Raw genomic sequence first — 72089 nt, 5'->3', positions numbered from 1 at the left:
TTGATTCGGATCTGGTGTCATGTTATCTACAACCGGACATTAACAAATTCCCATCTGCCACATAACCGCAGGCACGGCTCTTGAAAGTTTATACCCTGTAGGGGTGTCCCAACTTAGCCCATGATAAGCTCTCGCGGTCAACGAAGGATATTCCTTCTCCCAGGAAGACCCGATCAGTCTCGGAATCCCGGTTTATAAGACATTTCGACAATGGTAAAACAAGTCCAGCAAGACCGCCCGATGCGCCGACAATCCTGATAGGAGTTGCACATATCTCGTTCTCAGGGTAACACCGGATGAACACTATGTACAACTAAAACCAGCCCTCAAGTTTCCCCGAGGTGGCGCTGCAAGTGGCTCTAGTTCGGACCAGCACTTAGAGAAGCACTGGCCCGAGGGGCTAAAATAAAGATGACCCTCGGGTTGGCCGACCCAAGGGAAGGGTATAGGTGGTGGTGAGGCAAATGGTAAAACCAAGGTTGGGCCTTGCTAGAGGTGTTTTATTCAAAGCGAATTGTTAAGGGGGTCCCATAAATCACCCAACCGCGTAAGGAACGCAAAATCTGGGAACATAACACCGGTATGACGGAAACTAGGGCGGCAAGAGTGGAACAAAACACCAGGCATAAGGCCGAGCCTTTCACCCTTTACCAAGTATATAGATGCATTAATTAAATAAGAGATATTGTGATATCCCAACATAATCCTGTCCACCATGGAGCAATCTTCAACTTCACCTGCAACTAGCAACGCTATAAGAGGGGCTGAGCAAAAGCGGTAACATAGCCAAGCAATGGTTTGCTAGGAAGGGTGAAAAGGTTAGAGGCTGACATGGCAATTTGGGAGGCTTGATAATCAAGAGATAGGTAGCGCAACAAAGCGATAGAGCGAAGCAACTAGCATAGCAATGATAGTAGTGAGATTCAGGGTAGCGGTCATCTTGCCTGAAATCCCGCTAGGAAGAAGAACGAGTTCATGAAGAAGATGAACGGATGAAGCTGAACCAAGCGTAGACGAACGAATCCTCACGATTGCAACGAAACGGGAACTATCGAGAGGAAGCACACAACAAGGTAAACACACCACACATAGACAAGACATGATGCACAACCAGCATGATGCATGACAAAGCTACATGAAGCTACTCATGGCAAGAGATGATGCATACACGAGCAACACATCAAAGCAAGTTTAAATGAGGCAGGAAGCAACATATAACAATTCCGATAAGTCCTCATATGCAAGTTTTGAAATTGGTCCAGATCTAAATAAACCTTATGTTCAAGTTGTTAAACAGCAAGTTAAGATGCACCAAGATGATCTACACGAGATTCTAGTAAAGTTACATATAAAGTTCATTTACTTCGGAGCTACGACCTAGAAGATATGAGCAAAACAAGTTAAACATGGCATTGATCCAAAATGCATACAAACATCAAGCAAACACCTCAAAACAACGATGCAACATGATAATATTAAACTACATGCAAAATCAAGCAAGTTTCATATAAAGCACACTCAAAACGGAGCAACGGTGCAACACATACACTCAGTCATAACAACAATCTGTCCATAACACCAACTAGGCATCTTTCAAGTACCAAAACAACATGCTACAGTACCACAATATGAAAAGAAAAGTCATGGATATGATGTACAGGTAAAGAATAACAAAACATGAACACTGATCTATCTCCAAAAGTCAATAGAACATGCTCAAGAACACATGGCAAGATTGCATATAATAACAGTTTACAGGCTTAGCAGAAATAACATCAGGTTGCAATGTTTAGAGCTATCAAACAACATGCTACAGGAACTTATCATGGCAAACAAAGGCATGGCATTATACTATTAAATGCATTGAACAAAAGCCCCTTACTTACCAAGAGCCAAAAAGGAACAGAAGATATGATGGCACCCATGTAAACATAGCAAGTTATATGACGGATTCATACATGGCAGAAACAGCAATAAGTAGGCATGTTGGTGAGCTTGTACCACTCACCACAGAGCAATACATGGCATCACAAGGTGACTAACAGTAAGAAGACATGTTTGTGAAGCCAAGCATGGCAATAGCAAGTTCATAGGATGCATGGATCACTAGCAAAGCACATGGCAAAACTGAACTTAATGTTAACAGGCTGACAGCAACATTATTTAGCAAATTGAGAGCAAGATTACAACAAGCTACAGCAGGCTATAAATGCAACCAGGGATATGGATGGATAGAGAATGACATTTATAACAAAACATACTTAGTGAACATCTCCAGATTTGCAGAGAATGACTTGTAGCAGCAGGTTTACTTAGCATCACGAAATAACAGATTCAGCCTAGCAAAACAGCAACAGCAAGTACCCTACTTAACAAGCTCGATGCACTCACTACAAGACTCACAAAAATACATGGATTGCACCTCTGTAAAGATGGCATGATGTAGTTCAAAACACATGTATAGCTCATGCTCATAGAATGCACACATCAAATGCAACAAAAAAGACAAATCACCAAGTTATAACAGTTTCAGCAGATTAACATCATATAGCACTCTTGCAACGACGATTCAGGCATCAAGATGATCTCAAACAAGCATGGCATAAGGGAATAAAATGAAAGGCATCTCATGAAGAACATTTTGATATATAGCACGCACAAAACGGAGTAGTATGCAAAGAGTAATAGTGCGATGAACAGGGGACCAAAATATGACAGAAAAACGGACTTGGACGAAAAAACGGGGTCAACCTTGAGATTTCTAGATCGGGCACGGGAACTGAGGCACGCCGGGGAACTCGCCGGAGTTGCTGCTGGAGATGACGGGGAAGACGAATCCGGGGCCGGGGAGACCTCCTCCGGCCGGATCTCGCCGGATCCGCCGCGGGGCAGCGAGGAGGCGCGGGGAGGCGGGGAGGTACGGCGGGCGGGGAGCTCGGGCTCCGGCCTCGGGAGCTCCACGGTGGCAGCGGGAGGCCGGGCGGCGCGGCGGCGAGGCGCGCCGGCAAGGCGGCGGGGAGGCGCGCTGGCGGGGCCGGAGATCTCCGCGGGCGGCGGCGGCGGACGACCGCGGGCTTGGGAACCCGGCGGGGATGCGGCGGTGGAGGCGGGTCGGCGCGGGGGATTTCCTGCTCCGACGAGGCGCGCTGGGCGGAGCAGCGGGCGGCAGGCGGCGGCGCGGATCCGGGCCCGGGCGGGCCGGCCTCGGGCCCCATGGGCCGCGGGCGGCGGGGAGAGAGAGGAGGCGCGGGCTGAGGAGCTGGGGGCGATGTGGCACGACGCTAGTGGCCGGGAGCGGTGGCGGGGTGACGTAGCAGCGCTGGATTGGCCGGAGCGAGGTGTCCGGCGGACATGTCCGGCGCGGATGGACATGTCCGGCGGCGCGAGGAGGAAGACTGCTAGGGTTCATCCGCGAATTTCGGGGGAGGGAACTTATTTATAGATTCTGGGAGCTAGGAGAGTCCAAATGGAGAGCGGTTTTCGCCCACACGATCGTGATCGAACGACCGAAAGCATGGAGGGGGTTAGGATGGGCTAGTGGGCTGTGGTGAAGGGGTGCTGGGCTGCAAAGAGAAGGGGCTTTTGGGCTACGCGGCTAACCGTTGGAGTATCAAACGGACTCCAAATGGCACGAAACTTGACAGGCGGTCTACCAGTGCTATACCAAGGCCGCTTGGCAAACCTCGGGCCATTCCGATAAAGTTTAACACCCACTCACAAAAATAGACAAAAGGGGGACACCGGAGGACATATGAGTGCCAGATTGCAAAATGGACAACGGGGAAAATGCTCGGATGCATGAGACGAACACGTATGCAATGCAATGCACATGATGACATGATAAAATGCAACACGCAAGAAAATGACATGGCAACGGCGGCGAATAACTAGCAGACACCTGACACATCGAATCCGGGGCATTACAAATGATCTACACGAGATTCTAGTCTAGTTACATATAAAGTTCATTTAATTCAGAGCTACAGTCTAGAAGATATGAGCAAAACAAGTCAAACATGGCATTGATGCAAAATGCATTCAAACATCAAGCAAACATCTCAAAACAAGGATGCAACATGATAATATGAAACTACATGCAATTCTAAGCAAGTTTCGTATAAAGCACACTCAAAACGGAGCAACGGTTCAACACATACACATGAAACAAGTTTAAAGGACAAGTTGTCCAAAACAGCAACTAGGCATCTTGCAAACATCTAAACAACATGCTACAGCAGTTCAACATGATAACAAAAGGCATGGGCATGAAGTACAGGTAAAGCATGACAAAACATGAACACTGAGCTATCTCCACAAACACTAGAACATGCTCAAAAATTCATGGAAAGATTGCAAATAATAACAGTTTCAGACTTAACAGAAATAACATCAGGTTGCAATGTTTAGTGCTATCAAATAACATGCTACAGGAACATGTTATGGCAACCAAGGCATGGAATGAACCTACTAATTGCATAGAACAAAAGTCCCTTACTGACCTAATTCCAAAGATCAACAAAAAACATGGTAGCATCCATGCAAACATGGCAAATGATATGACGGATTCATACATGGCAGGAACAACAATACGTAGGCATGTTGGTGAGCTTGTACCACTCACCACAGATCAATACATGGCATGACAAGGTGACCAACAGCAAGATGACATGTTTATTAAGCTGAGAATGGCAAGAACAAGTTTATAGGGTGCATGTATCACTAGCAAAGCTCATGGCAAAACTGAACTTCATGTTAACAGGCTGACAACAACATTATTTAGCAACTTTGGAGCAAGATTACAACAAGCTACAACAGGCTATAAATGCAAACAGGGGAATGTTTGGATATAGCATGACATGTAGAACAAAACATCCTTCGTGAACATCTCCAGATTATGCATAGAATGACTTGTAGCAGCAGGTTTACATAGCATCACGAAATAACAGTTTCAGCCTAGCAAATCAGTAACAGCAAGTACCTCACTTAACAAGCTTGATGCACTCACTACAAGAAAAATACAGGGATGGCACCCCCATAAATATGGCATGTCATAGTTGAAAACACATGTAGAGCTCATGCTCATAGGATGCACACATCAAATGCAACAAAAATGACAAATCACCAAGTTAACAGTTTCAGCAGAATAACATCATATAGCACTTTTCAACGATGATTCAGGCATACAGATGAACTCAAATAAGCATGGCACAATGGAATGAAATGAAGAGCATCTCTCAATCAACGTTTTGATATATTATGCACGCAAAACGGAGCTACAGACATGGAGATATGACAGGTCAAAGTGGGCACCAGAATGTAAAATTACCGGGACTTGGAAGAAAATAGACCTCGCGGAAAACGGGATGGGGAGATTCCGGGACGGAGGGATCCGCATTGGGACGGGGTGTTTGGATCGCTGCGCTGGTGGATCTGGTCCACCTCCAGATCCAGATCGAGGACAGGTCCGGGTCCGGCGACGGCGGCTCGCCGGAGTTGGAGGGGCGGTGACCGGAGTTGGAGGGGCGGCGACGGGGCGACACGGGGTCAGGAGGAGCTCCCGCGATGTCGGGGAGGTAGCGACGGGCGGCGGCCGGAGGGCGGCGAGCTCGGCGAGGGTCGGAGGAGGGCGGATCCGGCGGGGACCGGCGGGGCGGCGCTGATCCGACGCGATGGCGCCGGACAAGGCGGCGGCGGATGGCGGGCGACGCCGGAGACGGCAGGGGACGGCGAGGCCAGGGCGGCGGTTGGCAGAGCCGAGGCGGCGGAGGGACGACGGGGCGACGCGGGCGCTCCGGTGGGAGGCGAGGCGACTCGGGCGGCGAGGCACACGGCGGCGGAGGTCGCAGGCGCCGGGCGGCAAGGTGGCCGGCACCGGGGACGCGGGCGAGCGGGAGGCCGATGGGCGGCGGCGCGGCCAGATGGGCCGGGAGGGCCCGCCCCGGGCCGAGCGGGCCGGTGGCGGAGGGAGGGCGCGGGTGCCGCGTGGCGGGCGTTGAATGGGCGTGGGTGGCGTCATGGTGGAGCGGACATGTCCGTCGGTGGGGAAGTTGCGTCCAGCGGCCCGAGGGGCGCGGGGCTAGGGTTTCATCTGCGGGATTTTCGAAGGGGAACACATATTTATAGGTAGAGGGAGCTAGGGGACTCCAAATGGAGTGCGGTTTCCTCCCACACGATCATGATCGAACGACCGAGATCATGGAGGGGGTTAGGATGGGCTCATGGGCTGTGGTGAAGAGGGGCTGGGCTGCAAGAGAAAAGGGGCTTTCAGGGTTACACGGTTAACCGTTGGAGTATCAGACGAACTCCAAATAGCACGAAACATGACAGGCGGCCTACCGGTGGTATACCAAGGCCGCTTGGCAAATCTCGGTCCATTCCGAGAATGTTTAACACCCACTCACAACAAGAGACAAAAGGGGGATGTCGGAGGACATAGGAGTGTCGGATCACAAAACGGACAACGGGGAAAATGCTCGGATGCATGAGACGAACACATATGCAAAATGAGATGCACATGAGGACATGGCAAAATGCAACACGCAAGCAAATGACATGGCAACGATGGCGAATAACTAGGAGACACCTAGCGCATAGAATCCGGGGCGTTACAACACTCCTCCACTAACAAGAGATCTCGTCCCGAGATCTTAGGACCGAGACGGGGAGGAAAAGGGGATGAGGTGAAATAAGAACAGAAGAGAGAGGGTGAACAAAGTCGAGAACACTCGAGTAGGAAAAGAAACGACGAATATGACGAGAATCAAAGCTTCGAAACAAAAATGAATTCGAAACCACTCCGGTTAGAACAAGATAGAAGTAGAATAAGGATGACAGAATTTAGGTGAACTCCATCTGAACATAGAAAGATTAGAACATGAACTTGAGAAGATGGAAGGATACTTGACTTGAGGAACAACACAAAACCTCCGAAGACTAGAAAAAGATGGAATGAGAAGAACGAAAAAAAATGCAAAACTCCACTTCAAAAGAATATGGAGAATTAGTTGCACTTTGAGATGCAAGAAGGAAGATACTAGAACTCCTTGAACAAGAATCTTGATGAACACTTGAAGAGTGGATTAAATCATGCCGAGCCACCGTGAAGAACTCCGGTAACAAAAGGATGACGAGATAAAATTCAATGATGGAAAGAATAAGATTAAGGCCTTGCGATGATTAAGATGGAGCTTCGTGACGGAACAAGCGAGAAGCTTGAAACTCCGGAAAATAAAAGATGAAAACACTTGAAACTAGAATTTATTCATCAAGAACAAACTCCGAAGGAAGGGATTACTCACTTGGATGAAATAAGAATAAGATTTATTGTATGCTTAACCTTCATCAAATTAAATTGATGACAAGATGGATTTTGCATATTACTTATTCTTCTTGAAAAGGATTGAGAAGTGACATATTGCAAACTTGAGAAGGTCTTCATGAACCACCTGTAGGATTGAAAAGAACGAATGAATTAAAATGATAATCAAGGAAAAAGAATCTTGAACAAACCATAGTAAGAAATCGAAAATGAGTAATGAAAGAGAATGAATCGCCGGGAAGAATTAGAAGAACAAATATGCTAGAGGGGATTTAGATGCAAAAGAACAAAGAGATCATGAGCTGATTAAAGAACACTTGAACGAAGCACCGGGATAATTGGATAACAGTAGCTGAAATGTGAGCACGAAGAATTCTTCTAGAATGATAACCTCCGGTGAAACGAAACACAAATCAACTCCTGAAATACTTCGGATGGTTTAGAAAAGAATATCTGACGAATGGAATAATTTGAGAGGATAACATGAAGCTAGAACCACGAAACTTCGAGAGAACAGACAAGATTTAGAGGAAAAACTCTTCTTCGGTCTTCAACTAACGACGAGAAACACCAGCAAAATTACTGAGATACTCCGGGAGAATGAAAAGCGAAGAGGTGGAGCCAACAATGAAAATGATTTGAAATTGATCTTGGAAAAGATCTGACTAATGGGATCCATTCTTACGTCAAACTCGAAAAGAATTAGGAATGGCTCCGGAATAATTAGAAGAGTCAAGTAAGATCCTGGGAAAAGACCTGTGGGTTAGGGCCCACTAAATGAAAAACACCGTTGAAAAGGATTGTTGAAGGGATAGATGATGCACCGGAACACTTGAAATATTTGAATGAGGTGATAACCTTGAATTAATTGGAACACAGACGAATCTCCTGAGATGTCTTCCGAACTCCGAAATGAATAAACTGGCGAGAGGTAAAAAAAAATAGGGAAAACACTTAATCCAAGGAAAAGAATGTGATCAACTCGAAAAACTTGAATTGAGTGCACCGGAAAAGAGATGAAGAATGTCAAACAAAAGAGAAATCACCGGTTGAAATAACTGAGGGAAGACTAAAAAAGCTCTGCATGAATGAAATTGATGGTCGTTACAGACTCAAGCTCTGGGAAGAAGAGGGTGGGAGGGCGGGAAAACAAAGGCAACTTGGAAGAGAGAAACGACGAATAACTTGAAGAGAAAACACCGGTTGAAAACATTAAGGAAAGAAAGCAAAGACTTCGCACGAGTAGGATGGATACTCGATTACAGACTCCGGCTCCGAGAAGAAAAGGGTGGGTGGATCGGAAAGAAAACAACTGAGGATTGAACTTGGCAAAGATGAAGAGGCTCGAGTCAACTTGACGAGAAATGCACCGGATAAAAAGAGCTGAGGAACAACGATCAGAAAACCAACTACGTGATCCTAAAGAAAGTTTGAAAGGGAAGAGGAGTAATTCAAAACACCTACATCAAGATTCCTCACCAGAGCGACGAAGGGGCTGAGGAGTAAAAAGAATTCCTACTCTCCGATATAACTAGACTCCGAAAACGGTTTTCTTCTAGACTCAACAACGGCCAAGCTACACAATCAAACAAGGGGGGCTCCTAAGGTCGGTCGAGGCTCTGATACCAACTTGTCACGCCCAATATGCGATACTATCCTAAAGAGACTCGAAGGTCCCACCAAGGATAGAACCGCATATTGAAACGCTTTTGCAAGGTGGATATCATTACATCAACATTGCCTAATAGATAGGGATACATACATAAGGCATACAATGCCACATGAATACAACATCATCTTACATAAGAGCACCATCCGACTACAGATGAAACACAAATAGAAACTCAAACGACATCCACCCTGCTAGCCCAGGCTGTCGACCTGGAACCTATCCCCTGATCAAAGAAGAAGCAGAAGCAGAACTCCAAAACAAGTAACATCGCTCTCGCGTCATGATCATCGCATAACCTGTACCTGCAACTGTTGTTGTAGTAATATGTGAGCCACGAGGACTCGGCAATCCCATTACCATGTGTATCAAGACTAGCAAAGCTTAATGGGTAAAGAAAGGGGTAAAGTGGTGAGGTTGCAGCAGCGACTAAGCATATATGGTGGCTAACATACGCAAATAAGAGCGAGAAGAGAGCAAACAGAACGGTCATGAAACTAGCAATGATCAAGAAGTGATCCTGAACTCCTACTTACGTCAATCATAACCCAAAACCATGTTCACTTCCCGGACTCCGCCGAAAAGAGACCATCACAGCTACACACACGGTTGATGCGTTTTAATTCGGATCTGGCGTCAAGTTATCTACAATCGGACATTAACAAATTCCCATCTGCCACATAACCGCGGGCACGGCTTTCGAAAGTTTATACCCTGCAGGGGTGTCCCAACTTAGCCCATGATAAGCTCTCGCGATCAATGAAGGATATTCCTTCTCCCGGGAAGACCCGATCAGCCTCGGAATCCTGGTTACAAGACATTTCGACAATGGTAAAACAAGACCAGCAAAGCCGCCCGATGCGCCGACAATCCCGATAGGAGCTGCACATATCTCGTTCTCAGGGCAACACCGGATGAGACATCCTATGAGTAAAACCAGACCTTGAGTTTCCCCGAGGGGGCCCTGCAGTCTACTCAGTTCGTACCAACACTTATACAAGCATTGGCCCGAGGGGGGGGAGCTAAAATAAAGATGACCCTCGGGTTAATTACTCCCAAGGGAAATGTAGGTGGTGGTGAGGCAAATGGTAAAACCAAGGTTGGGCCTTGCTGGAGAAGTTTTATTCAAAACGAACTGTCGAGGGGGTCCCATAAATCACCCAACCGCGTTAGGGACGCAAAATCTGGGAACATAATACCGATATGATGGAAACTAGGGCGGCAAGAGTGGAACAAATCACCAGGCATAAGGCCGAGCCTTCCACCCTTTACCAAATATATAGATGCATTAATAATTAAATAAGAGATATTATGATATCCTAACATAATCCTGTCCACCATGGAGCAATCTTCAACTTCACCTGCAACTAACAACGCTATAAGAGGGGCTGAGCAAAAGTGGTAACATAGCCAAGCAACGGTTTGATAGGAAGGGTGAAAAAGTTAGAGGCTGACATGGCAAATTGGGAGGCTTGATGAACATGTGAAAGGTAGCGCAGCATAGCAATAGAACGAAGCAACTAGCATAGCAATGATAGTAATGAGATCCAAGGTGACGGTCATCTTGCCTGAAATCCCGCAAAGAAGAAGAACGAGTCCATGAAGAAGATGAACGGATGAAGCCGAACCAAGCATAGACGAACGAATCCTCACGATCGCAACGAAACGGGAACTATCGAGAAGAAGCACACAACATGGTAAACACACCACACATAAACAAGACATGATGCTCAGTCAAGTATGATGCATGACAAGGCTACAGGAAGCTACTCATGGCAAGAGATGATGCATACAAGAGCAACACATCAAAGCAAGTAAAGTCTTTATGACTGGCAGCTTGCAAGATCTCTTTTACTTGCCCCTCACTGAGCAAGCTTATCAAGAATTTCAGCAGCTTTCGGCCCTAATGGGATCTTTCCATTTGGACTATAGATGCCATGACTCTTGGGAATGGAGGCATGGAAAAAAGTCTTCTTATACTGCAAAAAAGTTTTATGACTTTACTTACCAGCCAATGGTAGCAAACCCCATTTTGAGCTGGATTTGGAAGAGCTGCTGTACTATGTCGATCAAGATGTTTGCTTGGCTAGTTATAATGGACAGGGTTAACACCAAGGACATGATTCAGAGAAGGCAATGGAAGATTAAGGAGGGACCACAATGTGTTCTATGCCCAACAGGGATTTTGGAGGACAGAAACCACCTTTTCTTCCTGTGCAACTTCAGTGCTCGCGTCTGGACCTATCTGCAGATTGAATGGAAAGATAGTGAGGACATGGTGGAGATTGCCTTCCATGCTAGAAAGGAGTTCAACAAACCTTTCTTTGCGGAGGTGGTTTTTACTACTTGGTGGAACATTTGGAAGGTAAGAAATGACAGAGCTTTCAGGAACATCAAGCCTTCCTTCAGAGCATGGAGATATCGATTCATTCATGATCTCACTCTGCTTTCCCATAGAATCAAACAGAAGCACAAGGAGGCCTTACTTAGATGGATTGATTTCCTTCCTCCTTGAGGGGAATGGTTTTTGTTCTCTTTTGTATTTTTGTATATATTAGGACAACACTACTTGTATAGCTTTCTTTTGCTTTTTTTCTTCCTCAGCTTGAGGATACCTTATACTACCTTTGTTTTTCTTTGCATTAATAAAATGCTGTGGGGTGCAAGCCCTGCAGTCTCCAAGGTCAAAAAAAAACACATCAAAGCAAGTTTAAATGAGGCCGGAAACAACATATAACAATTCCGGTAAGTCCTCATATGCAAATTTCGAAATTGGTCCAGATCTGAATAAACACTATGTTCAAGTTGTTAAACAGAAAGTTAAGATGCACCAAGATGATCTACACGAGATTCTAGTCAAGTTACATATAAATATCATTTAATTCGGAGCTACAGCCTAGAAGATATAAGCAAAACAAGTCAAACATGGCATTGATGCAAAATGCATTCGAACATCAAGCAAACATCTCAAAACAAGGATGCAACATGATAATATGAAACTACATGCAATTCTAAGCAAGTTTCATATAAAAGCACACTCAAAACGGAGCAACGGTTCAACACATACACATGAAACAAGAAGGACAAGCTGTCCAAAACAGCAATTAGGCATCTTGCAAACATCTAAACAACATGCTACGGCAGCTCAACATGATAACAAAAGGCATGGGCATGAATTACAGGTAAAGCATGACAAAACATGAACACTGAGCTATCTCCAGAAAACACTAGAACATGCTCAAAAAGTCATGGCAAGATCACAAATAATAACAGTTTCAGACTTAACAGAAATAACATCAGGTTACAATGTTTAGTGCTATCAAACAACATGCTTCAAGAACATATTATGGCAACCAAAGGCATGGCATGAACCTACTAATTGCATAGAACAAAAGTCCCTTATTGACCTAATTCCAAAGATCAACAGAAAACATGGTAGCATCCATGCAAACATGGCAAATGATATGACAGATTCATACATGGCAGGAACAACAATAAGTAGGCATGTTGGTGAGCTTGTACCACTCACCACAGATCAATACATGGCATGAAAAGGTGACCAACAGCAAGATGACATGTTTATGAAGCTAAGCACGGCAAGAACAAGTTCATAGGGTGCACGTATCACTAGCAAAGCTCATGGCAAAACTGAACTTCATGTTAACAGGCTGACAGCAACATTATTTAACAACTTTGGAGCAAGATTACAACAAGCTACAACAGGCTATAAATGACAACAGGGGAATGGATGGATAGAGCATGACGTGTATAACAAAACATCCTTAGTGAACATCTCCAGATTATGCATAGAATGACTTGTAGCAGCAGGTTTACATAGCATCACGAAATAACAGATTCAGCCTAGCAAAACAGTAACAGCAAGTACCTCACTTAACAAGCTTGATGCACTCACTACAAGACTCACAAAAATACATGGATGGCACCCCTGTAAATATGACATATCATAGTTGAAAACACATGTAGAGCTCATGCTCATAGGATGCAGACATCAAATGCAACAAAAATGACAAATCACCAAGTTATAACAGTTTCAGCAGAATAACATCATATAGCACTATTGCAATGATGATTCAAGAATCAAGATGAGCTCAAACAAGCATGGCACAATATAATGAAATTAAGAGAATCTCTCAATGAATATTTTGATATATTATGCATGCAAAACGGAGCTATAGACATGGAGATATGACAGGTCAAAGTGGGCACCAGAATGTAAAATTACCGGGACTTAGAAGAAAATAGACCTCGCAGAAAACAGGACAGGGATATTCCGGGACGGAGGGATCCGCATCGGGACGGGGTGTTTGGATCGCTGCACTGGTGGATCTGGTCCACCTCCAGATCCAGATCGAGGACGGGTCCGGGTCCGGTGACGACGGCTCGCCGGAGTTGGAGGGGCGGCAACTGGAGTTGGAGAGGCGGCGACGGGGCGACGCGGGGTCAGGAGGAGCTCCGGCGGCGTCGAGGAGGTAGCGACGGGCGGCGGCCGGAGGGCGGCGAGCTCGGCGAGGGTCGGAGGAGGGCGGATCCGGCGGGGACCAGCGGAGCGGCGCCGATCCGGCGCGGCGGCGCCGGACAAGGCGGCGGCGGATGGCGGGCGATGCCGGAGACGGCAGGGGACGGCGAGGCTAGGGCGGCGGTTGGCGGAGCCGAGGTGGCGGAGGGACGACGGGGCGGCGCGGTCGCTCCGGCGGGAGGCGAGGCGACTCGGGCGGCGAGGCACACGGCGGCGAGGTGGCCGGCGGCGGGGTCGCGGGCGAGCGGGAGGCTAAGGCGCGGCGGCGCGGCTAGATGGGCCGGGAGGGCCCGCCCCGGGCCGAGCGGGCCGGCGGCGGAGGGAGGGCGCGGGTGCCACGTGGCGGGCGCTGAATGGGCGTGGGCGGCGGCGCGGTGGAGCGGACATGTCCGTCGGTGGGGAAGTTGCGTCAGGCGGCGTGGGGCTAGGGTTTCATCTGCGGGATTTTCGGAGGGGAACACATATTTATAGGTAGAGGAAGCTAGGGGACTCCAAATGGAGTGCGGTTTTCGCCCGCACGATCGTGATCGAACGACCGAGAGCATGGAGGGCATTTGGATGGTCTCATGGGCTGTGGTGAAGAGGGGCTGGGCTGCAAGAGAAAAGGGGCTTTCGGGTTTACACGGTTAACCGTTGGAGTATCAGACGAACTCCAAATGGCACGAAACTTGACAGGCGGTCTACCGGTGGTATACCAAGTCCGCTTGGCAAACCTCGGTCCATTCCGAGAATGTTTAACACCCACTCACAACAAGAGACAAGAGGGGGACGCCAGAGGACATAGGAGTGTCGGATCGCAAAACGGACAACAGGGAAAATGCTCGGATGCATGAGACGAACACGTATGCAAAATGAGATGCACATGAGGACATGGAAAAATGCAACATGCAAGCAAATGACATGGCAACGATGGCGAATAACTAGGAGACACCTGTCGCATCGAATCTGGGGCGTTACATCAGATCTTTCCCCGGGGGGGGGGGGATGATGCGAAGCATCCCACGATCATCCCCATGGACGCATCTACATCTCCTACAACACCACTTGGACCTATGACTAGAGCACGTGCAAGAGCTCTCGAAACCGAGGTGACATCACTCCTCTCACAACTCTCTTTCGAATCACACGAGACATTGCTACTACCTCAAACGGAGACACTTTGTATACTCAGGTGCCAAGGAGTTAGCCATGGAGAAGCAAGGAAGCATGAAGAACCCGAAGCGGAAGACATGCGTGAAGACGGAGAGGAAAACCGCCAAGTCCCAGGCTAGCCAAACGATCCGGACGAGGGCCCGGACGATCCGGACAAAGCCCGAACGATCCAGACCCCGGTCCGGATGATCCGGCTAACTCGCCCAAAGACACCCGAAGCTGGACCCCGAAGCCAGACCATCCAGACACCGACCCGGATCATCAGGACATCCGGACCCCCATCCGGACTTCTGGGCCTACACCACCACCGCCTGCATCACCAGCTCATCCGGACCACCACTCGGATCATCCGGACAGAGCCCGGATCATCCGGCTCCTCACGCGGATCATCCGTACCCCACCTGCGTGCGCGTGTTGGGCTGAGGTCCATGTACCCCTTCGCCCCCTAGCCTATATAAATGACTCCTCCTCCTCTCTTCTAGACTTAGCATTGGTTTAGCTCATACTCTGAGATAGAGCTTTGCTCATCCATCCGGATCTACTCCACCGCGAGGGACCGACACCTCTTCGGAGAAGATCCTTGTTGGATTCAAGACCTCCTTTCGGAGAAGACCCTCTTCAAGACCTCCTCATGGAGAAGAACCGACTAACCTATGTATCGTCCCGTGTTGGATTTGGATCTTGTACTCCGTTGTGTTTCGATGATCTAGCACATGTGTGACTTTATTCTCGTTGGTTGAGTGTTCTCTCGTGTTTTTCATGCGTTCCCCTCCTCGTGTTCTTTGTGTTCTTCGTAGGGATCCGCTCCAAACATGAAAGATCGGCCTCTAGGGTTCTACCCTACATCAGGCTAGGAACCCTAGCTGAGTCGTGGGTCGCGATGGGTTGTTTCCATCGACACTTCCGCGATGGTGGCTGTGGCAAGGGTCCTTGCTCCCAGGGCGATTCGTCTGGGGTTTTTTCATGCTAGGGAGGCTTGGGCGTCACCCAATTTTTTGTTCGTGCGAAGGGAAATCGCTACGGCATCGTTGTCGATTTTTTTGTTACCGCAAATTGGATCGGTGGAGGAGGCAGGCGGATGAAGAAAAACCAGACGAAGGTGGGACGAAATTTTTTTGGAACGGAGACTACCAACTGCTCCATTAAGAGTAGAGATTATTTGTTTCCTGAAATTCTATTATTTGTTTCTTAAAACAAATTGCATTATTGGAAGGATCGGTTGATTTGGATAAATTAGGAAAGTTAGATCCATGATCTTTTGTATGTTAGGAAAGTGCTGATTTGCAATAAAAGAGTGGAGAGAAAAATAAACCGGCAGATAAGAAAACCAACATAACAAGGGTGGTTGGTGGTGGGACAAAGAAAATCCAGACGAAAATAAACCGTACCAGGCTACCAACTGCTCCATTAGAAGTAGAGATGGTATTAGACGGCGGGATCCCTCCAGGGTAGGCCCACGATGAGGATAAGGCTCAGCAGGTCCTCATAGTCGGGCTAGACCATACCATGGCATTCATCTAACTGAACCGGTTGTGGGGCATTGAAGATAGATGTTACCAACGACACAATAAACCTTAGTTATACCACGACGCCATCAAGATCCTAGTAATGGCCGAATTTAACTACATCATTCTTTGTCGGATCTCACGGGATTCAATTGGTGATGGTCTTCGATGGATCAATTCGTATCTAATCTTCATTCTTGTGTTTACAGGTTTGATCCTTCCAATCTAGAACTCTCTCTACCAGTGATGATTGTTACTCTGTTGTGCTAGTCCTGGTCTAAGCACAAGTTTTGCTCGGTCCAAGAGGCAGGGACAATGAAGGCGGCAAACCTTCATCTCGCTCTAGCGCAATGAAGGGACAATGAAGGGACAAGTTTTGCTAGATGATTGGTGAACATGCTTGTCGTTTTTGTTACCTCTGATGTTCTCTGTATTGTTGTGATTGCTTATGAACAGATTGGAAGGTCGTATCAGAAGATGACTTTTTTTCTTCTGGGAAAAAATATGGCTTATTTTTAGTGGAGCAATATGACTTATCGTTTTTTAGGCAAATCCGTTTTTATATACTCTCTCCATCCTAAAATAAGTGTCTTAACTTTATACTAACTTTAGTACAAAGTTATACTAATGTTTTTTTGACAGAAAGACTGTAAGGGAACCCCTACATTATAATTGGTGCCTTGAACCTAGGTGGGTGGGAAGGCATCCCTTCCCATCACTAGGCTATGCCTTAGTCTGCAAAAGTTATACTAATGTTGAGACACTTATTTTGGGACGGAGGGAGTAATATAGTACTTTTAGAACAATATATGACTTATCCGGCGGCAGTAACTATTTGACACCACGTCTTGTTGATGTCTTCGGCCCAAAGCCCAACTAGACGAGAAGTTGATCCGTCCTAGACTTCCCTATACTTCCCGTTTCGTTGGCCCAGAAAGCGCAAAGCCTCTCTCTTCCCCTCACCCCCCACACAGATCCCTCCCGGACAGAAACGCAGCAAGGCCGACTACCTTCCACGGTTCCACCGCCGCTTCGACACTAGGGTTCAGCCGTTACATCGTCGGGGCCTGGCCCGCCGCCGCCGGAGATGGGCGTCGCGGAGATTGCGAAGAAGGTCGACGCCCTCAAGGCCGAGCTCGCCGCCAAGTCGTCCCGCATCGCCGACCTGGAGGCTAGGGTCTTGCTCCTCGAAGCCGAGAACGCGCGCTTGAGGAAGGCCATGTCTGAGGGAGTTGCGGTGAACCGTAGAGGCAAAAAGGGTCCAACCTTTGGTCGATTGGAGGAGGGTCTCGGCGGAAAAAAGCAAAAGTCAGGCGACATCGTTGGAGGGCATGCGATGAATGATGTCATAGAGGTCAGCGACGGCGAGGAAGAGGGGATGGCTGTGGGTGTCAACAACGGGGAGAGCGGGGAGGAGGGCGTTCCTCCAGTCCCGACTCCTAGCAAGTGTGCGGTGCGGGTGGTGACCAGCAAGAGGGGTGTTGCAGACGAGATTAAGGACGCCGATGGAGGTGGTGGACGAGACCATGGGAGAGTTCGGTGTGATGGCAATTTGATTCTGGATGACGATGATGTTCTGAGCACGCCGCGAGGCAAGAAGCGTGCAGCGACACGGGTAATCAGTGACAGTGAGAGTGAGGATGAAGATGAGAATGGTCAAGGGCATGGAGAAGGGGAGGTGCGTGTTACAAGCAGCAGGAAACGTGCATTGCGTGGAGTCAGTGACAGTGAGAGTGAGGATGGCAGTGAGGGTGTTCGTGTGGTTAATCAAAAACCTGTTTCACCTCTAATTATGACAGGGATTGAGAGTGAGGATGACGATGGTGAATTATATCAGATGGAGGGGCGTTCTACTCCGGCAACAAGGCGCTTGGCTCGGTTAACTAAAGGTCAATCAAAGAGGATGCGACCTACACGTCGGGAACTTGAGTTTTTTGAACCCAAGAAGCATGAAGAGAGCGAGGATGATTCAGAAGAGGATGATAATATGGAAAATTTTATAGTAGATGATTCAGATTGTTCAGAAAACTCTGCTGATTCTGTTGAAGAATCCTCTGCTGGACCAGAAGAGTCTGACAACGAGGAAACTTATAAAGATCTTATGGGTAGGATACGCGGCAAAAGGAATGCCAAGAATAAGGATTGGAAGATTGAGCCAGAGATGCTATCAGCATTTGATGAATACCCTGAACTTCGCCTGAAAGCTGTTTGTGCCCTCTATCGAAAGCAGACCCAGGAAGAACAGGCAGAAAAAGCTACTATCATGCACAACAAAAAAGGATTTAACCAGATAGATGCCCGAAGGTAATACCTATTACTAAGGGTAATTAATTTGTGTATATGCGTTGTGAGTACCCTCTTTCCTTGCACTTTAATCGACAGTTCTGCACACAGTTGTATCACCATTTACGTACTACAGTGTACATTTGCTATTTTGTCCTGACATCATTTGGACTGTTCATTGTTTGCATAGCATTTTGTTTGTATGACAGCTTGGCCTTGTCCTCAACAATAACTTTAATCTAGACATTCCTGTATAGTAAATATTTTGTCTTTTACTCTTTAAGGGAAGAAGAGATTTTCTATCATTGGATTGACAGATACTGCATTGACTTGACCATGTGTTGTACTGATCTTGATGTTCAGTTCTATTTGTAAAGTACCTCTCTTTTCCATGTATAATGCAGGGCTTCTCAGACTAATAGGTTTAGTTCTATTTGCAAAATACCTCTCTTTCCTGTGTAGAAATCTAGGCCACATGGGTGTAGGTTTAACTGTCAACATTTCAAGCTCAGTTTTTAGGTATCGTTCGTTCTGATGCTCAAGTTTAGCTTTTGTTCTATTTTGTTATGCCGTTATGGCATCATAAACACATAACACAATTTTGTTTGCCACATAATAAGTAACACACACCACTAGCATAGGTAATATTTTCTTTTGCTACCATTCTTCAGCATATTACTTCAGTCATTGAGGAAGAGATCAAGAACTAGCATTGAACTTGGGTTTCTGTTTGTCTTACCCTGCAAGTTGTTTTCTGTGTTTAGGGGTTCTCACATAGCGCAGTTTCTTCTGGATGGTGATGCTGCTGGGCCGCTTAAGAAGACTGCACAAGACTTGGAAAAGTACGATTGGTATGCTCTTGAGTTCTGTCACAAGATGGCTTTACGTTACTCGAAGCAGTTGTTTGCAATATATCAGAATAAGGAGGACCCCTACTTTCCATGACTCTGGTGTTAGTTATCACTTACTTCATATGTTGACCTTTCTGCTTGTACCTCCCCAATCAGTCAGTCAGAGTCTTTTGTATATATGGGTTTAGTTTTGTGCCTTCTTAAGTAATCTGTAGTTAGGGTATGCTAAAGTTAGTTTATCACTAGGATGCACGCTAGTGAAGCATGTGTCTGACAGGGTCTATGTTGTTTAGCTGAAGTGCTTGTGCTCCCTGTAATATCCCTGCACAGTAAATCTATCTCTATCCTTGAGATGTTACCCAAGGAGTTGTTCTGTATTGTTCAATTGCTTTGTTCATGGAGTCAGAATGTCACTATTTCTCTCCTGCGCGTGCGCTTCAATAATGAATGGAAGGTTCGCACGAAGTGGAAATTGTGCAGCTTCAACATACACTTTGAATTTCCGGATCACATTCTTCATGCCTCTTCCGCAGCAGTTCTTCTCAAAGAGATTTGTTCATTTGTATCATCTGAAGCCACAAGAGTTTGATGATCGGGTCGAGGCACTCTATTTAGGCAATCACGTGGAGAACTTAGATCGATACAGGAACTATTCTGTTTATGATTTAGCTCTGTAGTCACATATATCAACGAAGACAAGATGTAGGGATCTTACCCACCTCGGTGACCTGAACGTGGGTAAATTTGTCGTGCATGTTTCCTTGGTTGTTGTGAGCTTTGTTGGTGAGATCATTGTGTCACCCCTATGTATCCACTATGTATACTCTTGTATACATGGTGCACAAATTTCGTGTATCGACGCTTAGGCTAACTTTTCTCGGTGAAAACTGTCAAGGTTTTGTGTGTATCATAGCATAATATGAAATCTCACCCTTTCAATGTTGCAGCTTCTCCTACAACTCAAATAAATGAGAAATAATGGGAAATTAAAATGTATCGTCTTCCTTCCACTTGTTGCTTGGGAAGGTCTCCAACTCTAATTCCTTTCAAGACTTTGGGACTAATAACTCATTGAACACTTGTTAAACCATCAGCCCCTCTAATTACTTTCATCAGCGCCAAAACCCACTTAGGAGCTTAGATGTCTTTTTACGGTGGCGGCGCTCGCAACTGGTCTTTGAAGATGCCCTGCAAGCGTCAACTGCTGAAAGCGCTCACTGATGTCTACGTGTCCCGCGGAGAGGGCATGGAAGACGGGAGGGTGCTGTTTGATGCTTTGGGGAGTGGACGCACGGCCGCGTCGTGGAAGTTGGTGATTGCTGGGTATGCCCGGTGGGGGCCGGGAGCACACGGGGCTACAGCTATTTCAAACAATGATTCAGGTGAGATATCCCTGACTAAATGACTTCTATAACGGCCATCTATTATCTTTACTGCTCTACTCTGAACCATTTTGTAACAGTTATCAGCGTTTGAGTAATCTGGACAAACAATATCTTTGTTGTGGATGCTCTATGTGTATATGGTGTGATAAAATCAAATCTATAATTCATTGTTGTAATACATGTACATTATCATGATATTTCTAGATTCGTTATGAAGTATGCTTTGGTAACACCTGTTAATTTCCAACTCAAAAATAATGCCATGGTGTTGCCTTTAGAACTGTGTGAATGCCTCAGACGACACCAGTGGTTTCTAAAGTCTAAGATGCGGATCACTTTGGTGTTCATTTTATTTGGCACTGTTTGAGTTGCTGGCTGGTTTGGAGTTTAGTATTAGCTGATTATTTTACAATGGTGACATAATAACAGGTGACAGTACAAGTAGCAAACATGTTATTGTACCATTTTTCTGTTGTTATGCCCTAGCACAATGTTAGAAGAAACACCATATGCTATGTTTGTCAATTTTTCCTATGGTATTCACATGATGGGTTTCCTGCCAAGCACACATTTTTTCGTGGCCCATCATCTGCTGTTTCTATAGTGCAGGTTGGCATTGAACTGAGCACATTTACATGTTCTATTGCACAACATGCATTTGCTTCTATGGCCAACTAATATATCAGAAATCAGCTTTCATCTACTGTCCATAAAGAAAGCTTTCAGTGCGAACCTTGCTGCTGCCAATGCTCTGATCGATTTGTACTGCAGTTTTTTTTAGGTTGACTTGTAATGCAGTTGTGCACATCTTTTGGGTGCAAGGAGGCCTTTTGATGAAATTCATGAGAAGTATATTTTCACTGGGATACCATGATTGCTGGGTATAACCAATGCAATCCCCTAATGGCATTGCAGCTTCTTTTTGACATTAACCTTAAGCCAAATTGCTTCACCCTGACTAGCATTGCATCTGTATGTGCTGGTATTGCAGCTCTGAGACTTGGGAGTTGGGAAGCAGGTCCATGGGGCTTTCCTTTGGAGAAAGTATGACAAGGACCTACAAATGAGCAATATACCCTCGTGCACATGTACTCCAATTCTGGGAGCATAACAGATGCGAAGATGTTCAACAGGATGAGTTGCAAAGACAAATTATCTGGACATCAATGATTGTTCCTTGATCCGTGCTGGGTGCATCCTGACCATGTTGTGTTCTGGTCCTGATAAGTGCTTGCAACCATGCTGGTTTATAGTAGATGAAGTATGGAACTTCTTCAGGTCAATGACATTTGAATATAATTTGCAGCCTAAGAAAGAGGTTTACGTGTGTGTCATTGATCTCCTTGCTCGTGCAGGGAGGCTGAGACATGCATTTGACCCTATTGATAAAATGCAATTTGCTCCTGATGAATCTATTTGGGGAACATTAGTTGGTGCCTGCAAGATGCACAGGAATGTGGAGCTGGGCAGATTGGTTGCAAGGAAGATCATCGAGGTCAATCCTGATGGAGCAAAGAATTACATCCTACTCCCTCCGTCCCAAAATAAGTGTCTCAAATTTGTATTAACTTTAGTATAAAGTTATACTAAGGTTGAGACATTTATTTTGGGACGGAGGGAGTACTTGATATGCTGCAGGTAGCAAATGGGGTGAGTATGGTGTCACGAGGAGGCTACTGAGAGGCACAGGGAGCAGGAAGGTGGCTGGAATGGGCTGGATAGACGTAACCTATAAGATCTACTCCCTCCGTCCCATAATGTAAGAACGTTTTTGACACTACACTAGTGTCAAAAACGTTCTTATATTATGGGACAGAGGGAGTATAACTTTAACACAGCTGACAGTAGCAGCCATCAGCCCAACAAGTTTGTTTGGCAGATGAGGTATTGCAGATCTTGGCTCTACGCATGCATGACACTGGAACTGATTTCATTCATGATGTTTTCGGAGTTACATGGTCAAGTTGTGCTTGGATGATTCATTAATTGGAGCAAAACACTTGCAGAGATTGGGATGTTGATGGATATAGTACCTGTTCAGAACCAAGCTACTCTGAACTCAATTTAAAGAATATCACAAGTATGTTTCAGCTTAAGCAAAAAATCGAAGTGCTTACAGTAAGAAACACATGGAAAGATATTGGTCAACAGTTTCCTTTTAAGTTTTTATGATTTCCTCATTTGCACCTGGGCAGTAAGCACAGCGGGGTCCACATTTGGCCTTCTCATTTTGCTACAAGATTCAAGTATTAATGCTGGAGCAAAAAAAGTCAAGGACAAGGGAACTGGTTATATTTATTTACTGAACTTATTCAGGTTATCCTGAAGTGGCATCGGAATTGATATCAGCTGTATCATTCAATATTGGTTGATTGCTTTGATAGTTATATTAATCAGTATAAGCTGGAAGAAAGCAGCACTTGCTCCATTGCCACACTTCTCAAATGGCTGGTGGTCGCATGGATACTGCGGCGATGCGTTGTTCAGTAAGTATGGTTGCTCTAGCGACATTTTGAATTTGAAGTCCCATTTTTTCCATACATATGTAAATGTTCTCTGTGTTTAGGCTATTTAAAATGCTCTCATCACTTAATCATATTATAATTCTGGGCATGCATAAAAGATCTGCATTTATCAAGTGCATGAACTGACTAATACATAACGAGCATACTAGCATTAACATATGCTTCTTATTTTGGTACATTCACAAGTTTTCTTAGTGGTCCAACAAAGGTAGTCATAACATTATGCACAACTTAAAAGCAATCTATAAGATCTTAAATGTTGTACTGTATTACGAACATATGTTATCTTGCGAGCAAGAGCCAGCAACGTCTTATGTTCACAGTAGACTTCACTGCTTTGTATCAGCAAACCCTTCATTTCCTGCCAGCCTCAAGTACTTGTCCTTACGGGTGAGTGTGGTGGATCGAAACCCAAGAGTCCTACCAATCTCACCTTGCACCAGATTGGCCACCTCTTTGCTCTCGCATCTCTTCCCTTGGATCGCCATCCTTGTTGGAATCTTGTCCATGAACTGAACATCATACGCTGGGCGTGGGTTCATGAAGTAGTAGAAGTGGTCTAGATACTTGAAATTGCCAGTGGAGGTGCCGTGAAACATGCTGGACCAGTTCACCAGTGCCACTGGGTAGACCTCATCAACGAGTTCGACAAACAGAGGGCTGAAGCGGAGCAGGTATGGCTCCCGGCATGTGGTCCCCTCAGGGCAGACCACCAGGTCCCCCTGCCTCAGTGACTGCTCCATCCTCCTCCGGTCCTCATCTCTGTTTCGGGTCAGCCGGACAGTCCCGATTGGCGATAGGAGCTCACTTACACGGCTGACACTGTATGTGACGGTTGACACCTGCTTGTTCAGCATTGCCGAGATGTACACCGGGTCGAGAAGTGTGCGGTGGTTGCACACGTAAAGGTGGCCCTGTGGGCTGGGCTGGGCATGTGGTTCATCACAGCCCACTTGACCAATGTGGACCGGTGAGTTGATGACCCGGGTCGTTACTCCTATTACAGCCCCAATTGCGACGGAGATAGAATATGGTAGTTTCACAAAGATTAGTGTTCGGAGCACGGTGAGAGGGAGGGCAAGTGGGAGCCACATGAACATGGCTAGGGTGGCTTGAGGGGTAGGCCTAAAGGCTAGCCTGCCATCATGGAAGATCAAGGGTCTTGGGTACTGGTCCCTTGTCAAGGGTGACCATTTTCTCTTATCTTCTCGTGTCACCAAGTGTACTTCCTGCAAATGAGAAGCAAAACTATATTAGATTACCCAATGGCTTGTACGCTTTGCCTATTCACCTTGTAAACAACAGTTTGCGAACTGAAGTACAACAAAGTTCAAATCGACGAAGCTGAAGAAACTTTCTCAACGTAGGAGGTAAATTTTAAAATGAACTCTGTGAACTACTATAATATTTTACTTGAGCCTGTAGAGTCCAGAATTCTATAAGCAATTTTGCAAACAACAGAAGGTAATCTTTTGTTCTTTCTAACTTCTTTTTGTAGATTATGAATAGTCATGATTTACTGTTTTACGAGCTATGTATCTCTTAACCAAGGGAGCATACATAAGACTAATCCTTTCATCCTGAAGTATTCTAATACTGCCCCTAAATTTTGACAGAAGTTCTCTTCCTGCACAAACTTTTTTGTTTGTTTGTTTTTTGCATATCTCCTGTATAGCTGGTTGGAATTAATTCTGTTGAAAGTGAAGAAAGAATTATCTTCTTCCAAACAACAAGTATCAAGTAACTAGCTTATCAATTTTCACTGGTGAGGAAGCCATTTCTAACTAACTTGCACAAGGTGATCATTTTGATCTAATCAAGTTGGGGTAAACTAAGGTGAAGTAATTTATCAAATAACTCTGCGTGGCCTCCTTCCTGTCTTTCTCTTCCTGGTCTCAAGCTTGTGAGAGATAAGGGCATTAAGCCTTGCATACATTGTCTTGTGATGAGCTAACCTTGACATGAGCTTAGCTAATTGCGAAGTTATTGTGAACGAGACATGCATGAAGTATTCTTATAGTAGTAAATTTTTTAAAGTTAAGATTTCCAAGCACATGTTCTCCATCTCAACATATCATACCTCTGTACCTTTTCATGGGGCCTTCAACTACCACCAGTGTGATTCAAATGTCTACCTAACTTGTGTGAGTAAGATGTCCCAAAGATGCCAGGAGGCTAGCTACATCGAGTTAAATAAGACAAGAACTGCACAGCTATATGGAGTTAAATAAGACAAGAACTGCATGGATACATATGTCTAACATCTATGATAGTCATGCTTAGCTGCATGGTACGTGATTTTGAGCCTGTTCGATGTGAACGACTAACCTTTGGCTCATACTCCCTCCGTCCGAAAATACTTGTCATCAAAATGAATAAAAATGGATGTATCTAAAACTAAAATACGTCTAGATACATCCCCTTTTGTTCATTTTGATGACAAGTATTTCCGGACGGAGGGAGTATTATTCTTAGGTGCTTGATTTTTATATCATCCATGGGGCAAGCTAGCCTTGCTAGTTTCAGGCTTTCAGTTACATATATTTCAGACTTGCATGTATACTATGTGTGCATATGCTGGGTATATGTATTTATGACTGATTTCGGAAAAACTAAAACTTGTAAAGAGTAACACACATATGTTAAGTACGATGTACAACATACATAACTTAACGGCAAATAACAACAATGAAACACATTTCAGCTTAGAAGTGATACTAGTTCACCTTATGATCGTTTCAAAGATCACCCATAGTGTTCAACTAATATAATCAATTAATACTTGAATGGACTAATTGGCTCAAAAGTTGCAGCAGAAAAGTATGTCACGGAAGAACAAAAAAGGAGAGGGGTAAAATACATGATGCAGCATTGCAGTATATTTCAAAATGATAAATAATATCCATTCATAGAAGCTAACCTTGCACCGAGAGAAAAGCTGGTGATGATCATAGTCAAAATAGTTTGAGCTGCTTCCAAACCCTATCATCTCGTTTTGGTCGAACTTTGCCTGCCCTAGCCTTGCTTCACTCTCCTTTCCCAATAAACCAACATAACACCCTCTTATCATCTTCACCTCCCTTCCCACAACCACTTCAAATCCTGTATACTCCTTAAGAAATGCTTCCGCCATAACCCTAGGGATCAACCTACAAACCCCTGCCACCCTCTTTACCCCTCTCACCACCTCAAGTCCTTCCCTCCCCACATCCTCTAGGAAATACTTGGGCAAAGTAGCCCGCGCAACCCTAACCACCTTCTCCTCCCTTAACCCCACGAAGCACACGATGACCATGATCTTTGTTTCTACTTCTTGAGGCAGGCAACATAGCAAAGGGTAGAGGCATAGTAGGATGAAGCCTCTTAGGAAACTACCTGCCTCTATTGCAATAAGCATGAAATAAGGGAAGGTAGATGTAGACCTCAGGAGACCTCCTTCAACATCTAGGACTAGAGTTTTGTTCCGGAGGTGTTCATTATCTTGTGGCACTCGCAAACATGTCTGGATGATCTTAGGACAGGTAGATATGCCGCTCGAGCTTTGAAGGTGATGGTACTGGCCTAGCGGATTCCCTAACCTTCGGCGAAGTAAGCGGTAGAAGGCAAGGAGGGATTTGGAGAAGGGCTTTAAAACCATGTGTGCGCCTTGAACCCCAAAGAATTATGCCTCCTGTGTTGGTTCAATCTAGTTTATTTGATGCAGGTTGCAAGGTGCAACTTAAGAGGTGCCATATATATATGCAGCTAAAGCTTAGGTGTTTAGATAGTGAAATGATTGTATACAATTATTGCAAGAAAAACAATATTTGATCCCAAATTAGGTCACAAGCTCTGACTTGGCTTAACACTCTTAATTTTGTTGCTTGACAGCACTGTCAAAATGAACCAGGATTACTTGAGCTTTACACAGAAGTTAAGGACATTGATTTGCCGACGATAGTAAGCGTAAATATGTGTGATCACCACCCACCCTGTTTAGGATAAGAAAAGGTATGAATCTGTTGACTAAGATTTTTCACCGGAAAGCCACATGTTAAGGTCACTCTCTTTGTGTATAGTCGTGTATGATATGACGTATCTCTATATATACTTCGAGTGCCTAGAGAATTATAACTTTTGACCTAGCTCTTTTCCGTATTTTGCGCCGCGTCATTGGTTCATCGTGCATGAGTGTTTGCTATTGATGTGATTTGACCTCACGGCCCGTACGTAATATATACCTTTGTATATAAAACAAGTAGTTTGGCATGCTCACAAATCGCAGGATCTAACAGTGGTCAATGCATGTCTTTGTTCTGGTAGAATTGCAGGTGAGGTTATCCAAAAATAAATGAAAAAGCAATATATTTGGTGCAGGCTTGATGTGTCTCCATTGTTTCAAGCCTGCAAGAAAGCTAGCTGAGGACGACCTCTCACCTAAAAGCTATAGCAATGGAGGTACGTACGTAACGTACCTGCTGGCCATTGATTGGATAATAATATTACCTGTCTGTTTGCTTTTAACTTCACATGGGTTCATAAAGTAATTTGACAATTTTTTTTTGCCAAAGCAGAGTTAAAATATGGATTGCATACATTTTCTCTACCATCGGTCACTCTCAATAGTGTATAGAGACTAGAAATCTATATTGGAAGTCCTACCCCGAAGGATTTTCGTTAAATGGTTTGGCTGAAAGTGTTACATGGATCTTTGCTGTTGGTACTCCCTCCGTTTCGAATTATAAGATGTTCTAACTTTTCTGAATCAAATGTATATAGATGCTTTTTACTGTGTTTGTTCATTCATTTCAGTAGGTACTTAGTCTATATTGAAATATTCAAACATCTTATAATTTGAAATGGGGGAGGTATTTCACTACAAATTCTTCAAGGCGCATGAATTACGTTGTTCTGTAAGAAGCGGTGCTGTTCCTAGAGGAATCTTGTAGCAAGCGATCAGCGTGCGCACCTACCAGATCTGCTGTTGCGTCATTGTGTGCCGGTGCCGGTGCTAGGGTTGCAGTCACTTTTGGGGTCAAATGCATGATTGCGTACAAAGCTCTGTTTCGTCTTCCACATTGTACGAATTTATTTATACTTTTTTTTGCGGATGACGAATTTATTTATACTTGTGTTATGCTTTACTAGAAAACTTTGGTCACTGGGTGGGTGGTGCCGAGGTGTGGCCAGTGAAGCTCGGTATAAAAAAATAGCCCCAGAAATAAAATCCGCCATAATTTTCATTTTTCCTGCTATTCTTTACTATTATCTACTCCCTCCGTTCCTAAATATAAGCCTTTTTAGAGGTTTCAATACGAAGTACATGCAGAGCAAAATGAGTATACATTTTAAAATATGTCTATATACATCCGCATGTAGTCCATATTGAAATCTCTAAAAAGACTTATGGGAGTTAGTACGTCCGTCTTACCTCCTTCCTCAGTTTTTCCCTCCACATCCCTGGGGCCGCCGGAACGTGTCTGGTGCACCGGGGAAATTAGTGCTACCGGTGCATCGTACCCTGTTGCACATTAAAAAATGTTTAAAAAAATCTGGAAAAAATCAGTGCATTGACGTAACATCAATGTATGTTTTCACAAAAATTCAAATTAAAGATCGAAACATTGCTCGAGATACAAAAATGACAAATTTGACATTAATATGATAATGGGCCAAAACTAAAGCCCAACTTGTGTTATGTACTCCCTCCGTCCGGAAATACTTGTCCTCGAAATGGTTGTATCTAGACTTATTTTAATTATAGATACATCCATTTTATCCATTTCTAGGACAAGTATTTCCGGAGGGAGGGAGTAATATTTAGTGTCAAATTTGTCATTTTTGTGTCTCGAGCTATCTACCAAATTTTGATTTGAATTTTTGTGACAACATACGTTTATGTTGTGTTAATACACTAATTTTTTCCGGATATTTTCAAACATTCTTAATTGTGCAACGGGGATCGGTGCACTGGTAACACCAATTGCCCCGATGCACCCGATACACCCCCTGGTTTTTTTGTTGTTGTTTTTTTACATCTCATGCGATGCCACAAAAAATAGAAAGCATTGTACGTAGAGTAACCTGGAATAATCTAAACCAAACCAGTACTTCCTTAGAAGCAGAAGCACATCCTGCATTAACTTTCCTTGCCTTCCTTATCCATACACAAGAAAAATGGTTAAAAGGTAAAATAACATCATATTCAGATTCTACACATTTTTCTAATCAAATTCTATATATAGCACGTTAAAATCGGAGTTAGAGAGATATAAATATATTTTTAAAGCATTTGATATGGACTATGGGTTGATTAACCCAAATATAGGGGGGTTTCTGCAAAAGCAAAACGTTTTCTGGATTTACTTAAAGCTGGACTGCGAGTTGACTTCAAGAAACAACAAGGGGTTTTCTGCACATAAAGAAACGTTTTTTTTTTTGACTCACTTAAACTTGGTTAGTTGTTTTTGCAAAAAAGCACGACAGACGTGCAACATCTTTCCTCTGTTTATTAGTAGGTAAAATATAGATAGGTAAAGATATAAGGCCTATTACATATTTGAGATTTAATTTCACCAATTTATGAGATGTATGCCATAGAAAAAAATACGATTGAAAACACCTTCCAAATACTAATTCGAGGGTAAACTTTTTTCTAACATACACATCATATATTGGTCTAATCAATGGTTAAAGTAAATCATGAAATGTGTATTAGTCCCTTCACATTGAATGAAGGGGGTACGTTGTATCGACGTCTATCGTTTCTTTATGATCTATGCAATTTGCTTTAGAGGGTGTGCACTAAAGCAAAACTTTTATACATATGCAAATTCTCAATGAGGCCAGATGAAAGGCAAAACAATTAAATCAAATTCAAGCTTTCTTACGTGCCATGTTGCAAAATGTACCCATAGATAAGAACAATTAGCAAAATGGGAAATAAAATGTGATACACGAGCCTAAATTATTTCTTAATAAAATTAAATTGTGTTACAAACTAAACTTCATGACTTTGACCAGCACTATGAACAAAACTGGGTTCTATAATGGCTTCTGGGTAACGGCCCCATCCAACATGGCATGTATGGGAAAGAACATTCAATCTCGTTCCTCCCCATTTTAATATGACCCAAATCCCGAACCGTTGAAGTGTTCATATGGTAGGCCATTACATGGCCGGTCGATTCAAACAGGGCAATCTCTTTGTAAGGATGAAATCCAAGAAAATCAATTGTTGAGTTAGAACCGTACTTGACAACCCAATCTTCAGCGCTAACCACGTTATCATTGTTTGGGTCCCATTCAGAGTTGTCTTCGACTAGCTCTTCGTTATTGTCGCTTCCTTGTAAGATCCATGGTCCCCGAACAAAGTTACGAGGGCATTTTGAAACATGCTCAAAGTTGATGTCATTGTTCAATACCCATTCCATCTTTCCATCCGTTTCGTTAAGGAACCATACCTGGAATGCATCACGTGCAACACGGAACGCACAATAGACACCCTTCTTGGATTTGCCGAGGCGAGGTGCATAAGACTCTAGCTTCTTTCCTTGAGGGCACTGAATTACTTGGTATTTATCATTTGACAAGTTCATTCTGCAAAATGTGGGATCATCATTAGAACATCTGGAATGCAATTGCTTTGTGGAAGAAAAATGAAGAATCCGATCACATATAAGGTGTCAAAATATATATACCTCAAAACAAAATTGTCTTCGCAAGAGACGTAGAGTGCTCCATGCCAGTAAGCAGCATAACGCAGTATGCGTCTTTCTTTCGACCTGCACTCGGCGACCGTTCCCGCGGCCTTCCCCTCCCGAACAAACGACCTCTGCTTCCACTCGCCGGCCCGTGACGAGAAGACATTCACGATGTACGGCGAAGGCGGCCACTCCATCTCGGACACCGGCTTATCCATGCACGCATGCTTGGAAATGTGTCCCGTTGGGAGGTTCCATGGTATGTCCGGGACCGAGAGCACCTCGTAGTGTTGCGACACCGTTGGATCAAACACGAGGTAGGGACTGCTCATGCAGAGAAAGCAGCACCGGCGTGGCGCTGTAGGCAATTCCACCCACTGTAGCGTGGCAGGATTAACCACGTAGTCACAAAGCAGGAGGAGGAGGCCGTTGCAGCAGTCCTGCACACCGCACTCGTAGATGCAGGGGGTGTCCGGGTAGCCAAGGCTGGCGGCGATCCGGCGCGCCGTGGTGCGGCGTGAGAAGAGCGCGGGCATGGGGTGCTCCATCCGCTCGAGGGGCAGGTCCGGGTCGCGCAACTCGAGGAAGACGCCGTCGAGCGAGAGCGGGAGAAGGTCCGTGCGCCATTCCTTGCGGACGCAGCGGCACGCCGCGAGGCTGCGGGGAGAGAGGCGGCGGAGGACGTCCAGGAGCATGTCCTCGGGTAGCTGCCCGGTCATGTCCATGTCGATCGATACGACGAAGGCCGGCCGGCGTCGGGTACGAGGCTTGGGATTCTGTAGTATGTACCTGGCTATATCTGCTTACTCCTCGTTATATTATGACGATGACGTGCAGGCCGAGCCGGACAAGACTCCCTGTCCGAGTGGAGCGCGGCTGCACGTAGACATGGCGCGTCGCCGTGTTACGCTCCCTCAGCTCGTCAATAGGAACGTTATTTTCTACTTCCTCCGTCCTATAACATAAAATATTTTTTCAGCATTAGTGTAGTTTAAAAAGCATCTTACATTATGAGACGGAGAGAGTAAATTGCTAAGCTTACAGGCTGCAGATTATACAAGGACGCCAAATAGAGTTGACGTCCCATAGAGCCATGTCTCACCCGTATGGATTCTTAAGAGCAATCTCGCTTATTACCGCAACTTTAGCCGATCCCCCATAGCCGATTAGAGGGGTGAAAATTCTAGTTTACTTCTTTAAACTGGAACTAGCTGAACTCGCATAACCGTTAGGTGAGTTACTTCAAGTGGCTGCGAGGAGTAAATATACTTTTCTCTCGGTCACCAAGTAAATTTTCCCACACCCACGCGCCTCAGTCCTCACCTCACCAACCAGCGAAAAAGACAAATAAAAAACAAAAGAAAACCAGGAAAACACAAAGAAACATAAAAATAGGAAGAAAAAAATAAGAAAATCGGTGAAAAATACAAAGAAAAAACTAGAAAAGAAAACCAGAAAACACCTTGAAAACCCATACGGAAGCTTCCAAACCAGCGTGGAAGGTTCCTAGAACGTTTCCCTCACAGAACACTTTCACGGTTTTGTGATGAGCCGGTCCATCTTATTCTACATAGCAGGGGAGCGCAACGATGAGTATCGCAGGAGGCGATACATATCAATCGCGGTCCCCGCATTGCGGGATGGGGGAGGCTAGCAAAGAGGTACCCCGTTTCTTATGGGTCAGCCTAGTGCGGGGGCGTGAGACCTTTTTTTCCTTGTTTATTTTTCTTTTTTATTTTCTAAAATTTTCTTTTTATCTTCCGTTTTTAACAAAATTCAATTTTTTTTCAAATCAGAAAAAAAATATTTGCAAAATATAAAAAATGTACTCCCTCCATCCAAAATATAACGTGCCCACATTTCTCGAATTTCAACTTTGACCATAAATTTAAGCAACGAGACCGACTGCGGCGGGAGCAAAATTTATACCAGTGAATTTGTATACAAAAGAAGTTTTCAATTATATAACTTTTGCTCCTGCCGCCGTCGGTCTCGTTGCTTAAATTTATGGTCAAAGTTGAAACATGAAAATCAAGGACGCACTATATTTTGGAATGGATGGACTATGAAAATTTTAAAATATTCATGAAACCAAAAATTTGACATTGCTCGAAGGTCGAAAAGTTTGACATTGCTCGAGATACAAAAACGACAAATTTGACATTAATATGCTAATGGGCCAAAATTGAAGCCCAACTTGTGTTATGTACTCCCTCCGTCCGGAAATACTTGTCCTCAAAATGGTTGTATCTAGACTTATTTTAGTTATAGATACATTCATTTTATCCATTTCTAGGACAAGTATTTCCGGAGGGAGGGAGTACTATTTAGTGTCAAATTTGTCAATTTTGTGTCTCGAGCTATGTACCAAATTCTGATTTGAATTTTTGTGAGAACATACGTTTATGTTGTGTTAATGCACTAATTTTTTCTCGATATTTTCAAACATTTTTAAATGTGCAATGGGGGACCGGTGCACTGGTAACACCAATTGTCCCGATGCACCCGATACACCCCCTGGTTTTTGTTGTTATTTTTTAAATCTCATGTGATGCCACAAAAAATAGAAAGCATTGTACACAGAGTAACCTGGAATAATCTAAACCAAACCAGTACTTCCTTAGAAGCAGAAGCACATCCTGCATTAACTTTCCTTGCCTTCCTTATCCATACACAAGAAAAATGGTTAAAAGGTAAAATAACATCATATTCAGATTCTACACATTTTTCTAATCAAATTCTATATGTAGCATTAAAATTGGAGTTAGAGAGATATAAATATTTTTTAAAGCATTTGATATGGACTACGGGTTGATTAACCCAAATATAGGGGGGTTTCTACAAAAGCAAAACGTTTTCTGGATTTACTTAAAGCTGGATTGTGACTTGACTTCAAGAAACAACAAGGGGTTTTCTGCACATAAAGAAACGTTTTTTTGGACTCACTTAAACCTGGTTAGTTGTTTTTGCAAAAAAGCACGATAAACGTGCAACAACTTTCCTCCGTTTATTAGTAGGTAAAATATAGATTAGGTAAAGATATAAGGCCTATTACATATTTGAGATTTAATTTCACCTATTTATGAGATGTATGCCACAGAAAAAATACGATTGAAAACACCTTCCAAATACTAATTCGAGGGTAAACTTTTTCTTAACATACACATCATATATTGGTCTAATCAATGGTTAAAGTAAATCATGAAATGTGTATTGGGCCCTTCACATTGAATGAAGGGGGTACATTGTATCGACGTCTGTTGTTTCTTTATGATCTATGCAATTTGCTTTAGAGGGTGTGCACTAAAGCAAAACTTTTATACATATGTGAATTCTCAATGAGGCCAGATGAAAAGGCAAAACATTAAATCAAATTCAAGCACTACTAAAGATCTATTGATGTATGACATAAGCTTTGAGTTTGACTCAGTGGCAAACAAGAGGAAGATGTTTGACTATTTAGATATTGAAAACTTTGAAACTCAAAGAGAGAATGATATGCAAAATAAAAGCAAACAAGCAGACACTGGAAAATGCATGAGTCTGGGAAGTTTGGGATTGAAATAGTATGAGCAGGTGGTCTTGAAACCTAAGGAAATTTGTCAAAGAAGTGAAGCATATAAAGAGATAGTGGAGGCAGGGGCAACAACAGAGATACAAGAGAGAGAAGAAAACCTGATAAAAAGGCTACAAAAAGCAGAAGAACTTGCTGCTAGGCAGACTGCACAACTGATGCTGGAAGAGAAAAGGAGGAAGGAAATGGAAATCATAAGGAAAACCCTTGAGAATGAGGTCAAGAGACAACATGAACTTCTGCAGATTAATTTGAAAGGGGTTGAGGAAGTGAAAGGGTCTCAGTCTGGAGAAAAAATCATTGATGAGGGAGAGGGAGATGAAGCTATTGAAGAAGATATGGTGGTTGAGGACAAACAGGAGGAGGGAGGAGAGATGACAGAGCAAGAACTGATGGAACAAGCCATTGGGCTGGGATATGTGGAGCCAGTGGATTACACTGCTAGTCAGGAGAAAGAGTCTTTTGAGACTAAGATAAAAAAAGCTGGAAAGGGAGAAATTGATCTTAAAGATGAAGAGGAGGAGCTGAGAAGATGCATTAGATTAAAAGGAAAAGAAGACTACAATATTACAGAACTAGCCAAGGAAAGGGCAGCAAAAAAAGACAACTATGGTGAGTTACCTTGTACTGGGAGTTCTCCTAAAACTGATAGTTTTCTTCAAAAAATTGCTGAGGGGGTAGGGGTCAATTTAGGGAATAACCCTGATATGATTAAACACAATTTAGAATTGATAAAAAATGTGGAGCAGGCTATAATTGACTTGTGGTTGTCTGATTTTAATAAAAATCATAAGCAGATTGTCCTGTCTGAGGAAAATGAGATCATTGACACTGGGGAACATACCCTGGAAGATTTATTAGATAAGGGGGAACATGATGAGGATAAAAAAGGAGACGATGATTGGGAAATAGTTAGAGAACTTTTCTCATCAAAAAAAGGGAGGAAAAAAAAGGTAAAACCACCAGAGGTTCTCGGGTTAAAACTGCCTCTGCTGTGAAATTTCTAGAATCATCTATTAAGAAAAAGAAAAAAAAGAAAATGAGAGGTATATTTTGGAATATGAGAGGTTTTGGGGGAGATATTAAAAAGAGATTCCATAGAGAAATGATTATGGATATGAAAGTGGATTTCCTGGGGCTACAAGAGACCATGAGACAACAATTTTCTAGAAATGATTTACAAAAAAATTGTGCTGGTAGAGACTTCCACTGGCATTTTACTCCAGCTAGGGGGAAATCTGGTGGACTTCTACTAGGAGTTAATTACACTACTCTAGATGTTATTCACAGGATGAAGGAGATTACCATATCAAAATGACTGTGCAGGATCTGAAAACTAGGTTTATTTGGGACCTAGTGGTGATATATGGAGATGCTCAACCAGAAGGAAAAGCTAAATTCCTGGTTGAGCTTTCTAGAATCTTCCAAACTAGTGTCAACCCCATTTTGATTGGAGGGGATTTAAATATTATTAGAAAAGCCAGTGAAAAAATAACCCAGGTACTCCTGGACACTAGAGCTTTTTGTTTAATGCTATTCTGGAACATGCTGGAGTTAGGGAACTTGAGATGAATGGAAGAGAATTTACATGGGGAAATTTTGCCTATCCCCACCTTTGAAAAGTTAGGTAGAATTATGTATAGCACAGAGTGGGAGGAGGTATACCCTTTGACCCAAATTACAGCTTTAACCAGAGAAAAATCTGATCACACTCCACTTTTCTTGGATTTTGGTGACATCCAGAAATCTGACCCCTTTTTCATATTTGAAAATTCTTGGTTCTTGACAGAAGAGATTGATAAGATCATCCATGATGTTTGGAATGACATGAGTGCTACTGGTGACATCATTGACAGACTATTAGGTAAATTAAGATTACTTAGGCCTAAACTTAAAGGCTAGAATAGAAATATGATTGCTCGGTACATAGAGTTGAAAAAAGATATTTTGCTTAAGTTAGATTTAATTGATAAACACTATGAAAAAAATGGGCTTACTGTTGCTGATAGAAAAGAGCAAATGGAACTCAGAGCACAACTTGATAGGCTTCTACAGCAGGAAGAAGCTAAATGGAAACAAAGAGCTAAGGTAGATGAAATTTTTGAGGGGGACAGTAACACAAAATTCTTCCATGCCAAGGCTTGGGAGACTCAGAAGAAATAGAATTAATAGACTAGAGCAGGATGAGGGGGAGATTGAGCAGGACAACAACTTGTTGGAATATATCACAAACTTCTATAAAGACCTGTTTGGCCATCCTGATGACTCCACAATCTTTCTGAATATTGATAACCCCAAGATGATACAGGAAAAATATAGGAATATACTGACTAATGAATTTTCATTGGAAGAAATTAAAAATGTGGTCTTCAAAATGGCACATAACAAATCTCCTGGCCCTGATGGATTTATTGCTGAATTCTATCAGCATTATTGGGAGCTAGTCAAACATGATCTTAAGTCATTACTAGATGATTTTGCTAACAGGAAAATTGGTATTAGTAGGTTGTATTATGGAATTATTACTTTGGTCCCCAAAAGCAAAGATGCTAATAAGATACAAAAATTTAGACCTATTTTCTTGCTGTATGTCCGCTTCAAAATCATTACAAAAGTTTTGATGAACAGGTTGAATTTAGTGGCAGCTGATGTGATTTCTCCTGTACAAACTGCTTTTATAAAGGGCAGGTACATTATGGAGGGTGTTCTAATTTTGCACGAAGCTTTAAATAGTATAAAAAAGAAGAAGCAAAGTGCCTTGCTGTTAAAGATAGACTTTGAAAAAGCATATGACAAGATCAAATGGTCTTTTCTTTTTCAGATGCTCAAACTAAAAGGGTTTCCAGATAAATGGATAGACTAGGTGATGGAAACCATTAGAGGAGGGAAAGTATGTGTGAAAGTCAATGAAAATTTAGGGAAATACTTCCTCACTCATAAAGGGCTGAGACAGGGGGATTCTTTATCACCTCTTAATTTTGACCAGGCGGCTGATGCTTTAGCTATCATGCTGGATAATGCCAGGACAAATGGGCTGGTCAAGGGGTTTTTAGATGAATATGTCATAGATGGGATTAATATGCTGCAATATGCATATGATACCATCTTCTTATTGCAAGATGACATAGATAGTGCTCATAACCTGAAACATATATTATGCCTTTTTGAGCAAATGTCTGGTTTAAAAATAAATTTTCATAAAAGTGAGCTTTTCCTTTTTGGGGAGGCCAAAGATAAAAAAGATGAATATGCTAAGATATTCACTTGTCCTATAGGTACTTTACCTATGAAATATTTAGGATTACTAGTTGACAAAAATAGAATTAGCAACAAACACTGGAAACCTCCAGAAAATAAAATGGAAAAAATGTGAAACCTGGCAAGGGAGGCTTCTTGCTAGTGTTGGGAGGGTCACACTAATTCAATCCTCTCTGACAGGCATCCCTTATTTTATGATGTGCTTTTATGGTTTACCTGTTGGGGTGAATAAACATATGGATTTTTATAGAGCAAGGTTACTTTGGCAGGAAGATGATAAAAAGAAGAAATATCATCTTGTTAAATGGTCTGATGTCTCTAGACCTAAAGACATGGGTGGACTAGGGATTCAAACCTTGCCCATATGAATAAATCTTTATTATGTAAATGGTGGTGGAAAATTTACAACACAGAAGGACTGTGGCAGGAAATTGTCTTGAAAAAATACCAGGGGAATAAAGCTCTTGGTAATATTTCTGCTAAACAAGGAGACTCACAGTTTTGGAGGGAATTATTGAAACACAAAGATCATTTTACGTCCCTGTGTAAATTCCTAATAGGAAATGGAGGGAATACTAGATTTTGGGAAGACTGGTGGATTGGATCTGCACCTCTATGCAAAAACTTTCCTAGGTTGTATAATATATGTTTTGATAATAAGAAAACAGTTAAGGAGATATTTGAGGGGGGGATTAATAACATGCATTTTAGGAGGACTTTGACAGGGGACTCAAGAGAACTGTGGGATCATATAAAAGAGGCTTGTAGTTCGGTGGTTTTGAGGGATGAAAATGATAAGGTGAAATGGATGCTGACAAAAAAGGGGATTTATACTGTAAAGTCTTTTTATAGACACTTGATAGAAAACGGTATCAAATACCTACACCTATATATGTGGAAAATTAGGATGCCACCTAGAGTTAAAGTCTTTATGTGGCTAGCTCTTAGGAACAACATTCTCACAAAAGATAATGTGCTTCGTAAAGGATGGAAAGGAGATGAGAAATGCCCATTCTGTTGGCGTGCGGAAAGTATAAATCATTTGTTTGCATCCTGTTTAGTAGCTAGGCTACTGTGGAATATCTTAAAATGTGCTTCCAATTTAACTGATATACCAGACGATTTGGATCTGGTGATGATAATTTGGGCTAAGACTTTTGGAAAGGAAGATAGGGGTTTAGTTTTGATAGGAATTTCGGCTATTTGTTGGACTATTTGGAAATTGAGAAATAGTGTTGTTTTTGATAATATAACAGGCTTCATGACCCCTGTGTGCCTGTTAATCTGCTTCTTAAAAACTTACATGATTGGAACATTTTGCAGAAAAACCCTGCAAGAAGTAATATGATGGAGGCAGGAGTGAAGCAGGTTGGTGAAGTTGCTGAAGAAGTGTTCAAAGCAGTGCATGGGTGGCGCCTGGAGACTAGAAGAATCATGGGATGACCAAAAAAAGCTTCAAGTCTTCTCGGGTCTGTGTTGCTGTGATGGACGCTTGAAGAGGTTGCAAGATTACCCCTGCTTTACTTTTTTCTTTCGTCTTTTGGGCTCTCCTTGGGGGAGTTATTAGTTTCTGTGCGATGTTAATAACAGTTGTGATCGTTCCGTATCCTAGATACTTTCTTGTCGTTAAAACTATGTTATGCTGGTGCTGGGACCTGCTCTTGAGCCCAGGCCTTAGATCTCTCCGGGGGTGCTGCTTTGGGGGTTTGTGGGAAGGGGAGGGATGGCTCCCCCTCCTCCTCATTTGCCAGTCCTTGCCGAGGAGATAGCTTTGGTAGTTTCTGTTTTTCTCTTTGTTCTTTGCTGTAAGACTTGGTGATTTCTACTAATGGAAATCGGAGAGGAAACTCTCATTTATCAAAAAAATAAATCAAATTCAAGCTTTCTTACGTGCCATGTTGCAAAATGTACCCATAGATAAGAACAATTAGCAAAATGGGAAATAAAATGTGATACACAAGCCTAAATTATTTCTTAATAAAATTAAATTGTGTTACAAACTAAACTTCATGACTTTGACCACTATGAACAAAACTGGGTTCTACAATGGCTTCCGGGTAACGGCCCCATCCACCATGCCATGTATCGGAAAGAACATTTAATCTCGTTCCTCCCCATTTTAATATGACCCAAATCCCGAACCTTCAAAGTGTTCATATGGTAGGCCATTACATTGCCACTCGATTCAAACAGGGCAATCTCTTTGTAAGGATGAAATCCAAGAAAACCAATTGTCGAGTTAGAACCGTACTTGGCAACCCAATCTTCAGTGCCAACCACATTATCATTGTTTGGATCCCATTCAGAGTTGTCTTCGACTAGCTGTTCGCTATTGTCGCTTCCTTGCAAGATCCATGATCCCCGAACAAAGTTTTTTTTTTAATTTTCACCAGGGGGGGGGGAGATTTCCCCACCTGAATTTCCATATATGGGGCCAAAACGCCCAGGTAACCAGCATGCACAAGTACATTTTTACGGGGAAAGAGCGAGAGAGAGGGAGGGGAGGCAAAGCAACAAGCATCAGGCATCTTGAGGGCTGGCCAGGCAGCCCAGCCATGCATCAGATGCCTGCTTTAGAGCAACAGGCAGACGCACCCGCCAAAGCACGGCGTCCTCCCTACACAGTTGTAGCAGTCGAGGGAGTGACGGGGGCAACCCCTGGAAGACCACCGCGTTGCGGTGCTTCCAAAGTTGCCAACAGCAGAGAAGGAGGAAGGTTGAGCCTGTCCGCACCGGCACCGAGCCGGGTGGGCATAGTGTGCAGCAGCTCCACGGATGAGACCGCGGAGGCGACTCCCACCACAGACCAGAAGCGCTGAGCAAAAGGGCAGTCGAAGATGAGATGGTCCGCCGACTCCAGGGGCGCTGAGCAGATGGGGCAGCCAGCCCCCGCCGTCTCCACAATGTGCTTCCGCAGGAGAACATCCCTTGTCTGGATTCGGACCTGGACCAAGAGCCAGGCGAAGAAGCGGACACGACTTGGAACGTAGTTCTTCCAAACAAAGTCGGTGTACGGCGCAAGCACCCCACAAAAGTGGCAGAGTTGGTAGAGGCCGGCGAAGGAGAGCACAGTACTCTTGTCACAGCCAGGGCGAAGGGTCCGAACATCCGGCTCCGTAGTGAGGGACAACGCCCGGATGATTGGGAGGAGCATCGCGCACTCCCTGGCGCCCACATGGTTCAGGCGGGGGACGAGGACCCTAGCATGAAGGAAATATGCCCTAGAGGCAATAATAAAGTTATTATTTATTTCCTTATTTCATGATAAATGTTTATTATTCATGCTGGAATTGTATTAACCGGAAACTTAGTACATGTGTGAATACATAGACAAACAAAGTGTCACTGGTATGCCTCGACTTGACTAGCTCGTTGAATCAAAGATGGTTAAGTTTCCTAGCCATAGACATGTGTTGTCATTCGATTAATGGGATCACGTCATTAGGAGAATGATGTGATTGACATGACCCATTCTGTTAGCTTAGCACTTGATTGTTTAGTATGTTGCTATTGCTTTCTTCATGACTTATACATGTTCCTATAACTATGAGATTATGCAAGTCCCGTTTACCGGAGGAACACTATGTGTGCTACCAAACGTCACAACGTAACTGGGTGATTATAAAGGAGCTCTATAGGTGTCTCTGAAGGTACATGTTGAGTTGGCGTATTTCGAGATTAGGATTTGTCACTCTGATTGTCGGAGAGGTATCTCTGGGCCCTCTTGGTAATGCACATCACTATAAGCCTTGCAAGCAATGTGACTAATGAGTTAGTTGCGGGATGATGCATTACATAACGAGTAAAGGGACTTGCCGGTAACGAGATTGAACTAGGTATTGGGATACCGACGATTGAATCTCGGACAAGTAACATACCGATGACAAAGGGAACAACGTATGTTGTTATGCGGTTTGACCGATAAAGATCTTCGTAGAATATGTGGGAGCCAATATGAGCATCCAGGTTCTGCTATTGGTTATTGACCGGAAACATGTTTCGGTCATGTCTACATAGTTCTCAAACCCGTAGGGTCCGCACGCTTAAGGTTTCGATGACAGTTTTATTATGAGTTTATGAGTTTTGATGTACCGAAGGAGTTCGGAGTCCCGGATGAGATCGGAGACATGACGAGGAGTCTCGAAATGGTCGAGACGTAAACATCGATATATTGGACGACTATATTCGGACATCAAAAAGGTTCTGAGTGGTTCGGGTATTTTTCGGAGTACCGAGGAGTTACGGAAATACGGGGGAAGAACTATATGGGCCTAATTGGGCTTTAGGGGAGAGAGAGAGGCAGGCCGCCCCCCCCCCCCCCAACGACTAGTCCGAATTAGACTAGGGGGAGGGGTGGCGCCCCCTCCTTCCTTCTCTTCCCTCTCCCCGTTCCTTGTCTCCTACTCCTACTACATGGAAGGGGAGGAATCCTACTCCTGGTGGGAGTAGGACTCCTCCAGGGCGCGCCATAGGGGCCGACCCTCTCCCCCTCCTCCACTCCTTTATATACGAGGGCAGGGGGCACCTGTAGACACAACAACAATTGATCTCTTGATCTCTTAGCCGTGTGTAGTGCCCCCCTCCACCATAGTCCTCCTCGATAATATTGTAGCGGTGCTTAGGCGAACCCCTGCAACGGTAGAACATCAAGATCGTCACCACGCCGTTGTGCTGACGGAACTCTCCCTCGACTCTCAGCTGGATCGGAGTACGAGGGACGTCATCGAGCTGAACGTGTGCTAGAACTCGGAGGTGCCGTAGTTTCGGTGCTTGATCGGTCGGGCCGTCAAGACGTACGACTACATCAACCGCGTTGTTCTAACGCTTCCGCTTTCGGTCTATGAGGGTACGTGGACAACACTCTCCCCTCTCGTTGATATGCATCACCATGATCTTGCGTGTGCGTAGGAAATTTTTGAAATTACTACGTTCCCCAACAGTGGCATCCGAGCCTGGTTTTATGCATAGATGTTATATGCACGAGTAGAACACACGTGAGTTATGGGCGATACAAGTCATACTGCTTACCAGCATGTCATACTTTGGTTTGGCGGTATTGTTGGATGAAGCGGCTCGGACCGACATTACGCGTACGCTTACGCGAGACTGGTTCTACCGACGTGCTTTGCACACAGGTGGCTGGCGGGTGTCTGTTTCTCCAACTTTAGTTGAACCGAGTGTGGCTACGCCCGGTCCTTGCGAAGGTTAAAACAGCACTAACTTGACGAACTATCATTGTGGTTTTGATGCGTAGGTAAGAACGGTTCTTGCTCAGCCCGTAGCAGCCACGTAAAATTTGCAACAACAAAGTAGAGGACGTCTAACTTGTTTTTGCAGGGCATGTTGTGATGTGATATGGTCAAGACATGATGCTATATTTTATTGTATGAGATGATCATGTTTTGTAACCAAGTTATCGGCAACTGGCAGGAGCCATATGGTTGTCGCTTTATTGTATGAAATGCAAGCGCCCTATAATTGCTTTACTTTATCACTAAGCGGTAGCGATAGTCGTAGAAGCAATAGATGTCGAAACGACAACAATGCTACGATGGAGATCAAGGTGTCGCGCCGATGAATATGATGATCACGACGGTGCTTCGGAGATGGAGATCACAAGCACAAGATAATGATGGCCATATCATATCACTTATATTGATTGCATGTGATGTTTATCCTTTATGCATCTTATTTTGCTTTGATTGACGGTAGCATTATAAGATGATCTCTCACTAATTATCAAGAAGTGTTCTCCCTGAGTATGCACCGTTGCGAAAGTTGTTCGTGCTGAGACACCACGTGATGATCGGGTGTGATAGGCTCTACGTTCAAATGCAACGGGTGCAAAACAGTTGCACACGCGGAATACTCAGGTTAAATATGACGAGCCTAGCATATATAGATATGGCCTCGGAACACAGAGTGTCAGGACCCCGACTCGATGCCACATCGATCTAGCATGTAACACCTCATATCGCTTTGCGGCCTCACGCACGGTATCCCCACGGGTGTCGCCTTACCTTTGCCCGGGACCGTTTGCGCATTTTGGCACACGTATATGATGGTGTCGCTAGCATCCATATGATAAAGAGCCCGGGCTGACATGGCTAGTCGTAAACCCAAAGTGGCACTAACTTACAGGGACAAGCATTCATGACCCAGCATCGAACGTGTCGGTCATCAGCGAGTGAATCCAGGCTGTAGCACTGGGCTAACAGGACTCCGGTGAACCGGGCTGTAGCGGGCTAGCAGGACTCCGGTATTCATCGCGTGACATTTCCCCGAAGGGACAGACACAGGATCGAAGAAGGACACATGCCGGCCAGCCTAAGTGTTCCGGAGCAGTAGCAAGCTACCAGGGCTCAGTGGAAGAACTAGGAGACATTTCCCGGTAAGAGAGGCTACTAAGAATAAACAACTAGATAGTCAGATCCCACACATAGCAATACACATTACACGTACGAATAACATGCAAGTATGTGCTGTACAACATGGCATCACAGCATAACTCAACAACTCATATAGATAAAGGCTCAGAAGAGCCGTCATAGCAATTATTGCAAACAGGGGTCACTAGACCCATCATACAGAGCATACAAGCAACAAGCGGAAGCATTACATGTCTGGGTACAGACATCTACAAATGAAAAAGGCTAAAGAGCCTGACTATCTACAACAACCGATCAAGATCGTAGCTGAGGTACTAGCTACTAGTCGAAGTCCATGAGAACCCTAGTAAGACCGAAATCTCCGCTACAAAAACATAAATAAAGCAACATGAGTACAAAGGTACTCAGCAAGACTTACATCAGATCCTATCATACATGCATTTGTATCAATAGGGTAATGTGGGGTTTAGTTGCAGCAAGCCAGCTTTGACTCTGTGGCTATCCTATTCTATGACTACCAGAAACTTTTGAGGTGAAACAACGAACACGAGTCCACTAATCACCATACAATACACTACTATGGATTCATCCCCGTCTCCCTACGAGAAGGCCATCCATAGCACTCACACTTGTCTTGAGCATTTTATAGTATCCACTTCAAGTTGTCTATGTACCATGTAAGCATCCAAGAAGTCCATAACCGCGGACCCGGCTATTCGAATAGATCATGTTAACCCTGCAGGGGTGTACTTCTTCACACACGCTCTCGCCACTTACCGCCATGTACACGTCATGTACCTTGGCAACCTTCAAGCGGAAGCCTGGCGAGGGTGTCGGCCACGACCTGACTAACCACACAAGACTCTAGTCCAGGTTTATAGCCTATTCGGGTTCCATCCGCAAGGAGATCCGGCCGGGGTGTCGCTCACGGCCCCAAACGATGTGAGCAGGGTTCCCGAGCCCACCAACCGGGTGCCACTCGGTACACCGTGCCACGTGTGCCTAGTCTGTCCCAAGCCCACCCTGCCGGGTGCCACTTGGTAGAAAAATAGCACTACCTACAAACACCAGAAACTAGTTGCGACTCCTGGACAGAGACCAAGTTGGTTAATAAGTCGAGAGGGGCACTTAAGCATTCCAATGTGTGGTAGTATCGAGTCATTGGACAACATACATAGAACTCAGTGCTTAAGGACGGTTCCAGCGAGACAACCCACCATGTACTCCTACATGGCCTCTCACCGCTACCTTTACCAAATCGTGTTCACACACTTCACTCTCAGCATCAGAACATATCGTGACACTCCAATTCATTCCCAATGAATCAGACCTGACACAACTCTAAGCAATAGCAGGCATAGCATGGTAGGAACACATCAGTGGCTTCAATCAACTCCTACACATGCTAGTGGGTTTCAACTATTTACTGTGGCAATGACAGGTCATGCAGAGGAATGGGTTCAGCTACCGCAGCACAAAGTAGCAGATGAATCGTTGTTGTCCTAATGCAATAACTGAGAGCAGGAGCGAGAGAGTAGGGTTTTATCGAAATGAACAAGGGGGGTTGCTTGCCTGGTAAATCAACAAGGGAGGCACTGCTTCACAGACAGGTACTCTGGAACGTCTCCGGAGCAGGACCTATCGAGAAGGAACGGTGCCGGCAATCAATACACAATCATATGCAACAATATGATGCATGAACATGGCATGTAGATGTGATGCTGTTGAGCTAATGCAACTAGTGTTCAATTGGTTTGAAGTCCATTTGAACCAAAGGTTCAAATGCATTTCTAAATTAGGTCTCTTATATATGCCATAATGTGTTTTCCCATATTCAGCATGTATAAGTTGGTTTTTCATGCATGAAACTAGTACAGATGGAAAGGTTGCATTTTTCTGATAATTTTTCATATATAAATTATTTTAATCTGAGCTACGGTTGAATTGATATGAATTTTTGAAGTTTAAATCAATTTCTGGAATTTCCCGATTTAATTAAATCCAGAATTTATATACTGCGCCAGCATGACGTCAGCACGACGTCAGCGGGTCAACGCGGCTGTCCAGGGTCAAACCTGACGTGTGGGACCCACACGTTAGTGACACTGGGGTTAACCCCGAGTCAAACCCGGGCTGACTAGCTTTGACTAAACCCTGGGCCCACTGGTCAGCGTCAGTAGGTGGGGGATTAGTGACTAATTAGCTAAGCCACGTCAGCCCGCCGGAGTTCTGGCCGGCAGCGACCATTAGCGCGGCGGCGAGTCGCCGGACTTGCGTTACAGACGGCGTTTGATCGCGCGAAGACCACCGGGGCGTAGCCCGTCTTCGTCCGCAACCAGGGGAGCTGGTTGGGGGGCTGCGGGGGCGCCGGAGCTCGCCGGAGCAAGCTTGCGGCGGCGGCCGGAGCTCGGCTGTGTTCGGGGACGCGGCTGCAGCGTGCAAACGCGCGAACTAAAGCGCTAGCGGGGCACTACAAGGTGCGGCGAGAGTGCTAGGTGCACTGGCGTGGCCAAATGGTCGCCGGAGCAACGCCGGCGACAAGCTCGAGCGGAGGCGAGCTTCGGCCATGGTGGAGCTAAGGCCTAGACGGCGCAAACGGACACGGGGAGGAGGGGGTTCGGTGCGGGGGCTCACCGCGGAACCAGCGAGCGCGAGGGCGAGGTCGGGGATGCCCGGTAGCTCCCGAATCGCCGGCGAGGATCCACGGCGGCTGGAGTCGAATTTGGTGACGGCGACGGCTCCACGGGGCACTCCGGCTTGCGTGGCTCGGCGAGGAGGTAGCTGGCGACGAGGCGGAGCTCCTGGGGACGACGGGGAGGCGAGGGGGAGGCAGTGGCTATGGAAACGGCGAGCGATGGCGGCTGCGCTCGGGTGCGCTCGGGGAAGAGAGAACCAGGGAGGAGGGAGAGCGAGAGGGAGGGGAAAAAGACCGGGGCGGCTGCGTGGCGACGTGCGGTCCATCCAGAGCGGCGAGGGGAGGACAGGCAGGCAGGGAGGGAGGAGGCGTGGCGCGGTGGCGCGCGCGCGCGCCGGCCACACTCCGTTCCCCTGTCGGGAAGGAAGACGACAGAGGAGGGGGGGCCAGGTGGGCTGGGCCACCTCCTGGCTGGGCCGGCCTGCTGCTGCTGGGCTGCGCAGGGGAGAGCCCCAGGTAAGCACAGGTGAGGTTTTCCTGTTTTTTAATTCCCTTTTCTATTTTTTTCTGACATTTGTTTGGTTTAATAAAATACTAAACCATTTTATTTGCTTATGCCAATTTTTGTAGGGGCTAAGGGTATTATTCCAGGGCTCCTCAACAAAAGGCACAATTTTTGGACATATATTTCAAATATATAATAATATATGTCCAAAGCAAATAATTATCGAATTAATCCAAATGGCCAAAATAAATATCCATGAGCTCCTAAAAATATTGTTTTGATTTTTATCTCTGTCCAATATTTTTAGAGGGCATCATGAGCATTTTCTTGGACCCTTTGGAGCAATTTTTATTTGGGTCATTTTAAAAAAAATGATTCTGAGGGTTCCACCAATCCTCATTTCAAATTTAAATGAAATTTAAATATGATGCACAAATAGCTAGCTAGCCTAAGTCATACCAGACTAGGGATGTGACACAGAGACCGAAAGGTCGAACGTGAATCATATAGTAGATATGATCAACATAGTGATGTTCACCATTGAAAACTACTCCATCTCATGTGATGATCGGACATGGTTTAATTGATTTGGATCACGTGATCACTTAGATGACTAGAGAGATGTTTGTCTAAGTGGGAGTTCTTTAGTAATATGATTAATTGAACTTAAATTTATCATGAACTTAGTCCTGATAGTATTTTGCAAATTATGATGTAGATCAATAGCTCGCCTTGTTGATTCCCTATGTTTATTTTGATATGTTCCTAGAGAAAAACTATGTTGAAAAATGTTAGTAGCAATGATGCGGATTGGATCCGTGATCTGAGGTTTATCCTCATTGTTGCACAAAAGAATTATGTCCTTGATGCACCGCTAGGTGACAGACCGATTGCAGGAGCAGATGCAGATGTTATGAACGTTTGGCTAGCTCAATATGATGACTACTTGATAGTTTAGTGCACCATGCTTAACTGCTTAGAATCGGGACTTCAAAGACGTTTTGAACGTCATGGACCATATGAGATGTTCCAGGAGTTGAAGTTAATATTTCAAGCAAATACCCGAGTTGAGAGATATGAAGTCTCCAACAAGTTCTATAGCTAAAAGATGGAGGAGAATCGCTCAACTAGTGAGCATGTGCTCATATTATCTGGGTACTACAATCGCTTGAATCAAGTGGGAGTTAATCTTCCAGATAAGATAGTGATTGACAAAGTTCTCTAGTCACCATCACCAAGTTACTAGAACTTCGTGATGAACTATAGTATGCAAGGGATGACGAAAACGATTCCCGAGCTCTTCGTGATGTTGAAATCGACGAAGGTAGAAATCAAGAAAGAGCATCAAGTGTTGATGATTGACAAGACCACTAGTTTCAAGAAAAGGGCGAAGGGAAAGAAAGGGAACTTCAAGTAGAATGACAAGCAAGTTGTCACTCCCGCGAAGAAGCCCAAAGCTGGACCAAAGCCTGAAACTGAGTGCTTCTACTGCAAAGGAAATGGTCACTGGAAGCGAAAATGCCCTGAATATTTGGTAAATAAGAAGGATGGCGAAGTGAACAAGGGTATATTTGATATACATGTTATTGATGTGTACCTTACTAGTATTTATAGTAACCCCTGGATATTTGATACTTGTTCGGTGCTAAGATTAAGTAACTCGAAACAGGAGTTACGGAATAAAACAGAGACTAGTTGAGGGTGAAGTTACGATGTGTGTTGGAAGTGGTTCCAAGATTGATATGATCATCATCGCACATTCCCTATACTTTTGGGATTAGTGTTAAACCTAAATAAATGTTATTTGGCATTTGCGTTGAGCGTGAATATGATTTGATCATGTTTATTGCAATACGGTTATTCATTTAAAATCAGAGAATAATTGTTGTTCTGTTTACATGAATAAAACCTTCAATGGTCATACACCCAATGAAAATAGTTTGTTGGATCTCGATCGTAGTGATACACATATTCATAATATTGATGCCAAAAGATACAAAGTTGATAATGATAGTGCAACTTATTTGTGGCACTTCCATTTGGGTCATATCGGTGTAAAGCACATGAAGAAACTCCATAAAAGATGGATTTTCGGAATCACTTGGTTATGAATCATTTGATGCTTGCATACCGTGCCTTTTGGGCGAGATGACTAAAACTCCGTTCTCCAGAACAATAGAACGAGCTACTGACTTGTTGGAAATAATACATACCGATGTATGTGGTCCAATGAGTGTTGATTCTCGTGGCGAGTATCGTTATTTTCTGACCTTCACAAATGATTTGAGCAGATATGAGTATATCTACTTAATGAAGCACAAGTTTGAAACATTTGAAAAGTTCAAAGAATTTCAGAAGTGAAGTGGAGAATCATCGTAACAAGAAAATAAAGTTTCTACAATCTGATCGTAGAGGAGAATATTTGAGTTACGAGTTTGGCCTTCATTTAAAACAATGTGAAATAGTTTCACAACTCACGCCACATGGAACACCACAGCATAATGGTGTGTCCGAATGTCATAACCGCACTTTATTGGATGTGGTGCAGTCTATGATGTATCTTACCGATTTACCACAATCTTTTTGGGGTTATGCATTAGAGACAGCTGCATTCACTTTAAATAGGGCACCATCAAAATTCCTTGAGACGACGCCTTATTAACTGTGGTTTGGCAAGAAACCAAAGTTGTCATTTCTTAAAGTTTGGGGTTGCGATGCTTATATGAAAAGGTTTCATCATGATAAGCTCAAACCCAAATCGGAGAAATGTGTCTTCATAGAATACCCAAAGGAGATAGTTGGGTACACCTTCTATCACAAATCCGAAGGCAAGATATTCGTTGCTTAGAATGGATCCTTTTTAGAGAAGGAGTTTCTCTTGAAAGAAGTGAGTGGGAGGAAAGTAGAACTTGATGAGGTAACTGTACCTGCTCCCTTATTGGAAAGTAGTTCATCACAGAAATATGTTCATGTGACTACTACACCAATTAGTGGGGAAGTTAATGATGATGATCATGAAACTTCAGATCAAGTTGTTACTGAACCTCGTAGGTCAACCAGAGTAAGATCCGCACCTGAGTGGTACGGTAATCCTGTTCTGGAAGTTATGTTACTAGACCATGACGAACCTACGAACTATGAAGAAGCAATGGTGAGCCTAGATTCCGCGAAATGGCTTGAGGCCATGAAATCTGAGATGGGATCCATGTATAAGAACAAAGTGTGGACTTTGATTGACTTGCCCGATGATCGGCAAGCCATATAAAATAAATGGATCTTCAAGAGGAAGACGGACGCTGATAGTAGTGTTACTATCTACAAAGCTAGACTTTTAGAAAAAGGGTTTTTGACAAAGTTCAAAGTGTTGACTACAATGAGATTTTCTCAACTATAGTGATGCTTAAGTCTGTACGAATCATATTAGCAATTGCCACATTTTATGAAATTTGGCAAATGGATGTCAAAACTGCATTCCTTAATGGTTTTCTAAAAGAAGAGTTGTATATGATGCAACCAGAAGGTTTTGTCAATCCTAAAGGTACTAACAAAATGTGCAAGCTCCAGCGATCCATCTATGGACTGGTACAAGCATCTCGGAGTTGGAATATATGCTTTGATAAGTTGATCGAAGGATATAATTTTATGCAGACTTACGGTGAAGCCTGTATTTACAAGAAAGTGAGTGGGAGCACTACAACATTTCTGATAAGTATATGTGAATGACATATTGTTTATCAGAAATAATGTAGAATTATTCTGCAAAGCATAAAGGAGTGTTTGAAAGGAGTTTTTCAAAGAAAGACCTTGGTGAAGCTGCTTACATATTGAGCATCAAGATCTATGGAGATAGATCAAGACGCTTGATAAGTTTTTCAATGAGTACATACCTTGACAAGATTTTGAAGTATTTCAAAATGGAACAGTCAAAGAAAGAGTTCTTGCCTGTGTTACAAGGTGTGAAATTGAGTAAGACTCAAAGCCCGACCATGGCAGAAGATAGAAAGAGAATGAAAGTCATTCCCTATGCCTTGGCCATAGGTTCTATAAAGTATGCCATTCTGTGTACCAGATCTATTGTATACCCTACACTGATTTAGGCAAGGGAGTACAATAGTGATCTAGGAGTAGATCACTGGACAGCGGTCAAAATTATCCTTAGTGGAATAAGGATATGTTTCTCGATTATGGAGGTGACAAAAAGGTTCGTCGTAAAGGGTTACGTCGATGCAAATTTTGACACTGATCCAGATGACTCTAAATATCAATCTGGATACATATTGAAAGTGGGAGCAATTAGCTAGAGTAGCTCCGTGCAGAGCATTGTTGACATAGAAATTTGCAAAATACATACGGATCTGAATGTGGCAGACCCGTTGACTGAACTTCTCTCACAAGCAAAACATGATCACATTTAGTACTCTTTGGGTGTTAATCACATAGCGATGTGAACTAGATTATTGACTCTAGTAAACCCTTCGGGTGTTGGTCACATGACGATGTGAACTATGGGTGTTAATCACATACAGATGTGAATATTGGTGTAAATCACATGGTGATGTGAACTAGATTATTGACTCTAGTGCAAGCGGGAGGCTGAAGGAAATATGCCCTAGAGGCTAGAGGCAATAATAAAGTTATTATTTATTTCCTTATTTCATGATAAATATTTATTATTCATGCTAGAATTGTATTAACTGGAAACTTAGTACATGTGTGAATACATAGACAAACAAAGTGTCACTAGTATGCCTCGACTTGACTAGCTCGTTGAATCAAAGATGGTTGAGTTTCCTAGCCATAGACATGTGTTGTCATTTGATTAACGGGATCACATCATTAGGAGAATGATGTGATTGACATGACCCATTCCATTAGCTTAGCACTTGATCGTTTAGTATGTTGCTATTGCTCTCTTCATGACTTATACATGTTCCTATAACTATGAGATTATGCAACTCCCGTTTGCCGGAGGAACACTTTGTGTGCTACCAAACATCACAACGTAACTGGGTGATTATAAAGGAGCTCTATAGGTGTCTCCGAAGGTACATGTTGAGTTGGCGTATTTCGAGATTAGGATTTGTCACTCCGATTGTCGGAGAGGTATCTCTGGGCCCTCTCGGTAATTCACATCACTATAAGCCTTGCAAGCAATGTGACTAATGAGTTAGTTGCGGGATGATGCATTACATAACGAGTAAAGAGACTTGCCGGTAACGAGATTGAACTAGGTATTGGGATACCGACGATCGAATCTTGGGCAAGTAACATACCGATGACAAAGGGAACAACGTATGTTGTTATGCGGTTTGACCGATAAAGATCTTCGTAGAATATGTGGGATCCAATATGAGCATTCAGGTTCCGCTATTGGTTATTGACTGGAAACATGTTTTGGTCATGTCTACATAGTTCTCGAACCCGTAGGGTCCGCACGCTTAAGGTTTCGATGACAATTTTATTATGAGTTTATGAGTTTTGATGTACCGAAGGAGTTCGGAGTCCCGGATGAGATCGGGGACATGACGAGGAGTCTCGAAATGGTCGAGATGTAAATATCAATATATTGGACGACTATATTCGGACATCGGAAAGGTTCCGAGTGGTTCGGGTATTTTTCGGAGTACCGGGGAGTTACGGGAATACGGGGGAAGAAGTATATGGGCCTTATTGGGCTTTAGGGGAGAGAGAGAGGCAGGCCGTGCGCCCCCCCCCAACGACTAGTCCGAATTGGACTAGGGGGAGGGGTGGCGCCCCCTCCTTCCTTCTCTTCCCTCTCCCCCTTCCTTGTCTCCTACTCCTACTACATGGAAGGGGAGGAATCCTACTCCCGGTGGGAGTAGGACTCCTCCAGGGCGCGCCATAGGAGCCGGCCCTATCCCCCTCCTCCACTCCTTTATATACGGGGGCAGGGGGACACCTCTAGACACAACACCAATTGATCTCTTGATCTCTTAGCCGTATGCGGTGCCCCCCTCTACCATAGTCCTCCTCGATAATATTGTAGCAGTGCTTAGGCGAAGCCCTGCAACGGTAGAACATCAAGATCGTCACCACGCCGTCGTGCTGATGGAACTCTCCCTCGACACTCGGCTAGATCGGAGTACGAGGGACGTCATCGAGCTGAACGTGTGCTAGAACTCGGAGGTGCCGTAGTTTCGGTGCTTGACCGGTCGGGCCGTGAAGACGTACGACTATATCAACCGCGTTGTTCTAACGCGTCCGCTTTCGGTCTACGAGGGTACGTGGACAACATTCTCCCCTCTCGTTGCTATGCATCACCATGATCTTGTGTGTGCGTAGGAAAATTTTGAAATTACTACGTTCCCCAACACAGCAAGCCCGTGTTGAAAGACGTGAGCAACCGAGGCCGCCGGCATGGTGGTGTGAGAGAAGAGGGAGCTCATCTGGACGGATAGGGCACCACCAGGAAACCAAGAGTCCAGCCAGAACGCCATAGTGCAGCGTCGCCGAGGGTGACAGCGGTGACCGCCCGGTACACAGGCATAAGCTTGGCGAGGGAGGCCCAGTGCGGTCCGAGGAGCGTCACCGCCGCTGCGGAGGTTAGCAGCGAGCGTCCCAGCTCACCCCAGACCCAGCGAGCCCACGAAGCATCCTGGCATGAGTGAAGGCAGTGAAGGAGCTTCAGTAGTAGGCACCGGTTCTGGACAGGGAGGACCCGAACCCCCAGCCCCCCTCCTCCTTGGGACGGACGACATGGTCCCAGGCGACGAGACACTGGGCCCCAGAGGCTTTGTCCATCGCGGTCCAGAGGAAGGAGCGGCGCAGGGCGTCGATGGCCCGGAGGACAGAGGGCGGGACCTCCATCGTAGACATGGCATATGTGGGGAGAGCGTCCAGCACGGTGTTGAGCAGCACCAGGCGCCCCCCGAAGGACAGAAGTTGAGTGCGCCAGACGAAGAGGTAGACCTCAGCTTTGGCAATGAGCGAGAGGAAGTCGTCCATGGTGAGCTTGCGGTTGGAGAGCAGCAGGCCGTGGTAGATTTGAGGGAAGCTCCCAATGCAGCAGCCCAACTCACGGATCATGTCGTGAAGATCATCCTCGAGGACATGGACGGGCACGATGGTGCTTTTATGGAAGTTGATGACGAGCCCCGTCGCAGCCGCGAAGTCGTCCAAGATGCCCTTGAGACGCCGAACCGCGCCCAGCTCCGCATGCATGATGATGATGGTGTCATCAGCGTACTGGAGGACGAGCGGGGGCGCATCGGCGAACGGAGGGTGACGCATCCCACCATCCCTCTTGATCATCTGCTGAAGCACGTCCGCGACGAGGAGGAACAGGTAGGGGGAGAGGGGGTCCCCCTGTCGCAATCCCTTCTTGCATTTGATCCATCGCCCGGGCACGCCATTGAGCACCACCGCGGACATGGACGACTGGAAGACTGAGTCCATCCAATCACACCAGAGAGACGGGAAGCCACACACCTCCATAATCCGGCGAAGGCTTCGCCAGTTGATGGAGTCGAAGGCTTTGGCAAAGTCCAGCTTCAAGACCAAGGAGGGAGCCCGGAGGGTCTCACAGCATTGGACAATCTCCATTGCGTACACAAAGTTCTCGGAGATGCTCCGCCCCTTAATGAACCCGGATTGGTCCACATCCACCACATCCGAGATCTGTTGCTGAAGGCGCGTGGTCAGAACCTTGCACGGGATCTTGATATCGCAGTTCTGGAGCGAGATGGGTCAGAAGCCACCTCGTGCGAGCACCCCCTCGGCCTTGGGAAGCAGCACAACATGCGCTCGGTTGATACAGGAGAGGTTCACGGAGTTTTCATAGAACCCCTCCATCAACTGCATCACATCGCCGGAGACCAGCTCCCAGGCGGCCTGGTAGAAGCCCAGACCAAGGCCATCGGGGCCCGGGGCACTGGTTCTGTCGAGGCTGGTGACAGCCGCCTTGATCTCGTCCATCTCGAAGGGGGCAACCAGTTTGGCACCGTCAACAGTGCCCCCCCCTCGTATAGCGCTGGCAGGTCGAAGTGCCAGACGAGGACCCCTGCCTGACTGAGGACGGTGGAGTAGAAGGCATGGAGGGCCTCCGCCTTGGCCGCATGACCGACGACGATCGTGCCACCGATATCCAGAGCTTTGATCCAGTTTGACCGAAAGTGCTGCGACGCCTGAGCATGGAAGAATCGGGTGTTCTCGTCACCCTCACCCACCCGGCGAAACTTCCCTCGCTGCCGCTAGAATGCAGCTTGCTGACGAACCGAGAAGGCCAAGGCGGCGCGGGCATCAAGCCTCAACGCCGCTTCCTCCACTGAAAGCACACGGTATTCCTCAAGAAAGTCAAACAGATCAATAAGAAATCTGTAGTTATTATCATGGCGAGGGACAAACCGGTGACTTGCCTTCCAAACCTTTGCAGCACGACGGAAGGATTTGACCTTAGTAGCAATGTCTTTAGCACCGTCCACGGTCCTGCATGGGAGTGCCCAGGAAGGAGAAGTGGAAGAAAGGAACAAGGGGTCAAGGAGCCATTTATTCTCAAAACGGAACTGGCGGGAAGCTGGGATGTGGGTAGAGGCAGTGACCAGAAGCGGGATGTGGTCAGAGGTGACACGAGGGCGGGAGGCTAGGATGGAGTTGAAGGAAATATGCCCTAGAGGCAATAATAAAGTTATTATTTATTTCCTCATATCATGATAAATGTTTATTATTCATGCTAGAATTGTATTAACCGAAAACATAATACATGTGTGAATACATAGACAAACATAACGTCACTAGTATGCCTCTACTTGACTAGCTCATTAATCAAAGATGGTTATGTTTCCTAACCATAGACATGTGTTGTCATTTGATTAACGGGATCACATCATTTGGAGAATGATGTGATTGACATGACCCATTCCGTTAGCCTAGCACTTGATCGTTTAGTATGTTGTTATTGCTTTCTTCATGACTTATACATGTTCCTGTAACTATGAGATTATGCAACTCCCATTTATCGGAGGAACACTTTGTGTGCTACCAAACGTCACAACGTAACTGGGTGATTATAAAGGAGCTCTACAGGTGTCTCCAAAGGTACATGTTGGGTTGGCGTATTTCGAGATTAGGTTTTGTCACTCCGATTGTCGGAGAGGTATCTTTGGGCCCTCTCGGTAATGCACATCACTATAAGCCTTGCAAGCAATGTAGCTAATGAGTTAGTTACGAAATGATGCATTACGTAACGAGTAAACAGACTTGCCGGTAACGAGATTTAACTAGGTATTGGATACCGACGATCGAATCTCGGGTAAGTAACATACCGATGACAAAGGGAACAACGTATGTTGTTATGCGGTTTGATCGATAAAGATCTTCGTAGAATATGTGGGAGCCAATATGGGCATCCAGGTCCCGCTATTGGTTATTGACCGGAAACGTGTCTCGGTCATGTCTACATAGTTCTTGAACCCATAGGGCCCCCACGCTTAATGTTTCGTTGACGATATAGTATTATATGAGTTATGCATGTTGGTAACCAAATGTTGTTCGGAGTCCTGGATGAGATCATGGACATGACGAGGAACTCCGGAATGGTCCGGAGATAAAGTTTGATATATGGGATAATAGTGTTTGATCTCCGGAAGGGTTCCGGAATTCACCGGAAGGGGTTCCGGATGTTTCTCGAAATGTTTGGGTACGAGAACACGTTATTTGGGCCAAAGGGGAAAGCCCACAAGGTTTTTGGAAAGCGTAAAAGGAAGTTTTGCAGAGTCCAGGGGCCAGATGCCGGGAACCCTGGCGTCTGGGTCCAGACGCTGGGAACCCTGGCGTCTGGCCCTGGAGTCCGAGAAGGACTTTTGCCTTTCGGGTGAAACCGACTTTGTGGAGGCTTTTACTCCAAGTTTCGACCCCAAAGCGCAACATATAAATAGAGGGGCAGGGCTAGCACCAAAGACACATCAAGAAACACCAAGCCGTGTGCCGGCAACCCTGTCCCCTCTAGTTTATCCTCCGTCATAGTTTCCGTAGTGCTTAGGCGAAGCCCTGCGGAGATTGTTCTTCACCAACACTATCACCACGCCGTCGTGCTGCCGGAACTCATCTACTACTTTGCCCGTCTTGCTGGATCGAGAAGGCGAGGACGTCATCGAGCTGAACGTGTGCAATACTCGGAGGTGCCGTGCGTTCGGTACTTGGATCGGTCGGATCGTGAAGACGTATGACTACATCAACTGCGTTGATAAATGCTTCCGCTTAGCGATCTTCAAGGGTATGAAGATACACTCCCCCTCTCGTTGCTATACATCACCATGATCTTGCATGTGCGTAGGAATTTTTTTGAAATTACTACGTTCCCCAACAGTGGCATCCGAGCCTGGTTTTATGCGTAGATGTCATATGCATGAGTAGAACACAAGTGAGTTGTGGGCGATACAAGTCATACTGCTTACCAGCATGTCATACTTTGGTTCAGCGGTATTGTGATATGAAGCGGCCCAGACCGACATTACGCGTACGCTTACGCGAGACTGGTTTCACCGTTACGAGCACTCGTGCTTAAAGGTGACTGGCGGGTGTCTGTCTCTCTCACTTTAGTTGAACCGAGTGTGGCTACGCCCGGTCCTTGCGAAGGTTAAAACAGCACTAACTTGACAAACTATCGTTGTGGTTTTGATGCGTAGGTAAGAACGGTTCTTGCTAAGCCCGTAGCAGCCACGTAAAATTTGCAACAACAAAGTAGAGGACGCCTAACTTGTTTTTGCAGGGCATGTTGTGATGTGATATGGTCAAGACATGATGCTATATTTTATTGTATGAGATGATCATGTTTTGTAACCGAAGTTATCAGCAACTGGCAGGAGCCATATGGTTGTCGCTTTATTGTATGAAATGCAAATGCCCTGTAATTGCTTTACTTTATCACTAAGCGTTAGCGATAGTCGTAGAAGCAATAGATGGCGTAACGACAACGATGCTACGATGGAGATCAAGGTGTCGCGCCGGTGACGATGGTGATCACAATGGTGCTTCGGAGATGGAGATCACAAGCACAAGATGATGATGGCCATATCATATCACTTATATTGATTGCATGTGATGTTTATCCTTTATGCATCTTATCTTGCTTTGATTGACGGTAGCATTTTAAGACGATCTCTCACTAAAATTATCAAGAAGTGTTCTCCCTGAATGCACCACTGCGAAAGTTCTTCGTGTTGAGACACCACGTGATGATCGGGTGTGATAGGCTCTACGTTCAAATACAACGGGTGCAAAACAGTTGCACACGCGGAATACTCAGGTTAAACTTGACGAGCCTAGCATATAACAGATATGGCCTCGGAACGCGGAGACCGAAAGGTCGAGCGTGAATCATATAGTAGATATGATCAACATATTGATGTTCACCGTTGAAACTACTCCATCTCACGTGACGATCGGACATGGTGTAGTTGATATGGATCACGTAATCACTTAGAGGATTAGAGGGATGTCTATCTAAGTGGGAGTTCTTTAGTAATATGATTAATTGAACTTAAATTTATCATGAACTTGGTACCTGATAGTATTTTGCTTGTCTATGTTTGTTGTAGATAGATGGCTCGTGCTGTTGTTCCGTTGAATTTTAATGCGTTCCTTGAGAAAGCAAAGTTGAAAGATGATGGTAGCAATTACATGGACGGGGTCCGTAACTTGAGGATTTTCCTCATTGCTGCACAGAAAATTACGTCCTGGAAGCACCGCAAGGTGCCGGCCTGCTGCTGATGCAACTAACGACGTTAAGAACGTCTGGCAGAGCAAAGTTGATGACTACTCGATAGTTCAGTGTGCCATGCTTTACGGCTTAGAACCGGGTCTTCAACGATGTTTTGAACGTCATGGAGCATATGAAATGTTCCAGGAGTTGAAGTTAATATTTCAAGCAAATGCCCGGATTGAGAGATATGAAGTCTCCAATAAGTTCTATAGCTGCAAGATGGAGGAGAATAGTTCTGTCAGTGAACACATACTCAAAATGTCTGGGTATAATAATCACTTGATTCAGCTGGGAGTTAATCTTCCTGATGATAGTGTCATTGACAGAATTCTTCAATCACTGCCACCAAGCTACAAGAGCTTCGTGATGAACTATAATATGCAAGGGATGGACAAGACTATTCCCGAGCTCTTCGCAATGCTAAAAGCTGCGGAGGTAGAAATCAAGAAGGAGCATCTAGTGCTGATGGTCAACAAGACCACCAGTTTCAAGAAAAAGGGCAAAGGGAAGAAGAAGGGGAACTTCAAGAAGAACAGCAAACAAGTTGCTGCTCAAGAGAAGAAACCCAAGTCTGGTCCTAAGCCTGAGACTGAGTGCTTCTACTGCAAGCAGACTGGACACTGGAAGCGGAACTGCCCCAAGTATTTGGCGGATAAGGAGGATGGCAAAGTGAACAAAGGTATACGTGATATACATGTTATTGATGTGTACCTTACTAATGCTCGCAGTAGTACCTGGGTTTTTTATACTGGTTCTGTTGCTAATATTTGCAACTTGAAACAGGGACTACGGATTAAGCGAAGATTAGCTAAGGACGAGGTGACGATGCGCGTGGGAAATGGTTCCAAAGTCGATGTGATCGCGGTTGGCACGCTACCCCTGCATCTACCATCGGGGTTAGTTTTAGACCTAAATAATTGTTATTTGGTGCCAGTGTTGAGCATGAACATTATATCTGGATCTTGTTTGATGCGAGACGGTTATTCATTTAAATCAGAGAATAATGGTTGTTCTATTTATATGAGTAATATCTTTTATGGTCATGCACCCTTGAAGAGTTGTCTATTTTTATTGAATCTCGATAGTAGTGATACACATATTCATAGTGTTGAAGCCAAAAGATGCAGAGTTGATAATGATAGTGCAACTTATTTGTGGCACTGCCGTTGAGGTCATATCGGTATAAAGCGCATGAAGAAACTCCATACTGATGGACTTTTGGAATCACTTGATTATGAATCACTTGGTACTTGCGAACCGTGCCTTATGGGCAAGATGACTAAAACGCCGTTCTCCGGAACTATGGAGCGAGCAACTGATTTGTTGGAAATCATACATACTGATGTTTGTGGTCCAATGAATGTTGAGGCTCGCGGCGGATATCGTTATTTTCTTACCTTCACAGATGATTTGAGCAGATATGGGTATATCTACTTAATGAAACACAAGTCTGAAACATTTGAAAAGTTCAAAGAATTTCAGAGTGAAGCGGAAAATCATCGTAACAAGAAAATAAAATTTCTGCGATCTGATCATGGAGGAGAATATTTGAGTTACGAGTTTGGTTCACATTTGAAACAATGCGGAATAGTTTCGCAACTCACGCCACCCGGAACACCACAACGAAATGGTGTGTCCAAACGTTGTAATTGTACTTTACTAGATATGGTGTGATCTATGATGTCTCTTACTGATTTACCGCTATCGTTTTGGGGTTATGCTTTAGAGACGGCCGCATTCACATTAAATAGGGCACCATCAAGATCCGTTGAGACGACGCCTCATGAACTGTGGTTTGGCAAGAAACCAAAGTTGTCGTTTCTTAAAGTTTGGGGCTGTGATGCTTATGTGAAGAAACTTCAACCAGATAAGCTCAAACCCAAATCGGAGAAATGTGTCTTCATAGGATACCCAAAAGAGACTGTTGGGTACACCTTCTATCACAGATCTGAGGGCAAGATTTTCGTTGCTAAATTCGGATCCTTTCTAGAGAAGGAGTTTCTCTCGAAAGAAGTGAGTGGGAGGAAAGTAGAACTTGATGAGGTAACTGTACCTGCTCCCTTATTGGAAAGTAGTTCATCACAAGAACCGGTTCCTGTGACAACTACACCAATTAGCGATGAAGCTAATGATATTGATCATGAAACTTCAGATCAAGTTTCTACTGAACCTCGTAGGTCTACCAGAGTAAGATCTGCACCAGAGTGGTACGGTAATCCTATTCTGGAAGTCATGTTACTTGACCATGACGAACCTACGAACTATGAGGAAGCGATGATGAGCCCAGATTCCGCAAAATGACTGGAAGCCATGAAATCTGAGATGGGATCCATGTATGAGAACAAAGTATGGACTTTGGTTGACTTGCCCGATGATCGGCAAGCCATTGAGAATAAATGGATCTTTAAGAAGAAGACTGACGCTGATGGTAATGTAACTGTCTATAAAGCTCGACTTGTTGCAAAAGGTTTTCGACAAGTTCAAGGGGTTGACTACGATGAGACTTTCTCACCCGTAGCAATGCTTAAGTCTGTCCGAATCATGTTAGCAATTGCCGCATTTTATGATTATGAAATTTGGCAAATGGATGTCATAACTGCATTCTTGAATGGATTTCTGGAAGAAGAGTTGTATATGATGCAACCAGAAGGTTTTGTTGATCCAAAAGGTGCTAACAAAGTGTGCAAGCTCCAGCGATCCATTTATGGACTGGTGCAAGCATCTCGGAGTTGGAATAAACGCTTTGATAGTGTGATCAAAGCATATGGTTTTATACAGACTTTTGGAGAAGCCTGTATTTACAAGAAAGTGAGTGGGAGCTCTGTAGCATTTCTGATATTATATGTAGATGACATATTATTAATTGGAAATGATATAAAATTTTTGGATAGCATAAAGGGATACTTGAATAAAAGTTTTTCTATGAAAGACCTCGGTGAAGCTGCTTACATATTGGGCATCAAGATTTATAGAGATAGATCAAGACGCTTAATAGGACTTTCACAAAGCACATACCTTGATAAAGTTTTGAAAAAGTTCAAAATGGATCAGGCAAAGAAAGGGTTCTTGCCTGTATTACAAGGTGTGAAGTTGAGTCAGACTCAACGCCCGACCATAGTAGAAGATAGAGAGAAAATGAAAGATGTTCCCTATGCTTCAGCCATAGGCTCCATCATGTATGCAATGCCGTGTACCAGACCTGACATATGCTTAGCAATAAGCTTAGCAGGGAGGTACCAAAGTAATCCAGGAGTGGATCACTGGACAGCGGTCAAGAACATCCTGAAATACCTGAAAATGACTAAGGATATGTTTCTCGTATATGGAGGTGACAAAGAGCTAGTCGTAAAAGGTTACGTCGATGCAAGCTTTGACACTGATCCGGACGATTCTAAATCGCAAACCGGATACGTATTTTTATTAAACGGTGGAGCTGTAAGTTGGTGCAGTTCTAAACAAAGCGTCGTAGCGGGATCTACATGTGAAGCAGAGTACATAGCTGCTTCGGAAGCAGCAAATGAAGGAGTCTGGATGAAGGAGTTCATTTCCGATCTAGGTGTCATACCTAGTGCATCGGGAGCAATGAAGATCTTCTGTGACAATACTGGTGCAATTGCCTTGGCAAAGGAATCCAGATTTCACAAGAGGACCAAGCATATCAAGAGACGCTTCAATTCCATCCGGGACCAAGTCCAGGTGGGAGACATAGATATTTGCAAGATACATACGGATCTGAATGTTGCAGACCCGTTGACTAAGCCTCTTCCACGAGCAAAACATGATCAGCACCAAGACTCCATGGGTGTTAGAATCATTACTGTGTAATCTAGATTATTGACTCTAGTGCAAGTGGGAGACTAAAGGAAATATGCCCTAGAGGCAATAATAAAGTTATTATTTATTTCCTCATATCATGATAAATGTTTATTATTCATGCTAGAATTGTATTAACCGGAAACATAATACATGTGTGAATACATAGACAAACATAACGTCACTAGTATGCCTCTACTTGACTAGCTCATTAATCAAAGATGGTTATGTTTCCTAACCATAGACATGTGTTGTCATTTGATTAACGGGATTACATCATTAGGAGAATGATGTGATTGACATGACCCATTCTGTTAGCCTAGCACTTGATCGTTTAGTATGTTGCTATTGCTTTCTTCATGACTTATACATGTTCCTGTAACTATGAGATTATGCAACTCCCGTTTACCGGAGGAACACTTTGTGTGCTACCAAACGTCACAACGTAATTGGGTGATTATAAAGGAGCTCTACAGGTGTCTCCAAAGGTACATGTTGGGTTGGCGTATTTCGAGATTAGGTTTTGTCACTCTGATTGTCGGAGAGGTATCTCTGGGCCCTCTCGGTAATGCACATCACTATAAGCCTTGCAAGCAATGTAGCTAATGAGTTAGTTACGGAATGATGCATTATGTAACGAGTAAAGAGACTTGCCGGTAACGAGATTGAACTAGGTATTGGATACCGATGATCGAATCTCGGGTAAGTAACATACCGATGACAAAGGGAACAACGTATGTTGTTATGCGGTTTGACCGATAAAGATCTTCGTAGAATATGTGGGAGCCAATATGGGCATCCAGGTCCTGCTATTGGTTATTGCCTGGAAACGTGTCTCGGTCATGTCTACATAGTTCTCGAACCCGTAGGGTCCGCACGCTTAACGTTTCATTGACGATATAGTATTATATGAGTTATGCATGTTGGTAACGGAATGTTGTTCGGAGTCTCGGATGAGATCATGGACATGACGAGGAACTCCGGAATGGTCCAGAGATAAAGTTTGATATATGGGATAATAGTGTTTGATCTCCGGAAGGGTTCCGGAATTCACCGGAAGGGGTTCCGGATGTTTCCCGAAATGTTTGGGTACGAGAACACGTTATTTGGGCCAAAGGGGAAAGCCCACAAGGTTTTTGCAAAGCGCAAAAGGAAGTTTTGCGGAGTCCAGGGGCCAGACGCCAGGGTCCCTGGCGTCTGGGTCCAGACGCCGGGAACCCTGGCGTCTGGCCCTGGAGTCCGAGAAGGACTCTTGCCTTTCAGGTGAAACCGACTTTGTGGAGGCTTTTACTCCAAGTTTCGACCCCAAGGCTCAACATATAAACAGAGGGGCAGGGCTAGCACCAAAGACACATCAAGAAACACCAAGCCGTGTGCCGGCAACCCCATCCCCTCTAGTTCATCCTCCGTCATAGTTTCCGTAGTGCTTAGGCGAAGCCCTGCGGAGATTGTTCTTCACCAACACCGTCACCACGCCGTCGTTCTGCAGGAACTCATCTACTACTTCGCCCGTCTTGCTGGATCGAGAAGGCGAGGACGTCATCGAGCTGAACGTGTGTAGAACTCGGAGGTGCCGTGCGTTCGGTACTTGGATCGGTCGGATCGTGAAGACGTACGACTACATCAACCGCGTTGATAAACGCTTCCGCTTAGTGATCTTCAAGGGTATGAAGATACACTCCCCCTCTCGTTGCTATACATCACCATGATCTTGCGTGTGCGTAGGAATTTTTCGAAATTACTACGTTCCCCAACAGGAGTTGGGTAGAGCCACGTCCCAATCAGCGTTAAAAAAGCACGGTCGAGGCGTGCCAGGGTGGGCGGATTGCGACGATTTGTCCAGGTGAACAAGCGGTTAGAGAGAGGGAGCTCAACCCACGAGAGGGTGTCGATCATGGCATTGAATCTCGACGCAAGAGACGCACAGAAGTTGTCATTGTTTTTCTACTCGGGGTATCTGATAAGGTTGAAATCGCCAAGAACAAGCCAGGGCCCCGAGACCATAACAGAGATCGCCATCATCTCATCCACAAAATCTTGCATGAAGGCATGGTCAGATGGGGCGTAAATGTTCGTGATCAAGAAGCCGAGATCAGAGGAGGTGGAGGATAACTCGGTGGAAAGAGTGTACCTGCCATAGTGGCAGGAGACGAGATGGAGCGCAGCGGGGTCCCAGGAAGTGACCAGCCTGCCATGCGAGCCGTCCGCGTCCAGGTGCTTGAAAGACGAGAGGCGAGGGGAGAGAAACCATCATTCTTTGCCCAAGGAGAGCGAGGCGAGTTTCGTTTCCTGGATGCATGCAACGTGGGGGTTGGCAGCAATCACGGCACCGCGGACAAGAGAGCATTTGTCCTTGTCACCGAGGCCTTGAACATTCCAAGAAAGAAACGAGAGGCAGTTACAATGGACACTATCCATAACCAAGGCGAGCACCAGACATACAAGATACACAAGGGGGGAGGAGCGTGGGGGGTAACATGACATAGGCGGGGGAAACACAATACATGCATGCGTACACGGAAGACAAGACGGCAACACAGGAGGCTAGCAGGAACAGAGATACACAACACCCGAACGAAAAGGCCCCGGGCGTCCAGCAGACAGAAAAGACTGAAGGATCACTAATCATCGACACCTGCGGACACCGGACCAGATGGGATGGCCGTCGCGGCCCTAAGCTCGGACACAGAGTTCATTCCCAGAGGCTTGAGGACGGCGGCGATCACTTTGTGTTTGAGCACTTTGGCTTGGAGAGCCGTTGAGCAGCCTTTGAGGGAGTCTTTGAGTTCCCTTTGCTTGATAGCTTTGGCAGTCATGGAGACGTACGCGGCAGGCTCCTTGAGGGCCAGGCGACGGCTATGGCGCACGCCCGGGACGGCAAGAGCAGGGGCAACGACGTCGGGCACCACGTTGCATGGCGCATGCATAACGGGTGTCGGGGACGACCCGGTACCCGCAAGCACGGCAGGCACGCGGGCGTTGTAGGGGGCCGACCCGCAACCCCCAGCGCCGTCATCGGAGTCCTCACCCAGCTCAGTGATGACCACCGAGCTACGGCGGGTGGAGGTGGCCATGCTGCTGGAGTAGCCCGACGCCACGGACGGCGGAGGAGCACGGACGGAGGCAGGAGACCCAGGAAGAGGTGGGGCACCATGCAGGCGGAGCAAGGTGGCAAGCCGTTGCCCGCCTCCCCCACCCTGGCGCGGAGGAGGTTGCTGCCGCGGGGGGGCTGGGGCCGGCTAGCCTAGAGGAAAGCCGTGCAGTGGCGGCGGGGCTCCATTGTGGGCGAACGGCGGAGGCGGTGGCGGGCTGAAGAAGCGGATGTAGACGCCATCGTCGCCGTAGGAGTCTGCTTGCGGCCAAACGGCGAGCGTACTGACAGTGACGATGCGGGAGCCCCAGAACCCGCCACGCGGCCACACATCACACGGCACCTCCCTGGCATGCTCGAGGAGGAGGACGACACGAACGATAGAGAGATCGGCGCCGGAGAGCACCCTGTGGTCAATCTCGACCAAATCACCAAAGCCAGAGAAGGCGCGAGCAATGCCGACAGGGTTGATGTGCTCGGCGGGGAATCTGGTGGCAGAGATGAAGGCCTAGGTCCTGGCCCTTGGTGGCACCCGGTCAGCCTCCTCTTCTCGGGTGAAGATGATGCGAGCGCCCTCAAAAGGCAGCTCCCGCAGCGCGACGCACATTTCGTGGTCCTCGGGAGAGTTGAACCGCAAGTACATGGCGCCAACGGATGAGCCGACCGTGTCGAAGAAGAGGTGGGGCGCCGCAGCCAGCAGGGCGTCACGGACGGACGCCATTGGGGAAGGGAATGCACCGGGGGGGTCAATGTAGACCACAGCCAGCCGGCGAGCCACCGCGAGGTCACCCGTAGGCATGAAGACCTCAAGGTAGTGCGGCCGCTTGGACTCCGCCACTAGGGACGGAGCACCAGCGCTGGAGCTGGCCTCAGAGCCCGAGGGAGAGTGGTGCACCAGGCCGCCATCATTGTCGAAATCGGGCTGCTCACCAGAGGCAGCAGATGCGTCTGAGCTCGTCTCGTCGGACTCGTCGGAAGCAGCACGGCGCCGAAGGCCAAGGGCTAGAGGAAGGTGCACCGGCGACGGGGGGTGCGACGCCCGCTGCTGGGGGAGGCAGGCATGGAGGCGACCGAGCCGTTCGGCAAGGTGCCTATGATGCGGAAACGAGGCGGGGAGGCGTGGGGAGACCGAGGCGCCGCATGCCTGCGGAGGCAAAAGGCGTTATGGGAGGCCAAAGCAGAGCACTCCCCGACGATGAGAGCAGGAGCGTTGGTGGGTAGTGGGGGCATGGGTAGAGCGGAGGGGAAGGGCGCAACAGGGCGGGGCTCTGCGGCAGGTGGCTGAGGTGGGGGGAGGGGGCGGGAGGATGGTCACAGTGGGGCGCACCATGCACTGGTGAAGACGGTGGCCGGAGCCGCCGCACCCCCTGCAACAGATGGGGTCACGACAGTCGACGACCTGGTGGCAGGAGGTGAGGCACCTGAAGCACCCGATGAGCAGGCGAAGGGGGCAAGGTGGGGTGCGAGGAGTGGAGGATAGAGGCGCAGGCGGAGGAGGACCTGTAGATAAGAGGCGGGAGGGGCGGGGGATTGAGGAGCGGCGGTAGGAGCGGCATTGAAGTCCGCCAGGGGCGTGGCTAGCTCGGCGACGGGACAGGGGAGGGCAGGCCTATCCTCCGTACCTAGGCCGGTGGCAGCGAGCTCGAGGAGAGGCAGCACGCCGGCGTGGTTTTGATGTAGCGTCGCGGAAAGGGGGGCTCTTCAATGGCGCCATAAGGCTGGGATGGGACGTCGGTGAGCTGGGGAGCAGAAGAGGGGATGGGCAGCAGACCAGGGGAGTTAGAGCGGACGGGAACGGGCGGGCGTGGGCGCTGAAAACCGCGCGTCCGCCGAGCCGAAGTCAATGCAGCTGCTCGCTTTCTCACCAACTGGCCAGTGATGACGGGCTGGAGAGCAGCAGCTGCAGCCAATGCATCCCCGAGGGAGAGATGCGGCTGAAGCTTGAAGGAGGCCAGCTGCCCTGTCCCAACGGCGGCGATGAAATGGGCCACGACCGGGCTGGCCAGCTGCGCATGGAAGACGGCCGGAGAGGCCTCGGTCACCACAATCTCTTCGGGAGGGGCGCAGAAGAAGTAGTTGACTAGGGAGCGAACGCAGGCAGTGGAGAAACACGACGAGAGGAGGGGGGTGAACCGGAGATCGCCGGGGACACGACAGGAGGGGAACTCGAATGGATCGAACACCGTTCCGGAGCAGAACTGGCGAAGGATTCTGGATTGGAAGGTCTCACCTGGGCGCGGGACGATGACGGGAATGATGCTGCTGACATGATTGCTTGGGGCCAGGTCCTCGCCGCCGCCGCTGCAAGGAAGGGTTGGCGACTCACCGAGGTCGTCTAGTGGGTGGCCGCCACCGTCTGGAGTGACGGCCGCGGGGGAGGTGGTGGAAAGGGTGGCCGGCGAGCTGGGAGCGACCGCGTCGCCAGGTCGCCAGCTGAGTCGCGAGAGCTCATTCGCTCCGTGTACGTATTTGTTTTTTTTACCCTTACTCTTCATCCCCGAACAAAGTTACGAGGGCATTTGGGTACATGCTCAAAGTTGATGTCATTGTTCAGCATCCACTCCATCTTTCCATACGTTTCGTTAAGGAACCATACCTGGAATGCATCACGTGCAACACGGAATGCGCAATAGACACCCTTCTTGGATTTGCCGAGGCGAGGTGCATAAGACTCTAGCTTCTTTCCTTTAGGGCACTGAATTACTTGGTATTTATTATTTGACAAGTTCATTCTGCAAAATATGGGATCATCATTAGAACATCCGGAATGTAGTTGCTTTGTGAGGAATAAAAAAGGTGAATCCCAACACATACGTATAAGGTATCAGCAGATATACTTATATACATACCTCAAAACAAAACCGTCTTCGCAAGAGACGTAGAGTGCTCCATGCCAGTAAGCAGCATAACACAATATGCGTCTTTCTTTTGACTTACAATCGGCGACCATTCCCGCGGCCTTCCCCTCCCGAACAAACGACCTCTCCTTCTACTTGCCGGCCCGTGACGAGAAGACATCCACGATGTACGGCGAAGGCGGCCACTCCATCTCGGACACCGGCTTATCCATGCACGCATGCTTGGAAATGTGTCCCATTGGGGGGTTCCATGGTATGTCCGGGACCGAGAGCACCTCGTAGTGCTGAGGTAGTGACTGCTCATGCAGAGAAAGCAGCACCGGGGCGGCGCTGCGGGCAACTCCACCCACTGCAGCGTGCACTACAAGAAATATGTCAACTTATGACCTTCTGTCAGTGACCCTGGAAGAATTGGTCATAGATTTATGACCATTTGAGACCAATTGGTCAAAAGCTGTTCGAGGGGCTCCAAACCCTAAACCATTGCGACCATTTTGGTCAGAAAGGTCATAATTTCCTTACATGAAATGGTCATAAAGCTAACAGCGCTAGTCCGCTGCCTTATTTCTAGTTGTTAACGACCAATATAGATGGTCATAGCCTTGTAAATTGTGGTGTGTTTCTATGACTAGGCGCCACCTCATCAGTTTTGCCTATGTGTCATGTCCATGTGGCAGTTTTTGCCCTAGGTTGTGAAGCAACCTATATTTCTGTCATTCCCAAAATTCCCAAAAAAATCTCATAAATTCTTTGGGTCATATCTTCGTCAAATATGTAAAAACCTTCCTTGCCTAGTTCAAAAATAATTCAAAAATATTCATTTTCCTATTCTGTTCAGAGTAACAGTTTATGAAGGAAGTGCTATTTATATATTCTTGATTGCCCTACGAATTTTTGGGCACTCTTTCCTATCCAAATCATTACCGCATGACAAAATTCAGCTCCATTTGCCTAGCAAATCTTCCTCGACAAATTTCCAAAGTTTTTGTCCACCTAGAAGCATTGTGAAGGAAGTACCCTTTTTATATCTCTAAATGACATGAAATTTATACAGTTTCTTCATATGCCCAAATTATCACCCTCCTCCAAATTGCAGCTCAGTCAAATCATCTATGTGAGCCCAGGTTCAATTTATATTTTATGGCCAAATTGGCACGTTGCAAAGTAAGTGTTATATAGACCCCTCCTATTACCCTCAAACTTTTCGGGCACTCTTCCATACCCAAATCATTGCCACATGATAATATTCAGCTCAATTTTCCTAGTAAATCTTTCTCGGGAAATTTCCAAAGTTTCTACCTCGAGAGAAGCTTTGTGAAGTAAGTACTAGCTAGGCTTACCCAAATGATCTGAAAATTGACCAGCGCATGACCATACCTAAGTAACTTACCTACACCAATTTTGAGCTCATTTCATTCATCCAATCTCTCTCACTAGTTTTCCCAAGTTTCTGTCCATATAAGAGCATTGTGAAGGAAGTACTACTTTGGCATGTCCAAATGGTATCAATTTTCTACAATGCTTTCCTATGCCCAAATAACCATCCTCCACAAAATTTCAGCGCAATCCATTCATTATTTTGAGCCCAGCTTCAACATTCATATTTTTGTCCAGCGTGGTACTTTGCAAAGCAAGTACCACCTAGGATCCTCCTTTTGAGCTAAAAATTTGTGAAGACATTCTCCTTAGTAGATGATCATCCTCAGCCAAAACTCACGACCATTGGCCATGTACATTTCCCGTACCGCTAATCAAACACTTGGCTGCTAATTCATGTTTGAGCATCGATCGGTCTTCTCGTGAGAATCTTATGTTGTAATTTTCTTCCTAGCACCAACCTGTGGAGTGCCCAACCCACTAGACATGCCTAAGCCGCCCAGAACACATGGCAACATTACGGTCACGCGGTGACCACGCGACGGGCATGCGAGTTTACGCGGTCTAGAGTTGAGGCCCTCGGCCACCGCCCAAACCTTGACGTATCACCACCAAACCATGTATTTATGATAAAATAGGTCCTTATGTAACTAGAAATGATTTTTGGAAAAAATAAATAGCAAACTATGAGGCAGCTACAGTTCAAATTTGACCCGCTTCCAACTGAATCGGCGGAAATTTGTCTTTTTCACGAGAGGTGGATCAAATTTTTTTACACCCAACCATTTTGTCAATTGTGCATTAAATATGGTCTAGTATTTTATAAAAATGATTCGGTCCAATTTTGCAACAATTATTTGGTAGTTCCTTCACAAAAAAACCTCCTTTCGGGCACTCGAAAAATGGAAAATGGTTTTTTCGTCCAACGAAAATGAAAACTTCCTTAGGCAACATTGTTTTGCCATTCCAATATGCACCCTTGTGCACAATATGAGATCATTTGAACAAACTATGCCATGAATGTGGCCATAAGATTGATCATTTGGCTTGAAAGCCATTGATCTCCACACATGATAGCTCGTTTCTGAGAACACTTTTTTAAAATAATTGCCGTATTACAAGTTTGTTATTTTTACTAGGACCTTGGCCACATATGATGACACAATGCGAAGGTTTCCCAATTTTTTGATTTTTTTGAATTTTTTATACCCGTTTCAAAATGCGGTCAAAACGGCGGGAATGACCGTTCCTAGCTAGTGGTTGAATCTTGGAATTTTTTTGGTGTTTCTCTTATTAAATAGGTCCTTATGTAACTAGAAATGATTTTTGGAAAAAATAAATAGCAAACTATGAGGCAGCTGCAGTTCAAATTTGACCCACTTCCAACTGAATCGGCGGAAATTTGTCTTTTTCACGAGAGGTGGATCAAAATTTTTTACACCCAACCATTTTGTCAATTGTGCATTAAATATGGCCTAGTATTTTAAAAAATGATTCGGTCCAATTTTGCAACAATTATTTGGTAGTTCCTTCACAAAAAAACCTCCTCTGGGGCACTCGAAAAATGAAAAATGGTTTTTTCGTCCAACGAAAATGAAAACTTCCTTAGGCAACATTGTTTGACATTCCAATATGCACCCTTGTGCACAATATGAGATCATTTGAACAAACTATGCCATGAATGTGGCCATCAGATTGATCATTTGGCTTGAAAGCCATTGATCTCCACACATGATAGCTCGTTTCTGAGAACACTTTTTTTAAAATAATTGCCGAATTACAAGTTTGTTATTTTTCCTAGGAACTTGGCCACATATGATGACACAATGCGAAGGTTTCCCAATTTTTTGATTTTTTTTTAATTTTTTATACCCGTTTCAAAATGCAGTCAAAACGGCGGGAATGACCGTTCCTAGCTAGTGGTTGAATCTTGGAATTTTTTTGGTGTTTCTCTGATTAAATA

The 72089-nt window shown here is 45.3% G+C and overlaps 3 protein-coding genes across 4 annotated transcripts; 1 reads left to right on the top strand and 2 right to left on the bottom strand.

The window, feature by feature from the left end:
• Window positions 1–17118: 17118 nt before the first annotated feature.
• On the top strand, window positions 17119–19780 carry LOC123069277 (sarcoplasmic reticulum histidine-rich calcium-binding protein). The gene is made up of 2 exons (XM_044492092.1): window positions 17119–18485; window positions 19229–19780. The coding sequence occupies exons 1-2, from the start codon at window positions 17269–17271 to the stop codon at window positions 19407–19409; spliced, it is 1398 nt and encodes a 465-aa protein (XP_044348027.1). The 5' UTR covers window positions 17119–17268; the 3' UTR covers window positions 19410–19780.
• Window positions 19781–23313: 3533 nt separating this feature from the next.
• On the bottom strand, window positions 23314–28310 carry LOC123069276 (probable glycerol-3-phosphate acyltransferase 3). Its single transcript, XM_044492090.1, has 2 exons — window positions 26146–28310; window positions 23314–24454 (listed from the first exon to the last, which is right to left on the bottom strand). The coding sequence occupies exons 1-2, from the start codon at window positions 26860–26862 to the stop codon at window positions 23555–23557; spliced, it is 1617 nt and encodes a 538-aa protein (XP_044348025.1). The 5' UTR covers window positions 26863–28310; the 3' UTR covers window positions 23314–23554.
• Window positions 28311–29065: 755 nt separating this feature from the next.
• Window positions 29066–31674, bottom strand: LOC123065193 (uncharacterized). Of its 2 annotated transcripts, XM_044488543.1 has the most exons (3): window positions 30905–31674; window positions 30668–30803; window positions 29066–30549 (listed from the first exon to the last, which is right to left on the bottom strand). In XM_044488543.1, exons 1-3 carry the CDS (start codon window positions 31630–31632, stop codon window positions 30526–30528), a joined length of 888 nt encoding a protein of 295 aa, XP_044344478.1. In that variant the 5' UTR covers window positions 31633–31674; the 3' UTR covers window positions 29066–30525. The 2 variants fall into 2 exon arrangements, with proteins under 2 accessions (XP_044344478.1, XP_044344477.1); XM_044488542.1 differs by having other exon boundaries at window positions 29066–30803.
• Window positions 31675–72089: the final 40415 nt, after the last annotated feature.

The sequence above is a fragment of the Triticum aestivum genome, chromosome 3B, assembly GCF_018294505.1.
Source record: "Triticum aestivum cultivar Chinese Spring chromosome 3B, IWGSC CS RefSeq v2.1, whole genome shotgun sequence".
NCBI classification, from domain to species: Eukaryota; Viridiplantae; Streptophyta; class Magnoliopsida; order Poales; family Poaceae; genus Triticum; species Triticum aestivum.
The sequence above is the reverse complement of the archived record's forward strand: the minus strand, read 5'-3'. Positions and strand labels throughout refer to the sequence as shown.

What these genes read in the sequence shown, in the direction of transcription:
- LOC123069277 (XM_044492092.1), top strand. Translation starts at nt 17,269, where the DNA reads ATGGGCGTCGCGGAGATTGCGAAGAAGGTCGACGCCCTCAAGGCCGAG. An exon ending in AACCAGATAGATGCCCGAAG is followed by an intron (nt 18,486 to 19,228) that starts GTAATACCTATT and finishes TTCTGTGTTTAG; the next exon opens with GGGTTCTCACATAGCGCAGT.
- LOC123069276 (XM_044492090.1), bottom strand. Translation starts at nt 26,862, where the DNA reads ATGGTTTTAAAGCCCTTCTCCAAATCCCTCCTTGCCTTCTACCGCTTA. An exon ending in AGCTTTTCTCTCGGTGCAAG is followed by an intron (nt 24,455 to 26,145) that starts GTTAGCTTCTAT and finishes TCTCATTTGCAG; the next exon opens with GAAGTACACTTGGTGACACG.
- LOC123065193 (XM_044488542.1), bottom strand. Translation starts at nt 31,632, where the DNA reads ATGGACATGACCGGGCAGCTACCCGAGGACATGCTCCTGGACGTCCTC. An exon ending in GAAGACAATTTTGTTTTGAG is followed by an intron (nt 30,804 to 30,904) that starts GTATATATATTT and finishes CACATTTTGCAG; the next exon opens with AATGAACTTGTCAAATGATA.